Raw genomic sequence first — 72,089 nt, 5'->3', positions numbered from 1 at the left:
TCCAACGTTAACCTCTGGCAAAAACAAATATGTCGAAATATTTTTTTTCTCCCTAACTTTTACATCAAAACATCTTTAAACCAAAACCAACACTTGTCATTTAACTACGTGGTAGATCTGTCAGAGTCCGCAGGTAGAGGACGTATTCAATGTAAAAGGCGATTGGGAACCCTGAATAGAGAATGGCCATTTTTCATAACAAAGGCAGGCGTGCTGGAGTTAAATTTGTAGAACTAGTTAACCCAGGGAAAAGCCATTCCTCAAACTGCTGCCTCCAGCTTTATTGTGAATATAGGAACTAGGACTCAGTGGTAAAAATGTGTTGAGTCTGGACTTAGATTCTCAGAACTCTGGAAGGAGAAAGCCAAATCCTTAAATTGTCCTTTGCTCTCTGCGCTCCCTTGTGGGATGCACACACCATGGCGCACACATGCTGGGACACATGCATGTTGTAGCAGGCACCCTAGTTAAAAATAAAGAGAATAGAAACTAGGAACTGAGTTCGAGCTGAGTGGGAAGCGGGGGGGGGGCAGCATTCTCCAAGCAGGAGCACAATCCCCCACACTGAACTATAGAAAATCAACAGTACAGCTTTTCTGGTGTTTCGACTGAAAAGTTTCTGCACCCTGATAAACCTCTCTGCCGATGCAATAATTCGAATCAGACCAAATCAAACCAGATTAGAAAAAGCCCAGGTTTAATGAAAACTAATGCTCCCAGGTGACTCTCCAGCCCCCCAGAGAGGAGATGGGGAAGGAAGACCGGAAACCACTGTTCTCTGGGGAACAATTGAAATACCCTGTGGGAGTGGTCATGAGTATTTTTGAGGAGGGGGCATTGTTTGGTGGGCTTTCTCAGAGGTAGACGGGACTGCGGCAACTCCCAGGGGAGTGGGCTTGGGATGGACCTTCCACTCAAACCTTCCAGACTCTTTGGGCATAAGGATGCCAGGGGCTGGGGTAAATCCCGAACCCAAACACTGACATTATGGAATTTTCTAATGCTCTTTGCATATCATGATACTTGAATGCCAGTGATTAAATTTTTAGGAATATAGTTTGTGTAAAATAAAATCAGCCTCAGTGTTTTCCTTAGAGCAGCTTATGTCTACACGGAACAATTAGCTCTCTTCTGTGGTGCCTGGGTGGCAGGCAGCACCTGCTGCCAGAAAAGCATTGTGGCGGAGCCTGACGGCACGTCGTATACTCTGAGTAGTGTTTGTCCACAAACATTGTTGCTGCCACTCTGAGTGAGGAATGGAAGGCCCGTGGGCTTAGATTCTGGGGTAGCTAACAAGGTTTCCACCAAGCAGGCTGTCCTTTCCTCTGCTGGTTGCTGAGTAAGGGTAATTCCTATTAGAGACACAGGCATAAGGCTCAGATCTCTTTGAGGTTGAGTTTTAAATGTTAGTTGGAATTTTTGTTTGAGATGCGCATCTCTGACTGTCCTGGAACTCGTCCCGTAGGCCAGGCTGGCCTTGAACTCGTAGAGATCCACCTGCTTCTGGCTCTCAAGGGTGCTCTTGGTGATTATAAAAGAAAGGGAGGGAAAATGACAAAGGGAAGATGATTCGTGAATTGATCGAAACTCTACTGCAGCATCTAACAAAGACCATAGAATCTGAACTTCTCAATCTGGGGAAAAGAGAATGCCCTCCAGTATGTTCTGAGAAAGACCTTAAAGGTGAGAGATTGGGGCCGCTGAGGTGCAGCCCCAGTGAATGCAAGCCTTCGCGAAGCTCTGACCCTCGCTGGTGTAGCTGATGGCCTCGGAGAGTCTGCTAGCTCCTGTGTGAGATGCAGTTTGTTAGCGTGGAAACTGCAGCCTCACGCTAGCCTCAGCGTCTGTGTATAATGGTGGTGCAGGAAAAAAAATCCTGCTAGGCTCGCAGCATGAGCGTGGATGGAGTAACTCCATCCGAGTGCGCTTAGAGTGTCAGACTGCCTGACCCGCGCAGATGCAAGATATTAACAGTGTTTCTGAAGAAGTCGTGCACACAGGAAAGAAAACAAAGCTCTCAGTCCGAGAGAAGGCAAGACGTGGAGACGTCTCAAAGAAAAGTCTCACGAAGATTTTATAATTATTTTAAGCAGGTCAGAAAATATTACCCACTGGAGTTCCTTTTTTAAAAGATATTTTATTAATTTATTATTGTGTGCGTTCTACTTCCATGGTGGGCATTGGATCAAGCTCAGATTGCTGGGCTTTTACAGCAGGCGATTTTGCCCATCTCATGGGCCCCAGGAGTTCGATTTTAAACACCCAGTGCACAGTGTTCCTTTGAGCATGAGGACCAAGCGTCCGTCAGAAAGGGGACAAAGCTTTTTCTTTGTCTCTCTGGATCTCCTTTCCTTCGGCTGTTGGACTGGGGATTTATGTTGGAAGACATTTGACAGCCTCCATCAGTACAGTACGTTTGATGAAGAATTGGATCAAACCTGCTCTCACCTAGCATGGTGTTTGGTTGGAAGCGTCTCCCCAGCCCCTGGCATCCTTATACCCAAGAGTCTGGAAGGTTTGGGTGGAAGTTCCATCCCAAGCCCCCTCCCCTGGGAGTTGCCCTCAGTCCAGACTCCACCTCTGAGAAAGCCCCCCAAATGATGACTCCCTCCCCAGAGATGCTCAAGACCACTCCCACAGGGTATTTAAACTGTACCCCAGAGAACAAACATGGGAGTGCTGGTATCCATTAAACCCGGACTTTTTCTAATTAGGTTTGATTTGATCTGATTCGGATTACTGCGCCAACAGAGAGGTTTGTTGGGGAGCAGGATCTTTTCAGAAGGATTTATGGCTAACTGACTAGCTCGTGATTTTTGGGTGCCTGCAGCACTTGTGTTTGCCTGTCCATAGATACAGTGTCCCTAATTTAGTAAGAAGAGAGAACAGGCACTAAGATTATGACCTATAATTGTATCTGTGGGATCAATCAGAAAGCCCGGCAGATGGATGACAACTAAGCATTTGGCAGTAAATTTTCTTTGGATATAAGATATAAACTTTATAAATAATTTTAATATACTAGTCATGATGTTTGCAGAATTAAAAATTATTTATAGAATTAATTAGCTTAAAATAATTTATATTTGAAAAGAATAAGTAACACTGATATTAAATCACTACTTTCAGGGATTTGCCTAAAGGGAATATTGTGGCCTTATAATTGCATTACCTTGTAGAAAATAAAATGTATTTAGTTTAAATGGATGCTGTCTGTGTGTAAAGAGCACTTGAGTCTATGCCGATTGTTATTAAGTACTGAGTGCCGAGCTACATGGACAAACCTCACTGTGTGGTTTCTGTGATGTGCAGAATGAGGACTCCGATCTCGCCGTCAGGTCATCAGCCAACCCGTAAGTTTTCTTCTGCTTGTGTTCTTCATCATTCTTGACTGCTAGATTTAATCTCATTGTTTGGGTTTAATTTTTATGTGTTCTTGAAATCGATTTTTATTGTAAGCAAATCTGTGCCTACTTTAAAAAAGACTGGAAACAGAAAAGAGAAATCTTTGCCAAATCAAAACAAAGCAACACACACACACACAAAATCAAACCCAGGACCAAAAGCACCCAAGATTCAGCATCTTGTTTCTTCACGGTTGTGCACTGGCTCTGAAAAAGCATACATCTGAAGACTGGTAAGGGGACCGCGCGGTGGCTCGGCGGAGAGGCAGCCTCTCCCAGAGAGCAGAGAGCTGAGAGCTGCCGCGCTCCTGCACCTGCACACACACGCACGCAGTCAACAGTGCTGCTTGCCGGTCCATAAAAGACTGCCGGTGGTTATGCTGAGTTTTTGGCTGAGATCAGTTCTCCAAAAATAGGGGAGATGGAATTTTTTTTTGTCTTAAGTAAGCCAGTGAGGGGAGTTCAATGGTGGGAAGCCTGAAAAGCAGACTTTTGGTGGAGCTGGCGTGATGAAACTCAGTTGTTAAGTGTGTGCTGGAGCGTGCTGTAAGCACTGTTGAACCATTTTTAAGTCTGTTTGGATTACAAAAGACCCCTTCTCTCAAAATTAAAAAATTATAAAAAGGAGGGGGCAAGGATCTGTTCATAATCTTGCTTCCTATGTCTTTGCTCACATCTGACATGCAGAAAGAATTCATTTGTTGGTACCACTATTTGATGATTTACTAATTTTGCACACACGAGCTACTGTGTTTGCTCATGTGATATGGATTTGCTCTCTTGCGGGCTCTTCCCCAGCACTCTGGTTTCCACACGCAGTTACCCTGGCAGCCCCTCACAACGCCTGTCCAGCTCTGCAGCATACTCCCAGCCACCTTTAGAACGCATGCTTTTCAGCGACTTTTTTGTTTGAACAGGCGATGAAGCAAGGACATCTATCTTCAAAATTTCAAAAATCCTTTGACAGTTTCCCACATTTATAGAAAGAATTTTGGTCGTTGTCACTTTCAGTCTCTTTTCTCCAGTTCAAACCCTTATCAACAAGCCCCCCCCTTCTATTTCCATGTCTTCTCTTGTGTGTGACCCACTGAGTTTAATTAGAGTTTCTTGCTGGAGCACGGGTAGGAGGTAATTTACTGGTGCACTGGCCACTCATCAGTGACTACATCACTGAAGAAAATGACACCCTCCTCCCCCATCAACCATTAGCTGTGAATAGTCCCTCAGGGAAAGGTCTGGCCTCTTGGACCCCTCTCCCATCCATGATTAAATGTAGACAGGCCCAATCTTGTGCAGGTTTTGTGTGGATTGTTACAGCTTCAGTGAGTCCTGATTACAGCAGCTATGTCAAGCACAGAAGACGCTTTTTGCTGTCCGTGCATCTCCCGCCCCGTGGCTCTTACATTCTTTCTGTTCCCCCTCCCCCAGGTTTTCTCTTAGAGCTGTCCCACTCAGGGTTGCGCCCTCCACCGTCACTTGGGCCAGTTACGGGTTTGTGCAATAGCGGCTGCCAGCTGCAACAGGCAGCGTTTCTGGCAGTATTGTTGTGCTCTCTGCCATTCAAATGGAATTTTTGTATGTTTCTCAGAGAGGAGACGACAGGAAAAAAAATGGAAATATTTTGTGACCAATCTCATTAGTTTTAAAATTATGATTTAGATGTGAATTATGGGTGAATGGTTAACCCTGAAGGATGCCGTACACTTTCAGCGACGCTCACGATCAAGCACAGGATCTTGCTCACGCATGTTGAGCAAGTTCTCTACAGCTACGCTGCGCGTGCTTCCAACTCCAGCATACACTGGTTTTGGTTGTTGTTGTTTTTCAAGACAGGGTTTCTCTGTGTAGTTTGGCTACTTTGGAACTTGCTCTGTAGAGCAGGCTGCCCTGGAACTCACAGAGATACACCTGCCTCTGCCTCTCCCTCCCATGTGCTGTGATTAAAGGTGTGCTCCACCACTGCTGGGCTTTAACATATACCCTTTATTATTATTATTATTATTATTATTATTATTATTTTTGGAGAATGACTTTCTGCTATAGCCTAGGCTGGCCTCAAATTTGTAATCCTTTAGTCTCCTTTTGACATAGGTTACAGGTATGCATTGCCCCGATTGCACCTCAACTGCTTTAAAAACATTTTATAATGTGTATGAAGATTGGAAAACAGTTGGCAATAGCTATCTCCACCCACGTTTGCGGGTCTGGAGAAAGGACTCAGGCTGTCAGACTTGGTGGCAAGTGTCTTTACTCACTGAACCGTCTCATCCTCTTGTGTGTTAGGATTACAGGTATGTGTCACGATACCTGGTTCACACTGTATACTTTTTAAAATGGTAAAATGCCAGACCATTGTGTGAATGCTTCCTAGTGACTTCACTGGACTATGAATAGGTACAATAAAGCATGCAGTAATAGATGTAGAGGATGGATAACAAAGTCCTTACATTGATGCTGGTCTAAATTGTCTTATGACTCAGCACTGAGCTCTAGAGTTCCTGTGCAGCCTTTCCCAGAAGACATCAACCTATTGTTAACTGAAATGACAATAGGAACGCAGATGCTGTGGAAATGATTTCTGGACATAGATGAGCATCCCTTTGATTTAAGGGAAGAAAATCTGAGAGAATACAAACCTAGGATCCTGTTTTTCCAAGAGCAGGTATACTGGGGGAAAAGATGGGTTGACTGAGGTGATTTTAGCTGTGTGAGTTCTTGCTGTGGGGATAGCTCTATAGTGCATTGAAAAGGATGTTACGGTTTTTGATCTTCATCTTATTGATAATGAACTCTCCCATCCCTTGTTACCGGCAGACAGAAATTTGATCTGATTGGCTTGCAAATCTGATGCAGAATGATACCTTTCTTACCGTGAATATTGGTGGAGGAACAATTCTGTGCATCAGCCGTGAACACGTAAACATGTAGCATACCCTCCCAGACCTTCTACAGGTTAGACACACTATACATCATATGTGCATCAATGCATATAAGGAAAGATAGAGGTAAAATTGGTTAAGATGTCTCCAAAAAAAAAAACTTTCTTCCATTCAGACCTTAATTTTTGTGAATCATGTTTTGAGTCAGTTGTTGATTGCTGTGATTTTTTTCATCCGGTTCAGCCTTCTGTGGCACAAAAATGCCGGTGATTGGGCGAGATGACTCAGCTTGCCGCATAAAACTGACAAAGGGAGTTCAAGCCCTGGAACCTGTGATGGAGGAAGAGATGTGATTCTTTCTGTTCTCTGACCTCTACTCGGGCTCCTTGACGCAGGAGCTCCGTCTCGCACACCTACACAGGTGCACTGACCCTCCATATAAAATAGTAACAGTAAATTGTAAAAGTTTTAAACTTCTGGTCATGCACAAGGTCTTAGTCATTCAAGCAGCGGACCCTATCCCTCCCTCTAATTTTGGTGCCAGCTCTTTGTTGGTCTGAGCCGATGGCAATGATTTCAGGTAACATCCAAGCCACACTACCTCTGTTTTCTAGTAAAGTTTAAAAGGGATTCTAAGTGATCAGCCTGGCTATCGGTAATAGAAATGACAGATATTCAAGGTTTTTTTTCCCCCTTTGGTACAGGATTAGATTTATAGCCGTATGCCTGTTTGTGTTGTGTTTTAAGTCATGGTCTAGCTGTGTCACCCGGGCTGTGAGTGACACATTGCCCAGCTACGCTTGTTCCGGCTACAGGTGCCACAGAAGCACCGAAAAGTAACATTCTTGGTGAGTGATTGGGGACTGCCATCAAGGTAATAGGTTTTAGCCCATCTCATCACCTTCATTTCAAAGGACTGGGGAAAACTTTTTGCTTTTAGAAAAATCCTCTTCTCAAGAAAAACCATCCCTTTCCTTAGAAAAATGGCTTCAAGTTTATTATTTATGTGTGTGTGTGTGTACACATGGACGCGCCGCACTTTGTGTGCGCTCTCATAAGCTGTTTTCAAGTTAAAAGGACGCCTGATGTCTGATAATTCTCTTCCTTGTGGGTTTCCTTAAACAATGCATTTTACTTATTTAAAACGAGGACAATTTGAACAGCTGCATACATCTTTTGTATGCGGAAGCAATACTGCCACCTGGCCAACAAAATCAAGAGGCCCCGAGTTTCAAGATGCATTCTGATTTCAGTGATGTTGAAGTGGGGAGATTTTTTTTTTAAAGCGTGCCTTAGCTGAAATACAGTTATGTGTGATCTGGTTTCTTCAATAATTCCAAGGCTGATTGCTGTAAAACAGTTTCTCTTAGAAAAATTTATATGTTTGGTGTTTTACAAACAGATAGTCTAGGGAGTGGGAGATTTTGCCTGGCATTTGTTGTGTGTTGAGCGGCTGAGATGAGTTAAGGCCAAACCAACAGCTCCTTGTAAAGCCACCAAGAATATTTTTACACAAAGCGTGGCTCCTTAGCCTTGAGCCGTGCTTTCATTCCCAACACGCAGGAGGCCAATGCAAGAGAATTGAAAGTTTGAGGCCGGCCCGAGCTACTTAGCGGACAGACACCCTGTCTGCAAAAGCAAAGAAAAAAAATAGATAATGATTATCTTCTTTATCACAGATTATTAACATATATTCAGTAGTGTGTCTGATTTGGTTTTGTGTCCCTCATGACACTTAATTGGTTTTGCTCACCACAGCATTTGTAGGAGACACGGTAATGAGTGTAATTGAGGATAAATAAGTATTTGTTAATATCTGTAATCCTTTCTTGCTTAATATAAGGCTTTGAATACCTTGCCTCTTTAAAGGAGCTTAGGTCCTTGCCTTTGTTAAAGGGGGCTCATAGGATTCATTTTATGGTTACTCTTCAGCCGCGAAACGCAGGACGAGATAGCAGCAACCTTAAAACAGTGTCTAGCCCTAAGTAAACGGATCTTTGAAACAGCAGCTTTTGGTTGAGACACCTCGCTCGCTGCAGACTCTGGGCAACCAAGCGCTCCCTCGCTCTCTCGCTCGCTCGCTCGATTAACCCTTTGGATGCTGTTCTCGTCGCCCGCATTCACATGTTGCTTTGCGAGACATTTTTCAACTGGTCATTTGGATCTCATTTCACGGCAAGCTGAGGCTTAGCTCTGGGTCCCTGCCTCAAGTCCCGATTCCGGTGGGGGCCGCGTGGGGCGGAGCCCGCAGGAAGTGTGCGCTTTAAGAGCGGGAGGAAGGGGCTCGCGGCGGCGGCGGCGGCGGCGGCGGCGGCGCAGCGGCGGGGGCTGGCGCGGGGGCCGGGGGTGGCGCCGTGGCCGTGCGTCAGAAGGGGCCCAGGCTTCGCACCTTGATTGACGTCAGAGCTGCAGCGGGGCTGCGGTGACTTGGCCAGTCCGCGGAGCCTCGTCCCAGTCGCCACTCGGAGCTCGCGTCGAGCGACACGCGCTCCGCTGCGCTCCTCTCCTCGGCCTCCGGCGGGTGTGGCCGGGGACCCGGCGGCCCCGAGACCCCCGCGGCTCCGGCGGACCGCGAGCGCAGCGGCGGGCGGCGCGTCCAGGCCGGCGGCGAGCCGCTGCGGCCCGGAAGGAGTGCGGGCGGCCTCCGCGGAGGTGAGTGGCCCCGGAACGCCGCTTCTCGCCCGGGGAGCGGCGTGGACGGCTCTCCCGGGCTCCCGCGCTCGGCGCGACGGACCTGCCGCCCTTGGGCGCGCGGCTGCGGGGCGGCTGCGGGGCGCCGCGGAGGGAGGCGGTGGGTCCCGGGGCTGCAGGGGCGCGGGCGAGGCCCGGGCTGGCGGCGGGCGGGCCGGGAGGCGGCGGCGCCACCTGTCCACACACCCCTTTCCCCGCGGTGCCCGCGCGCTCGGTCCCCCGGCCTTCCCGGCCGGCCGCGCCGCGGAGTTTTGCAGGGGACCGTCGACGCTGGGGCGTGTGAGTGAGTGTGTGCGCGGTAACGGTCGCTTTGCTGCCGTCGTGCAACAGTTGTGCAGAGCTAATCGAAGACGCCGTCGCCCTTACTTGCTCCCAAGGCCCTCCGGTTTTCTGACGACAGTTCTGGCTAGCTCGTGAAGGGAGAGCAAAAGATGCGGGGTCGCAAGGCACTAAGACCGGTTTCCGTCCCCAAATAATAGTATTTTTTATGTGTATTTGTTTTTACAGCAGTTGTAATGCTCTGAGGGGCGGTAAGGGGCATGAAGAAAGCCCGTAGCAAATTGCATCCACTGGAGAGAGTCCATTAGCAATGTCAGGTTATCGGTCCCTTTTTGAGGAGTATAAGTTTATGTACTCGATTTTATATGCATGTTTTACAGAAGCGGGGTGTTCATTTACTGTTTTCACTTAATACATCGAGGACTTTTCCCGTGTGCTCTAAAACCAAAGCGTAAAAGGATAGCAAAAACTCGTTGAAAATTTGATTACGTATTACTGCAGTAGCCAGCTTATTGGCTGGAAGAAAGCTGAAATCAGGGTAGCAACCAGTTTTTATAAAATATTGTTTATTCTGGCTAATAATTTGGGGCACTGTTTTTCATACTGCAGTTTTCTACAGGTTGACCAACATCTTTAAAAAAATGAATTAAGGTAACATAGAAAATACCAGAATGTACTGTACTAGGGTATTGTTTTGTGAAACCTTAAAAAAAAAAACTGCGTGTGTGTGCGCGCGCGCGCACGTGTGTGTGTGCGTGTGTGTGTGTGCGCGCGCGTGTGTGTGTGTGTGTGTGTGTGTAAGTACACGCCTTTACTCTCAAACATTGGGACGCAATAAAAGAAATTAAATTGTTTCCTATGGTCTCATGCTAAATAAACTTAAAGTCACCAAAGCACTTTATACGTTTAGAATGGGACAAACGATGGAATTAAACTAAATGTTAATTTTATCCCTTTCACTTTTGGAGTAGTGACATTGTACACTACATTTGATTGTTTATTATTTGTTTTTATCTAATATTAAAACAAATACTTAAATTATTCTAAATTATTTCAAAAAAAAAACATTTTATAGCTATCAAGGAGCTAAAGCCCCATTTGTTCAGATCACCAGTCACCCTGGTTTTTAGTGTGAGACCTGGGACGGGACGATATTGTCAGTTTGCCTCCTATCTTTTGATAGGAAAATGCATATAGATTAAGTGCTCACGGTTAGCTATTATTATTTTATCAGGACCCAATGGAAGTGTCCAAGATGTTTGTTGCCATCGGGAAGCCAGCATAGCATGGATAATCCAAAAGGAAAAAAAAGCAAAGGTGAAAATTGGTTGCTAGTGTAATATGAAGGAACTGACACTGAGTTAAAAATACGGTCTTTTTATATATGGCTTGGCCATGGTTATGATTGCTTCTCATATTTCCTACTGCTAGACAGCTAATTTAGATTATGGGGTTTGTTTGGAGCTTAATTTTTTAATTTATTTCTTATTTTTGACACAGGGGTCTCTGTGTGTAGCCTAGGTGGCCCTTGAATTCATGGTCCTTCTGTGTCAGTCTCCCAAACTAGCTCAGACTGTTGTATTCTAAAAGATAGCTTTCTATTGTTTTTATTCATTGATTGATTTATTTATTTTAAAGTTGATGTCTTCTGTCAGGCAGCTGAGAAGTATTTCCTATGAGGATTCTGAATTTCTCTAGTTCTCATTACAGCGACAGTGAGTTGAAAGGCAATATAGTTCCAAACCAAGTCAACAATATTACTGGTTTATCCCTTCGCTCAGTACACTTCTCTTACAGAGACGGAAGGAAAGACAGAGAAAGCAGCAGCAGTAGTCACGTCCCAGGCAGTTGAGAAATCTCGATTCACTGCCCTAGACTGGTTTATGCAGTTTATCTGTTACAAAATCCAATGGAGGTAGAGTGTGAATGCTGTCATTAAAAATGGCATTAGAATTTTTATGAAAAATAAATAGACTGCTTTGGACTAAAAAAAAGCTTTTCTTTGAAAAGCTGTAACTGGGTGTGACATCTGGAAGAGGTTGGAAAAGATGGAAAACAATCATAATTTAGTCCTGGGTCTGAAGATTCGTTCAGGCTCTTGTTCTGTTTCACAGGGGTGAAAGGGGATTGGCGGGGAGACACGGCTTGAAACACAGGTTAATCTGCCCTCATGCAGGAGAAAAGACACAAACTCTCTAAACAGTGAAGCAAAAAACCCTAACCCAATTTTAAATATGTATATGTAAACGTATAGATTATACACTTTAAGTTAAAATACTAAGATTATGTATATATGTGTTTTAAAAATTATTGGCTCATCAAGTACTGGTTCTTACCTTGTTGATGAGAGAGATTTTTGCCTTGCACAAATAAAATGAAGGACTAAACAGCCGTTAAACATTCCAATTTGGAATTATATGTAATGGTGTGGAAAGGTGTTTATCGTATGTTTTTGAACGAAAGCAGAGGGTGATAGAATGGAATGTCCAGTATCAATCCCTTTCCGTAAAACATGATGAATGATTTATATTCTTTATTTACTTGTTTTTACCATTGTGCAACAGAAATGTCTTGAGTGAAAAATAACGTATTTTCCTTTTATAAAATTTCTTTAAACCATTAGTATACCTCTTGTAAAAAAAATTCCTACTTTTTTTTTTGGTTGGCTTTTGAATATTGCCGTGTCAAAATGCACCCCACTTTTTCTGTTTTGCTGCCCCTTAAATTCTCAAATCAAACCTTTGGTTCAGCAGAATTTAGTAATTTACTATCTTCAAATGTACTTGACACCTTTTTCTTTTTATACCTATGTTTGTTTGCTTCTTGGACAATTTTCCCTTAACTTTATTCTAAGTAAATTCTACTGATTCCCAAAATTTGGTTAAAAACCAGTATCTCCCTTTATATCCTCAGGCACCAGATCTCTAACTTGATCCTGTAATTGAGGCCATTATCACATTTTTATTGCTGGCAGCAGTGGAGCCAGGCCAAGCCTCGCAGGCGGGCGGGCAGGGCAAGTGCTCTGGCACCAGCTTTGCTCTGCCTCACGCTTACTATTTTTTTTTACTGTGGTGGTTCTCAGATACCACTTCACACTTTTACACTGATTTTCCAGTTCCGTTTTACACTCCTCTGTGGCAGGAGAGCTTGTGTTTATCCCCTCAGACTCCTAAAACAGAGTTCTGCTTCAGGCAGGCATCTGGCAACATATACATCGAGTAAGAAATGGTCTTATCTGCGCTTTTGGAATTTTCCTGGTCCTGGGTACAGTTAACACCTGACCCATAATTAAAAAGAATTAAAACCCTCCAGCCATTCTGCTTAATTGTTGACTGGCACCGACGGAGGACAGGGAGTGACTATATACAGACAATTTAAAACTAGCATGGCAGGCAGCCGAGAATTGGGTGCTGGTCCCAAACTTAGTTTCACACGTGTGTTTTCCTTTCAAAACTTTACCAGAAACTTATTTTGGTTTCGGGCAGGTTTTGCTTCCCTTAACTTGCTGAAGGCACACTTGTGTGCCGTACCTTCTTTGACAGCGCTTGTTCCTGGAGCCCAGAGAGCCAAGAGTGCACGGGAGGGAGGGAAGTGCTTGATGGGCTCACAGTTGCTGTTCCACTGTTTGGAGAAGTGTGTAAAGTGCTTTGTCTTCAAAATTCAATGTTTTCTTCTGTTACTGGATATAATTGCATTATTTTTAAATGTCGGTATGGGTAGGGTGTACTTGTTCGATCCACTATAGATGTAAGACTTCCTATCTAAAGAGTGGTTTGTTTGCATTTACAGACGCCCATCCAGATCGATCCAGCTGAAGACTTACTTGTCCTTTTCTGCTCAAGGTAATCCTCTCGTTACTTTAAAACACAAACATCCAACCAGGTTCTAGTAGAATCCAAAATCTATATGAAAAGACCTATTGACTCATGCAAAGCAATATAATTCTAGACCCTGGATAAATGATCCTTTTGATAATTAAAATTTTATTAGTTCATAAAAATGAGCTGATGTTCTTGGGTCAACTTAGAATCAGCTTGAATATTTTAATTGTGTAATATAAGAGTGTTGTCTTTCTGTTGCAGAAGGACTGGATTTGGTAAGTTTTAGGTCCTGGAATGTTAAATTTAATTAAGGACTGCCCGCACACAGTTCTGTTTTGTTGTAACTCATTGGCGTGAAAGGCGGTAGAAACGACAGGTGACCTAGCCTTAGGAGCAAAGGCTGCAAGGTTTACTACTCGTGTACGCGATGGTGCACTCATTTTCCTCTTATTTAGTGAATGTATTAAATAGATATTTAAAGAGTGGCTAAAACATTTCTTATTTTATAATTTTCAAAGTTTAGTTTTATGTTCTGGGATTCGCTTAGCCTAAAAGTTGTCATATCTACAGTTTTGTCTTGTTCTCTGATTTTCAATTAATAAATGAGGTAAATCAATGGGAAAATCCAGTTTTAAAATTTCACATATATTATTTCAGATGCTGGTTTAATTGATTTATTTTCCCTATACATGTGGGAAGTCAGAAAAAGCAAAGGTTTTCAGTACAGAGTAATAGGGCAAGTGAATATTATAGCAGAATGTTAACTTAAAAAGGCTTTTGCACTCACTCTCATTTTATTAGTTTTGAGGCTGTAATTTCATTCTTCAACCATTTTTTTAATAGGTAAGCCTTTTACATCGTGGAATAATTTTACTCAGAAGTATTAATGTCCCAGAGCCAGACTTGGTGGCACAAACCTCTAATCTCCGCGCTTGAGAGGCTGAGGGTTAGGAGTTGATAGGTAGCCTGGGCAATGACTGCGTCAGGACCTTTTCCAACTTCTCCCTCTAGATACAGCACACTAAATGATTCTGTTGTATATTTTTCAACAGACTAGAGTATTTAAATAATTAGAATTAAAGTGAAAAACTTATTTGCAATTCTGTTTTCAGTTGTAACAAACCAGCAAGTACAAGGAATTGAATTTATTAAAATAGCTGCAACTATATATATATTGTTGCAACTCTGTGTGTGTGTGTGTGTGTGTGTGTGTGTGTATTAGCAACAAATTAATTGTCTATGTGTCGAGATTCTCTAGGGAATCAGTCTCTCTTTAGCAGAGTAAAGGTAGATTTATTTAGAAAAGTAAGAGAGAACTCCTGAGAGAGGAATACCGTTTTATTTTATTTTTGCAGAGCAGCAGGGGGTGTCCTTGAGACGCAAAGCTTGAGTGCGGAGAGAACACCAAGTACGCCGTTAGGGAGCAGTGTAAGACTCAGGAGCCCCCTTTTAAATACCGTGGAGAATATCTAAATATCATGAATCCCAGACGCTAACTCAATTCTACTGATTCAGAGTTTGGGGAATGATTTTAGCATTCAGCTTGATTTTGAGCTTGGATGTATTATGGAAGGCTTATAGTTTATTTGGGTAAAAAAAAAAAAGCTAGTAAACCATTTATTGATCACGAAATCTCAAAAGACTAGTAATAAAACTTCTCCATTGTATGTGGTTTATACAGTTAGAAAGGTTTGTGATTCAGAGGCCGCGCTAGCTGCTTTTTGTATTTTTAGCCCCTCTGACTGCCACCCGGCATCTCCACTTGTGCGATAGAGAATTAGATGTTCTCTATGGTGCCGTAAATTCAGATAGCCTGGAGTTTTTGTTATAAGAACTCAGGAGAATAGTCGTTGTTTCGGAAGGGTTGAGTCAGTATATTAGAGTAGTATGATCTTTAGAAACCTAGTGCTGTGTTATTTCATCTGGAATCATTTTCTAGCAACTCGGAGCTATAGAAATTGGTATGAACCTTCCTTGTCTTGAGATAGCTGCGGCAAGCTACTCTTTCTAGTGCTGCGGACCGTGACGCAGTAGCTCGCTCTCGCGCCTGCTTTGTACCTCACAGGTAGACACTACATGCTTATTATTCCCCTACTCAGGAAGTTGAGGCAGAAGAATTGTGATTTCCAGGCGAGTTTCTGGATTACATAGTGAATTCTAGGCCAGTTTAAGGTATATAGTGAAATCCTGCCTCGAAAAACAAACAGGAATGACTTTGAGCTATTTTCCTAAGAGTAATAAGGAATTACTGTTTATTATTGTTATTATTATTTTGAATGCTTTTTTTTCTTCCTTTGTAGTTTGACCATTCGAGGCCAGTAGCCTCCTGACTGACTAGTTAAGATGCAGAAAACACAAGGGTATTGCAGCTACTGCCGTGTGCAGTACCCTAACCTGGAACAGGTGAGAGGTTCCCACTGACATGATAAGAACACTTAGCACCTTAGTCGTGAGTTTCTCCTGTACATTCTAATAGACTGGCTTATTCACTCACTGGATGGAATTCATTGAGAATCTGCTGGTTTGCAGATACTGCTTAAGAATATGAGCATATGATCCCAAACAAAACCAGTTTTTTTTTTTTCATGGAGTTTACAGTATAGTTTAGTAAGATAGAAAAATAAGTAGTCATATAATTTTAATACATAATATGTCAAATTATGATTAGTTTTATGAGGAAAGCAAACTAAATGAGAGAGTGCTATTTAAGCAGATTGGCCAGGTGAGGGTTTAAAAGAAAGTGACGTTTCAGTTGGCGTTTGAAAGACGTTAGGTACCACTGCACGTAGATAGAAGAAGTGTTCTAGGCAGGAAAAAAACCAGAAGGGGAAGAAGATTATGGTAACCGGAAGTCAAGAGGCCAGTACGACTCCAGTGGAAGTTGGGAGATAGGTGCAAAGTCAGAGGTGGAAAAAGCCTAGTGGGTTAGCTGGGCGTGGGGACACCCACCTTTAACCCCAACACAGACGGGTAGAGGCCACTGATCTCCATGAGTTCAAAACTAATCTGTTCCACAGAGGTCTAGGTCAGCCCGAGTCGTGCAGTGAAACCCCGTCTCAGGTTAAGGTGAGAACACTGACTTTTCTGCTGGAGAGGTGGGTGGCCACCGTAGTGCTATGAAAAGGGTGGCTGTATTATTGAACTCGTATTCTGGATGCTGACGAGGAGAATAGTTGGTATGGGAATTTTTTTCATATTATTTTGTTGCGATGTAATTCTTTCAGCATAAACTTCCCCCTCTTTAAAGTGAAGTTCAGAGATCTTTAGTGCATGCATAAAGCGATAAAGTCTAATTTTTCATCTTTAAAAGGAAACCACATCCCTGTGAACACCCATTCTGTACTCTCTTGGGTCTCTAACCTCTGGCAACCACTAATCTACTTGCTGATTCAAAAAATTTGACTACCCTGGATGTTTCCCCAACATGGATGCGTGTGCTGTGTGCCCTTTATGTCTGACTTTTCAATTAGCATAAGATATTCAAGGTTCATTCATATCATAGCATGTATTAACACCTCATTATGGCTGAATAATATTCCATTACATAAGTAATACCACATTTTATTTATTCAACAGTCGATGGGTGCTTAGGTTGTTTTTACTTTCTTTTGGCTACCATGAATATTGATGCTGTGGGTATTTGTATATAATTTTTTGTGTGAACATTTTCAGTTCTCTCAGGTATATATGTAGGAGCGGAATTATTGGATCATGTGATAACTGTTTTTTTTTTTTTTTGAGGAACTGCCTCACTGTTTTCCTAAGTGGCTCCACTATTTTATGTTCCCTCCAGCAACACGTGAGGGTTCCAGATCCTCCTCATACAGCCATTTTGTGGATGTGCAGTAGTATCCTACTGTGACTTTGATTGGCATTTACCAGTGTCATTCATTGGCCATGTTTTCTTGTGCTTGTTGGCTGTTTGTATGCATTCTTCGGGCAAATGCCTATAGAGTCTGTGTATGTTTTAGTTGGTTTGTCTTTTTTACTGATGAATTTTAAGTCTTCCTTCTGGCTAGCAGACCTTTATGAAGTAATATGATTGTGATACTTTGTTCTATTCTGTGGCTTATCTTTCTACTTTGTTGGTGTGTAAACCTTTTAAATTTTGCTAGGTGTGGTAATCCCACAATTTAGGAGGTGAAAGCAGGAACGTTTCAAGTTCCGGGCCACCTTGGACCTATCTCAAAAAAAGTTTTAAATTTATTTTTTTATTTTTTTATTTTTTTTTAAATTAAAGACAGTTCTTACTATGTGGTCCAGGCTGGCCTCTTCCACCGCCCAAGTGCCGAGATTGCAGGTACTTTGGGTTGTCTTTGGTGAAGGATTGCCCAGCCCAACATCATGAAGACATATGCCTGTATTTTTCCCTCAGAGTTTCACAGTTGCTCTTATAATTAGGTCTTCTGTTGAATTTGAATTACTTTTTGTATGGATGAGAAGTGGACTCCGGTTTCATTCTTTTGCTTGTGATGTGCAGGAATCACTATTCTTTCTGTTGAAAAGACGAGTCTTTCCTGTTCAGTTGTCGCATCTGTTGAAAAATCAGCTACTTAGAGTCACCGGAAGAGTTTATTTCCTTGTTCTCAGCTCTTCTCTATTGGTCTGTGTATGCATCGTAATGCTAGTGCCAGAGTCTTTCTAAAACACACATTTTAAACGGGCACCCAGTAAGTATTTGTCAGACAGCTGTGAAGTCCAGCACTTGCAGACAGTGTGTAATGACCAGATAGGGGAATCGGCCTATCATCTCAGACATTTATTATTTCCCTGTACTGGGACATACACAGTTAATTGTAAATCGTAGTTACTGTTTCTGTTCTGCAGCATTAGAAGTCATTCCTCCCGTCCTGTAACCACCCTCTTCCCATCGCTCTGTCCTTGTCCTCATCCATCTGTGGATGCAGGGTGTGTGTGTGTGTGTGTGTGTGACTCCCTTTTTGCTGTCACGGATATTCTGTAGTAAACAGAAGAGTGAAGATGTTGCGTTGACATATGGACTTTACTTCCTTTAGGTATGCAGCAGTAGTGGGATTTTTCCACTATAAGAGGATTCGTTTTTAGTTTTCCAAGGAACCTCGGTCCTGTTTTCTGTGCTGGTTCTATGTTTATTATTAGTCTTGCAGTACTACTCCCACTTTGTCACATCTCATTAGAACTTGCCATTTTGAAATCGTTTTGTTAGTGACCCTTACAGGGTCGAGAAAATTGTCTTGGTTTTGGTGATTAGTGATATCAAGCTTTTTCATGTATTGGATCGCTGTTTGGATATTGTCTCTCAAATATGTCTATCCAAACAAAGTCCAGTACTAAAGGGAGAATCATTTGCTGGTGAAGAAGCTCTATGGGGAAAAGACATGCCACACACATTGAAGGACTGAGGCAGAGAACAGCTGGTAGGCAGAGATTCTGTTGTCTATCTCTGTCTGTCTACTTATATTTTATGCACATTGGTGTTTTGCCATGGGTGTTAGGTCCCATGGAACTGGAATTAAAGACAGTTGTGAGCTACCACATGGGTGCCGGGAATTGAACCCAGATCCTCTGGAAGAAAAACCAGTGCTCTTAACCACTGAGCCATCTCTCTAGTTCCTGAGACCCTGTTTTCAAGCAAAGTAAAAGGCGGGAGCTAGGACTCGAGGTTGTCCTCTGAATTCTTCATGTGTGCCACGGCACGTTCATGGCTCTCAGATTTTCTTCTAGTAGTTGTTGACAGGGGTTTCTGTGCCTCTGGTTCTGCAGCCATTCAGCCCCAAAGAAAGACACAGAGGTTTAATTAATTATAAACTGGTTGGCCTAGTAGCTCAGGCTTCTTACTAATTAACTCTTACATCTTAAACTAGCCCGTTATTCTTGTCTATATTAGCCATGTGACTTGGGACCTTTATCCTTGAGGCATTCTCAGATTGCTTCCTCTGCAGCTGGGTCACGAATGCAGACTGAACTTTCCTCTCCCCAGGATTCTCCTGTTCTTCTTGCCCTGCCTCTACTTCCTGCCTGGCTACAGGCCAATCAGCATTCTATCAAACAAGTGCAAGAAACAAATTTTTACAGGGTAGAACCATTGTCCCACAGCACCCCTCCCCCCTTTTTAAGGAAAAAAAACCCCCAAGAACTTTGAATCTAATCTCCTTTGTTTAGCTTTTTCTCCTGACCATTATCCATAACAACTTGTAACCAACACTCTAAACAAAGATAAATATTCATAATCCATTTTTAGGGAATGTGGGCAAAGTTTTCCAGGCTACTTCCTGCTGATTGAGGGCATTGATAATCTTATGGGGACCTAAAGAAAATTTAAGATTATGGTCAAGTCCTGACTGGAAAATTCTGTGAGGGTTGATCATCTCAGCCAGCAGTCTTGAAGTTGTTCTGGATGCAGAACTCAGAGGAAACCCCAACAGAAGTTCTCTGAAACATTGCATCATCTGGGCCATTGTCTCCTACTGGAGATTCCTTAGCAGGGTTGGGGGTGGGGTGGGGGAGGTGGGGGTGGGGTCTTTCTTGATCAAACCTGATTTTTCTTAGCCTGGAACGAATCCACAGCCTCTCATTTCCTGTGGAAACAAAAGCAAAACCTCTTCTCCAAAATAACTTACCTTTTGGCTTAAATTTTGAACTCAAGGCATTTTTAAAATATGTATGTTAGATTAATCCAGCAGCATTTATGATCAAATATCTTTTAGCAGCTTTTGCTCCCTCCTCAGCCATCAGACAGTTGAAAGACAACACAATAACACACAGTATCCAGACTTTCTGTGTGTTTTCCTTCTTTATGTAGCTTTATTTTAAATTCTATTTCTTTTATTTTAATTTTATTTATTTATTTATTTTTTTGAGACTAGATTTCTCTGTCTATCTTTTTGCTGTCCTGGAACTCACTCTGTAGACTAGGTTGTCCTTGCACTCAACAGAGATCTGCCTGCCTCTGTTTCCCAAGTATTGGGATTAAAGGTGTGTGCCACTACACCCAATTACTCCCCCCTTTTTTATTTTAAGGACTTTATCCTTTTTCTTTTCTCTCCCAAGCCTACAGATATTTTTAAACGTAAATCGTTTAGAAGTTTCTTTTGTCTGAATCTGTCCTATTGTGCATCTGTAATCCTTTCCTGACCAGGACTTCTTAAAATGTTAAGCGCTTCTTAAAATCCTAAGCTGCAGCATTACTAGTGCAAACAGGACCCTGCCTGCTTGCTCTGCCCAGTCCAACATGGCGGAAGTCTGTTCACTGCCTCTGAGACTGCCGGGTGGGAGCCACGCTCATCACCTCAGCTCTGGTAACCAGTTGGCTCACGCTGTCACCAAGTAACTTGCAGCCTGTTGCCCACAAACCCCATTCAAGTGCTCAGCCTCCTGAAAGAGCCAGAGTTTGGGCTAGCAGCAAGGCTCAGAAAGCTGACGTTTCAAAACTGTGTGGCTTTATTCAGCTATCGCTGAATCAGGAAAACCTCTCAAAGGAGCCATAGCATTAAGCCATGCTTAACTCTGTTCTTTATGTGTCTAGAATCCCTTTTTAAAGTCTCTCAGGTTTTAAGTGGATTTAATTGTCCGTGTTGGCGCCATTTGTTGACAGAGGTTTCTGTCCGTTGTCTCCCCCCCACCCCCCGCCCCACCCCCTCGCCCCCCCCGATCTGCAGCCGTTCAACCTCAAAGAAAACTACATTGATTATAAACTGGTTGGCTTCTTATTAATTAATTCTTACATCTTAAACTAGCCCATTATTCTGGTCTACATTAGCCATGTGGCTTAGTACCTTTATCTGTGAAGCATTCTCAGATTGCTTCCTCTACAGCTGGGATGCGACGGCAGACTGTGCTTTCCCCTCCCCAGAATCCTCCTGTTCTCCTTGTCCCGCCTCTACTTCCTGTTTGGTTTCCCTGCCTCTACTTCCTGCCTGGCTACTGGCCAATCAGCATTTTATTAAACAAGTACAAGAAGCAAATCTTTACAGGGTAAACATTGTCAAAGCACTGTAGTTTCATAGTATTGGGTCTTATACTTAGGAGTGTGTCTTAGTTACTGTTCCATTGCTGAGAAGACACACCATAACCAAGGCAGATGATAAAAGAAAGTATTTAATTGGGGGCTTTTTTACAGTTTTAGAGAGTGAGTCCACCACCATCGTGTTAGGGAGTCTGGTAGCCAGTAGGCATAGTGCTGGAGAAGTAGCTGAGAGCTTTCACCTCTTGTTCCACAGGCAGCAGTCAGAGAGGCTGTGTCTGCCATGGGCTTCTGAAACCTCAGTGCCCACCCCCTTCCAACAAGGAGAACCCTCCTTCAATAAGGCCAGCCCTCCTAATCCTTTTTTTTTTTTTGAGGCAGAGTCTCTCTGTGTAGTCCTAGCTTCCTGCTATGTAGACCAGGCTGGCTTCAAACTCACAGAGATTCACCTGCCTCTGCCTCCAAGTATTGAGATTTAAAGACATGCATAACCACTGCCTGGTTTCTTCTTCTTTTTTTCTTTTTTGAGGTGGGGGGGTGGCTAATCCTTCTAATCCTTCCCAAACAGTTACTGGGGGCCAAGCATCCAAACACAGTACTGTATGGAGGCTGTTCTCATCCACACCACCAGATGATAATATGATATATTTGCATTGATTTTGTATATAGTAAGATATTGAAGTCTAGTTTTATTTCCTAATATTTGATTTACCATCATCATCATCATTATCTTTCTTGAGATAGGGTCATACTCTATGTAGCTCTGGCTGTCTAGGAACTCACTGTGTTGATTGGGCTTACCTTTGCTCAGAGAGGTCCTCTGCCTGCAGAGTGTTGGGATTAAAGGTTTGAGCCACCACATACGTAGATGTTGAAGTTTTCCAGCACCATTTGCTGAAGAGACTTAACTTTAGCTGGGGCATTCTGTGTCCTGTCAACTGCCCTTACAGTTAGGTCTGGATGGATGAATTATTCCTTTTTGTTGTTGTTAAGTTTCTTTGGTGCCCCACCTCCTATGTTAGTTACTATGTTAAGTTTCTTTGGTGCCCCACCTCCTATGTTAGTTGCTATGTTAGTTTTGTAATATGTTTTGAAGTTGCTATCATAATGGCTCACCTTTATTCATATGGCTCAAGATTTTTATGGCTGTTAAGAATATTTTAGGTTCTCCATGAAGTTAGAATTTAAATTTATGTGGAATTTTTTTTTTGCTTCTGTGAAGGTCATTGGTATTCTGATATGAATTATAATTGAATCTGGAGATTATTATGAATACTTTATATTGTAATCCATGTTCATGAGCTATCTTTTTGTGCTTGGTTTATGTGTCATGTATCCTCCTCAGTTTCACTCTTCATACTTTGTAACTTCCATTGTAGAGATCACTACGTCAGGTTAAATTTGTCTTTAGATGGTACTATTGTTATTATTATTGCTATTGGTATCGTTCTTGGTAAACGTAACAATATGTAGAACAGCTGTTTTTTGTATGTCTTTATATCCTACACCTTTATTGAATTTGTGTTTTAGTTTTTAAAATATTTTAATGAAGTCTAGGTTTTTTTTTTTTTTTTTCCCTTTCTTAGTCAGTAAAATTATGTCCTCTGGGGCTGGAGAGGTGACTCAGCAGTTGAGTGATTACTGCTCTCGTAGAGGACCTGGATTTGGTTCCCACTGCTCACATGACTATGTCTGGCATACTTTACTGGTCTCCATGTGTACCAGGCATGCATGTAGTGCACATACATACATGCAGGCAAAACACCTATACGCCTGTAAATCTTTTTTTAAAGGCCGCCATCTACAGATGAATAATTTGATACTATATATATTATTTCCTTTTATTGAACTGATCCTTTTGTCATTATGTCTGGTTTCCCCAGTTTTTGACTACAAGTCTATTTATACTGATACAAATGTGGCTATGCCTACTTGGTTTTGTTTACGTGGTATGTGTTTTTTTTTTTTTTTTGTTCCTAGCCTCTAGGAAGTGTTGTTACTTTTTTGATGAAATAAGTTTCTTAGAGCAGCAAGCATATCATTCTTTTTCTTAAAAAATCCTTATTGAGGGCTGGAGAGATGGCTCAGTGGTTTAGAGCACCGTCTGCTCTTCCAGAGGTCCTGAGTTCAATTCCCAGCAACCACATGGTGGCTTACAACCATTTGTAATGAGTTCTGGCGCCCTCCTCTGGCGTGTGTGCATACATGGAGGCAGAATGTTGTATACATAATAAATAAATAAATCTTTAAAAAAAAATCCTTATTGAACCAATCTACATTCTTTGAGAATTTAATGTTTATATTCAAGCTTATTATTGATAAGTAATGATACACTTGTTATATTTTTAATTTTTTTCTACTTTTTGATATATATATATTATTCTATACTCATCTTTGTGCTTTGATGATTTTCTGTATATGATTCTTCCCTTGTGTATCTGATCAACTGTTGAATCTTATATTTGCATATTTTATGATGGTAGTAGTCTTTGCTTTTAATATAGAACTCTAACAGACATATATTTTAGGTATGGATAGACTGATGGTGGGAAATTACTGCAGGATAGCTTTGCTGGGTATAGAACTGTTTGTTTTTCTTTTCTTCAGGACTTTGAATATTTTTTTATCTTGGCTAACAAGTTTTCTATTAGTCTAGTGGGAATTATCATTTATGTGATTTGATGCTTCTCTGTTGCTGTCTTCAGAATGCTCTTACTTTTAGTGACCTGACTGATGACCGAGAGATACTTGTTACCTTTCTGTACCATGACGAAATGCTGAGGTAATCAACTTACATGCAGAAGTTGGTTTTGGTTCTCAGTTTGGAGTTTGTAATTGATAGATCCTGTTACTGTGGGTGTGTGGTGACACAACACAGCTGGGCATGGAGTGTAGTGACAAGCTGTTGACTTTGTGTCTGGAATGTGAAAAAATAGACAGAACAACAGGACTCCCATAGTAGTCACTGGAGGCACACTCTCAGCCACCTAATACCTCTGAAGGGTCCTACTGCTGACAAACTACCTTTCAATGCATGGGCCTTTAGAGAACGTTTGGAATCTCATCTTTTGGTCACTTTTCAAGCTTTTTTTTTTTTTTTTTTTGGACAGCCATATGTTTTTCTAAGATAGAAAGTTTTAGGTTATTAGGTTGAATAGGTTTTTCTTTTTTTTGGAACACCAATAATACCAACACGTCCTCATTTTGTCATCTCCACTAAACATCATAGGCTTTCTTTGTTCTTAAAGTTTTTTTCTAAGACTGGGTTGCTTCAGAAAAGCAGGCAGATTCTGATAGGGATTGTGTTGAATCTGCAGATGAATTTGTGGAGCATCCATTTTAGCATTGAGTCTTCCAGTTTGTGAGCAGGAAGTATGTATTTCCATTATATAAAGCTTCTTAGAAACCTATGTGTCTTGGACTTTTCAATGTACAAGTTTTATACTATTGTGTTAAATTTATTCATTAATATTTTTGATGCTTTTGTTTTGTTAAATTCACATTTGTTTATCTCTGGTATATAGAACTATAATAGCTTTTTAAAATATTTATCTTACCTCACTCAACATTGTAGAACTTATTAGCTCTATTTTTTTTTGAAGTGTAAGATTTTTCCGTGTACAAAGTCATGGCACTAGTTTTCCAACATGCATACCCTTTTTCTTTCCTTGAACCTCTCTCCAGTTTAGTCGGTAACCAGTAGAAGAGGAGAATAGACATCCTTGTCTCTCTTGATCTTAGGGAGAAAACTTTTATTGTGTCGATATTAAATATGATACACAGTGTGGTTTTATATAAAAGACCTTGTTAGGTTTAGGAGATGAGCTTCTGTTCCTAGTTATTTCCTAGTTTATTGAGTGTTTGGTTATGAAAGGGTGCAGGACTTGTCATGTGCTCTTCTGTGTTTGTTATTTAAGTGCATTAGTTCAGGCTGCCATAGTAAGACATAGCACTACTAGATGGAATTGTTTTCTTACTGCTTTGAAGGCTATGAAGTCCAAGTGGAAGATACTACCTCATTTATTTGTTTGTTTATTTCTCTGCCTTCCTAAATTGTACACGACTGCCTTTCAGTCTGTCTTCTTGTGGTGGGAGGGTAATCTCTCTTCCTCTCAAGAGGTCAACAGTCATTGCTGTTAGACCTTCATCCTTCCGCAAATCGTGTCCAAATTTAGTCATGTTAGGGGTTAGAAGTAAAGCCTGTGAGTTTTGGCTGGTTTTGGTCAGGGTCAGTGTGCAGTCCCTCCTGATCATCTTACATTCCTGAGATGGATCTTACTTGGCTATGGCATACAGTTACTTCTCTTTCAATATTGCTGGATTTTATTTGTTAAGTTTTTGAGGATATTTACATATATATATATATATATATTTGTAAGGAGTGTTGGTCTGTGACTTTCTTATGGTGTCTCTGTGTCATTTTGATATTAGAGTAATAACAGTTTCATAGACGGAATTGAGTAGTGTGCCCTTCTATTTTTATTGGAAGAGTTTTATGAACCATTGTATATATTTTGATACAAGTATTCGTTGTAGCAATAGCTACTGTTTTCTGACCAGTGTCTCAAGTTTTGCTTCTGGGTCTAAGCTATAATTGTGTCATAGGTGAAACAATTTATAATGCTATTCTGGTTTTGTAAATGTTGAACTGTTTTTATCCTAGATGATATCTAAGATAATTGTACAATATGTATAAATTCTATGTGGTAGCATTTGTCTTGTTTATCTAATAGGAATCAGTCGATTTTCTTGTAAAAAGTTTTTTGTTGTGTTTTTTTTTAACCCCTCTATCCTTTTTCAAAAAAAATTTTTTTTGATGCTGGTCATAAACATGAGGCAGAAAGTAAATAAAGTCTCTTTCTCTTTCTCTTATGATTGATAAATTGTTTCATTATGTGACTGGACTTGTTGAACCTTTGGCAAATTTTATGTATATATAAAATTTATATATACACTATATATAATATACACTACTAAGGCAGTGAAGAAATGGACCTAGACCAAGTGGAGAATTTGATAGAAAACAATGGGAGCCAAAAGAAAGGAAACAACTGCTAGCCTAGAATTCTCTGCTTAATAAGTATAACTTTTAAACATAAGGTAAAATAAAAATATTTTCAGAAAACAAAATTTAAGGGAATTTGTCACCAGCAGACCCCCACTAAAGGAAAAACTAAAAGGAGTTCTTCAGGCAGAAGGAAAATGATTCCAGATGGAAGCTCAGAGCTATCAGGAAGTAATGAAGAACAATGGACAGGTAAATATGTAGGCAACCAATAAATCATGTTTGTGGGATTAACAGCGATGTAGCTTGGGAGGGTAGTGAGTGGAGTTAATTCCTGAGGATCTTCAGTTGTTGAAGAGAATAAAAGAGAGAATAATTTTAGACTTTGATAGTTTAGACTTACTACTGAGCTAACAAAAGGGGGAAATCAGAATAATAAAGAGGATGAAAGAAGAGAAACTACTCATAAGAATAAGAAATAACAGGCTGGAGAGATGGCTCAGTGGTTAAGAGCATTGCCTGCTCTTCCAAAGGTCCTGAGTTCGATTCCCGGCAACCACATGGTGGCTCACAACCATCTGTAATGAGATCTGGTGCCCTTTTCTGGCCTGCAGACATACACACAGACAGAATATTGTATACATAATAAATAAATAAAAACAAAAGAATAAGAAATAACAGAGTTCCGAGCATACCCAAGTGAACATAGACTTACGGCTTGAATTAAAACTGTGTTCAATGGCCGTGTGTGTGCATGTTTACTTTCCTTGTAGGGCACTTGCCTGCCGTGTATGGCAGCAACTCAAAAAGGAAAAAAACAAAACTATATTTAAGGCTTTATGGGAGGTTTTAGTCATAAAATAAGAAAGATAAAGATAAAAATGACTAAGATGATAAAGATAATTGGGTAAGAAGATAAAAAACAGTTATTTGTTATAACATGATGACAGACTAGAAACCAAACAGATGAACTTTCAGAATGAATGAGTGCGGTTAAAGCCTGTCGGAGCCAGGCGTGGTAGCGAATGTCTGTGGTTCTGGCTTGTGAGGAGGCTGGGATAGGAGGATCTTTGATTCTTTCTATGCATTTGGGATTAGCCTGGATACCATTGGGGAGCCTTTGGCTAAAAAACCAAAAAACCCATGATGGTTGGAGCAACAGAAAAATCATATTTATATATACAGATACGCTGCAGAAAATGAGACCTAAAGAGATATCATTTACAATAACATCAATGAATATAAAATGCTGAGGACTAATTATAATGAAACATATATAAAATCTTTACATACAACCTGTAAACACTGAAGGCTGAGGATTTAGCTCAGTGATAGCGTGCTTGCTTTAGCATTCTTTAGGCCCTATGTTTAATCACCAGCACTAGGTGGGAGAGGGACCTAATATTTTCATGGATTGAAAGAGTTATTACTAAAAATGTCCAATTTCTCCAAATATTTTTACTTGCCCAATGAAATTACAGTAAAAAAATTACATAAATCCTAATGAAAATTAAGCCAATGTAAATATGGAAATGAAAAAGATGAGAACCAGATAACATTGAAGAAGATCTAAGTGGGAGGATGTATTCCACCAGATAACCATTCTTACTGCCTTTACTCTTTAGACAAGGTGGTGTTGGTGTAAAGTTAGAAAAGGCGCAGAAACGCACTCCCGAGATAGATGACTGTATTGGATCTGTGGCAACGGTGGCATTACAGAGCAACCAGGAACAAGACTTGCTGTTAGTAAATGCTGGTGTGCCAATTGATAGCTAGTTGGGAAAAAATTAAAACTTTGCTGTCAAATCATTGTGTGTGTAAAAATCATTCCAAATGATTTATAGATGCAAGTGTTGTAGGAAACATAATAAAGGAACTAATAACAGACAAAAGAGACTCTTCATGATTTGTGAGGAAGAGCTTTCTGCTAACAACAAGAACAAAAAAGAGCATGAAAAAAATTAGGAAAGTTGGCTGCAATAAAATTAAGAAGGTGTTAGATGATTAAGGAACTGAGAAGACCGGCTGCAGGAAGGAAGTAAGAAGACCAGCCACAGAGAGGAAGTGAGAACAAGACCGGCCACAGAGAGGAAGTGAGAACAAGACCAGTTACAGAGAGGAAGTGAGAACAAGACCAGTTACAGAGAGGAAGTGAGAACAAGACCAGTCACAGAGAGGAAGTGAGAACAAGACCGGCCACAGAGAGGAAGTGAGAACAAGACCGGCCACAGAGAGGAAGTGAGAACAAGACCGGCCACAGAGAGGAAGTGAGAACAAGACCGGCCACAGAGAGGAAGTGAGAACAGGACCAGTTACAGAGAGGAAGTGAGAAGACAAGACCAGCCACAGAGAGGAAGTGAGAAGACAAGACCAGCCACAGAGAGGAAGTGAGAAGACAAGACCGGCCACAGAGAGGAAGTGAGAAGACAAGACCGGCCACAGAGAGGAAGATGATACTTGAATGAAGAGATTATACCCAGAACAAGTAAATTCTACAAGTTAATAAAGAAGAAGACATCTATTTGAAAAACAGGAAAAAGAGCTAGCATGGTGGCATTTGCTTGTAATCCAATATTCTGGAGCTGATATTGAATTCAAGGCTAGCCTGGACTTTATAATGAAGAGCCTGTCTTAAAAAAAAACAACATCAGGATGAAATTTGAATGGACACATAACTAGAGACAATCTGGATTGCCAGTAAAAATTAAAAGCTATCATCAGATTGTGGATTGAGGCCACAATATATGGCATTGAACACCTTCCACAATTGCTAAGATGTGAAAAACAGAATACCAAGAGTCAGTGAAGTAGAGCAATGCAAAGATAAGATAGACTGTTGGTTGAGGCATAGACTGTTGCCGTCACATTGGAAGAGTAGGTACTGAAGCTGGGCATACGTGTATTGTGTGACACAAAAGCTGTACCGCTAGTAATATATCAGTGTGCGTGCCTTGTCACACAAGACAGTGAGATTCTTTGCAGCAATCAAGAGCAGAATGCATACACTTTGATACACTCATACAAGAGAGTACAGGTGTGTAGATGAAGATGAGCAGAATACAGCTAATGTTGAATAGTGTTATGAATGCATTGTTGACTGAGAGGAGCTTAGTGCAAATGAATACATGTTGTATCATGTTATTTATGTCAATTTTAGAACCTTTCAAAACCAGAGTATTAGAAATCAGGGTGATAGTTATACTTGGGGAAGAGAGAAGAGATGTTAGATTGGTGTGAGGCAGAAGACGGATTTCTAGGTGCTTATATTTGGGGATAGATGGTTATGGATGTGTTTATTTTGAGTATTTTGTGTCCTATGTGATATGTATGTAAAGCCGTGTGAGCTTGTCTGTGGTGGTGGCACCTGCAGCTGACACAGAGGCGCTGCTCCGTGCACATTGTTCTCTCTCTTGCCTTAGCAGAGGACAAGATTGGGTTTCAGTTGAGTCTTTGTTCCCTTGTCCACTTGTCCTTTATTACCAGCAGTCTAGCTCTGGTGATGGACACTGGACAGTGGGGGAGCTTGTAGCAAGAGGATCTGGAGATGTCCTACTTGATTGCTCCTGGGGATAAGGTAACACTGAAGAAAAAGTCTCATGTCAGCATGACAGGAAATAATTCCAAGAGCTGTAACAGTGGTCAGGAATTAGCAACTTATTTTTTTAAAATAGTCCTTAACTATATTAAAACATGATTTAAAAATGTCGCTAAAGCATGTTATTGTATTATAAGGAACATATGCAATTAATATGCCATTTATACTAGCTGCGTGACAATGGAAAGCTTATAACCTGCAGTTTGGCTCACATTCAAATCCTGGCTTTGCTGTTTGCTTTTATTTTATATTTGTGCCCCACTCTCTTTGTGTCAAAAGAGGGCGCTGTTCTTGCAGAGTGCAAACGCAGTAAGCTTTTGAGCTGGATTGAATAGCCCTGTGTGTGGCATATGGCCTGTTTTAGCCTGTTATCATGTTGCTAATCTACTAATACGGGTGTCTGTGGAAAGCTGAAGGCTTTAATGTGCTTACACTAATATTCTGCCAAGACAGGATTCTTCTTAGTCACTGAAGAAAAAGAAATGAAGCATTTTTGGAGTTAATCTTTGTTCTTTTTTAATACCATAATCCAACCCTGTTCTCTCTTCACAGTTTTCTTTATTGTAAAAATACTCACTGGAAAATATAAAAATTTTAAGAAAAATTAAAAATTCTCCATAACCATACCACTTAAAAGCATACTTTTAAGATTTTAGTACATTTTCTTCCATTTGCTTGTCTATATATATTTAGACTGTAGTTTCAGACAGAGCCATACATACAATTTTTCTTTTAATACATAGTATTTATCTTTATTATGGTTTATTATTTTAGGTAGCTGCATGGTATTACATTTTAGTCTACATTATAATTTAAGAATATTATATTCTTTTATATTAACTGGAAATATTAGTTTCCAGTTAAATACTATATATGGTGTATTAAGTATACTTTTTGATGTCGTTCTTAGTATGTATTTAGAGGAACGTAACTATATTTAGGGAAACACATTATTATGGTTTTAGATACATATATTAGAAGTGCTACATGGAAAGAATATCAACTTACATTTCTGCAATACATACATGAGTCCGTTCTGTTGGCGTGAATGGCGGTTACTCATTTAGAATACCCACTGCTTCTCTTGCAGCACTTGCTTAGTGCCCAGCACAGAGACCTGACCAGACAGAGTCGGCGTCGGACGACTGCCGACGACAGTTTGATGGAACGCTTCATGCAGGATGTGCTGGACCACCACCCAGACAACTACCAAGACAACAGGTAAGGCCTTTCAGTGGAGTATCATCCTATTCCATCCACCCCACCATCTGACTTTGGAAATGCTGTAGCCCCGAACTAGGGACTAAACCTAAGTGCTCAAACAAGTCAGGCAAGCACTCTGCTCTGGCTGTCTTCCCAGCCTTGAACGGAACTGTCTTCTTTAACCAATAAAAGCAAACAACTGCAAAGGAAAGCCATTGGCTACAGTCTGGATGCAGGGCTAGGAGGAGAGTTAGCACGTACCTAGCCCTAAAGTGAAACTTTATCTAGTAACTGCCATTTAAAGATTTATCTGTAGGGGGCTCTGGAGTGATGTCTCTTGCAGAGGCCCACATGTTGATTGACAGCCACCTGTAAGTCTCTGGAGTTCCAGGTGATCTGACACCTCCTTTGGACCTCTACAGGCATACATGTGGCGCACAGACATGCAGACAAAATACTCATATGCCTATTATAAGAATACATAGTCTTAATTTTTTTATTTCTAAAGATTGGTTTGTGTATATGTTTGCTCTTACGAGCATGTGGATGCATGCACACGTGTGTGCATGTGCACCTGCATGCTGAGCTTTAGTATTTTCTGGGCTAGGCTGGAAGCCACCAAGTCTCAGCAATCCCCCTGTTCCTACCCATCTCTGAGCTACTTTTACAGGCATGTACAGAGTTCCTAGTTTGTTATATGGCTGTTGGGATCCAAACTTTGGTCCTCATGACTATGCAGCAAGTACTCTTAACTGCTGAGCCATTTCTCCATCTCAGTTGCTTGTGTGATTTTACTGTGCGCCTGGGATGCTGGCTGAATCATAGAGAGTGCTTCAGTATTAGTGAGTCCCTGGCTTCAGTCCTCAGCCCTGCAAATAAATAGTTCACTGCAGAAAATATGCACACAGCGATGCTTTCTCCTAAATAAATGTCTTAGGCTGAGAAGTGATTATGTGTTAGTAAGGTCTTTGTAGGTGTGTCATAGGATTAAATGTTGGGTAGAGGTGGAACAAAATGTTTTGAAAGATTAGTAACAGAAAAGTTGGTCATAATAAGACAATATAGCCAAAGTAAAAATCTAAGTCAATTTTATATTAATGGATTTGTGTGCTGACTGAGTAGAAGACATATTAGATTGATGGTCTCTTTATACACTCTGCCAGGATCTTGATGTCTTTTCGAAAGATTTTCAGTTAAATTTTTATTATATGTTTTTTCATCTCTGCATATGTGGAAGTTAGAGGACAACTTGCAGGAGCTAATTTTCTCTTTTAAGTACCATGTATGTTTTGGGAATCATATATAGGCTTGGTGGCAACCATATTTACCCTTTAAGCCATTTTTCTGGCTTTCAATAGCTACCCCCACCAATCAGCTTGTTCTGGTTGTTTTAATACAGAAAATTTTGTAACATTTAAAAGTTAATTTTTAATTTCCTGGGCTAAAAGAACCCTAGAAATCAGACTATAACAAGTATGCAAGATAAGCAAAGCAAAATGGGGCATAGCTACACAGACTTTCCCCAGGCGCACACCAGTCGTAGGAAAAGAAACATGCATTGCAAGACACGAATCTAGAATTTAGAAATGATGAAGATGTAATGGGGAAGTGTTTTTTCAAATGTTGTTTTTCAGTAGGAACTGGTAGAAAGATAAGATTAGACTAACCATGGGATCATACGTGAGACTTTCAGACTTATAAACCTCATAAGCATTTCTTCAACAAATGTCTGTACAACTGTCTTAGACACCTTAGCCACGGCAACTCAAAAAAGAAAGCATTTAACCTGGGACTCTCGGTGTCTAAGGGTTTAGAGTCCATAGCGTCAGGGTGGGGAACAAGGCAGCAGGAAGGCCTGGTGCTGGAGCACAAGGAAGAGGCAGAGAGAGAGAGGGCACTAACTGGGAATGGTGTGGGCTTTTGAAGCTTCACCTCCTCCAGCAAGGCCACACATTGTAATTCTCCCCACTAGTTCCACCAGCTGGGGACCAAGTATTCAGACATATGAGCCTATGGAGGCCATTGTCATTCAAGTCAGCACAGCAACTGTTTCTGTAGTTTAACTTCATAGGACTTGAACTTCTCGGCGAGAGTATATAGATCATTATAAATCAGCAGGTCTCAAAATAGAGGTCACGACCTCTTTGGGGGTCACAGGGCCCTTTCACCAGGGTCACCTAAGACAAACAGAAAATACAGATGCATAGCAGTAGGGACTGGAGAGGTGGCTAAGATGCACTGGCTGCTCTTGCAGAGGTCCTGAGTTCAATTCCCAGCACCCACATGGTGGCTCACAGCGTCTATAATGGGGTCTGCTGCTCTTTTCTGGTGTGCAGGTGCACATGCAGACAGAGCACTCATAAAAAATAAATTAATGAAAACAAGGATTCATAACAGTAGAAATATTAAAGTTATGAAGTAGCAACAAAAATAATTGAATGGTTGGGGGTCACCACAACATGGACTACATCAAAGGGTCACAGCAGTAGGAGGGCTGAGAACCACTGCTGTAGAGGCTTTATTTTTTAACTTTTCATTTTGGTATAATATATCAGACTTACCAAACACATTGTAAAACTGATAGAAAAACTTGAGCCCTGAAGGTACAATTAAACTAGGACCCACTCGTATGGATGCTGCTGGCTTCTCTGTGGTTGTACTCTTGGCATGCTCCTGCCTGTGCTGGGACCACCAGTGCTCACTCACTGTACTGAATGTCCTGTCTCCTTAGTCTCCCTCCAACTTTGTCATTTCACTGTTTCTTATTAACTCACTAAGACTATGATACCTCTTAAGAGCACTGTATTTATTTTATGACCAGCAGCCCGGTTTGGACTTGTCCGGTGTTTCCCCATGACTAAACTGAGAGGATACATCTGGGCAGTAATTCCTCAAAGCTGAGCTTGTATCCTTTGGGGCACAAGATATTGACATGTCTAATTGGTGGTAATTTCTTTTAATTACTAAACCCATTTAGGATACAGAAAATACTGGCTTTCATTATGACGTTTGGCTTGCATTCACCCCCTACTGCCTTTGTGCCTCCACTCCTGCTGGTTCATTCTTCAGACATGGATGACGGTAACTTGATTGACTTGTCTGATTAAAGCAGTGCCAGTTTACCCACTGAACCATCTCACTGGCCCTAAAGTTCCCCTTTAGCTCAAGAGCTATGTACAAAGTTTTTTTTTTTTTGGTGTGGTAAAGTGACAAATGACTCGAAATTGAATTATGGTTTGTTGCTATTAAATACAGATAGATAGAAATACAGATGCAAATAGAAGCATCTAGGTGGTTGCTGCCATATTGTTCTCTTTTCACCTTTTATTTTTGGTTCCTTCTATTTTCTGTATTGCCCCCCTTTCTCTCTCTCTCTCTCTCTCTCTCTCTCTCTCTCTCTCTCTCTCTCTCTCTCTTTCTTTCTTTCCTTCTCTGAGATAGGGTTTCTCTGTGTAGCTTCGCAGCCTGCCTGGAACAGGCTGGCCTCAGACTCAGAGGTTCTCCTTGTTAAAGATTTACTTACAAAACAAATAAGTCAGCCAGGTGGTGGTGGTGCACTCCTTCAACCCTAGAAGGACTGAATCCTTTGAACTCAGGAGGCAGAGGTAGGCAGATCTCTGCGTTTGAGGCCAGCCTGGTCTACAGAGCAAGTTCCAAGACAGCCTGGGCTACAAAGAGAAACCCTGTCTTGAAAAACTAAAAACAAAGCAAATGAAGGTAATGTAGAGTTTTGAAAAAGGTGAAAGTGATTCCTGCATTATCATTTCATTGATTAGATGTCAAAATTGTGTTTTTAACTATAGGGTAATGTTATTTTGATGAGTTTGTAGCACGAATTCTAATTGGTCTTAATAATAAAACCCAGACTCGGATATAGGGGTTAATGCTGAAGATCAGAGAAACAACGCAGACAGCTACAAGAGAGTTCTTTTACCTCTATCAATGCTCAAACTGCAGGAGTGATTGCATCTCCAGACTCCTGTCTGTCCCCACCAAACCTCAGACTGCAGTGAGCTCTTGTCTCCTCCCTCCTTATAGTCCTCTCTCCTGCCAGCCATATCCCTTCCTGTCTCCACTTCCCTAGTGCTGGGATTAAAGTCTTGGGACTCCCAAATCCTGCGGATTAAAGGTGTGAGCCACCACCGCCTGGCCTCTAGTGGTTTAGCTCTGCACTCTGATCTTCAGTCAAGTTTTATTTGTTAAAACACAAACAAAATATCACTACATTTTCTTCTTTTTGTCTAAAATGAAAAAAGAAGGTTATAACTAATATAAGAAAAACCTCATGCAGTAAGTACAATAACTATACAATATATACAGGCAGTAGGCACATCCACAATGTCTAGTCCATTTGCATTTGACACATTCAGAGAAAATACTCCATTATCTATCCTATCTTGGTGAGTCCAAAGTGTTGTACTGCTGGGGAACCTCCTTCAGCCGATGGCCTTTGAGACACTGGGGCCAGGCTGGGGGTGGCCTTGGGTACTAAGGATTTTTTTAAAATAATTATTTATTTATTATGTATACAATATTCTGTTTGTGTGTATGCCTGCAGGCCAGAAGAGGGCACTAGACCTCATTACAGACGGTTGTGAGCCACCATGTGGTTGCTGGGAATTGAACTCAGGACCTTTGGAAGAGCAGGCAGTGCTCTTAACCTCTGAGCCATCTCTCCAGCCCCCTAAGGATTTTATTTTAACAAGCATCCTGGGGTTTAGAGAAGGAGAGAGTGGCGCTCAAACACCAAAGCCAGCTTTAATCTTTAACTGGACTGGGACTACAGAAAGACCATTTGCATTACATTGTCTGTAGAGAACAGCAGAAACAAACATTTGGGAAGATTTATGAAATCTATACCAATAGGCCAGTTTACTCTTTTTCTTGGGACATTTATTTCTGAATGATCTGTCATTTTTCTTCAGAGGTCTCATTTGTCCAGTGGTCTTTGGATTCCTTAGTTGTATACCTTTATTCTCCAGAAACCCTTCCCCAACTCTAATTTTGGGGAGGTTCTCTTTTGGCAAGTTATATCTGATCAAGGGAAAAGCATTTGTTAGTTTTATAGGTTAGTTTAAATGAATTGGCCATGCTGCTTGATGAACTAACTAGCACCTCCTCTAATTAAGTTAGTTATTAAGGCCAATTAGAATTTGTGCTATAACAATTATGTTTATTACCCACAATCCAAATAAAATAAATTACCAAGGGGCTTGAGTGAGGGCTCAGCAACAAAGAGAAATTAACTGCTCCTGCAGAGGCCCCCGAGTCAGTTCCCAGCATCCCTGATGACTTACAGCCAACTCTCACTCCAGTTCCATGAGTTCAGTCCCCTCTTCTGACCTCAGCAGTCACAAGGCACACACATGGTGCTCTTAGATATGTGCACATGAAATAAATCTAAAACACTTTCAAAAAGATGACCATGACTATGGCAACTCCTATAAAGGAAAACATTTAATTGGGGTGGCTTACAGTTTCAGAGGTTTAGTCCATTGTCATCATGGCAGCATGCAGGCAGACATGGTGCTGGAGAAAGAGCTCAGAGTTCTACATCCTGATCCACAGTCAGCAGAAGGAGTGTGTCCCACTGGGTGTAACTTGAGCATCTGAGACCACAAAGCCTGCCGCTACAGTGACACACTTCCTCCACAAGGCCACACCTCCTGATTTATGTGCCACTCCCTGTTGGCCAGGTGGTCAACACACGAGTGTACGGGAGCCACCTCAGTGACTTATGGAATGAACACAGTATTACTTCTGAGAGGTTCATAGAAGAGCAGCTAGGGACTTGTGGCTAAAAGCACTTGCTGTGCTTTCGGAGAGCCACCTTTGGTTCATAGCACTCACAACAGGTGGCTCACAAACACCTGTAACTCTACTTCTAAGGGCTATACTGTGTCTTCTGTTTTCTACAGATATCAGGCACACATGTGCACACACATACATGTGGTGCACATACATGCATGCAGGCAAAAACCACACGTAAAGCCGTTGCTGATCCATGCACACATACTTTTAGACAAATGTGGCATTTCTCAAGTCTAAAAATGCTTAGTTTTTCACTTTTACCCCTTTTCTTTGGAGTCAGGGTCTCACTATGTAGACCTGGCTGACCAAGAACTTGGTATGTAGACCATGCTGGCCTCGGATTCACAGAACTCCACCTGCCATGGGCCTCCCACGCATTGGTATTGAAAGAATGCACCACCACACCCAGCTGTCGTTTCTAATTATTATAGATATTCATTTGGTTACTAAAGTGCTAGGGATTTGTTTTTTACTTTTTATGGTAACACATTATTTCATTACATATTTTAAAAATATTTAATGTAAGAAATATCAATAGCAAAAACACAAGAATAGGAAATCCCTCACAGGTTTGCACATCGTCCTGCAGGGTCATTCCAGTTTCAGTGTGTTGCTGCCAGAGTGAGCACCCATTTGTTGTGTCTGAGTACATCCCAGCACAGCCTTGATATGCTCCACGTCTCTGGAGTTCTGAGATTGCAGACGTTTGCCACCTTGCTGTTGCTAAACTTTAGAATTATATGTGTGTGCAAGAGGCTACAGCTTGGTGCTGAGTGTCTTTGTCCCACCCCCTTATGTTTTGAGATGGTCTCCCTCAGCCTGGAACCCCCTGGGATCCCACGCTGGTGCTGTAGATGTACTGCCTGCTCCTGGTTCTCATGTGGGTGCTGGAGACGCAGCAAGCCTCTGCCACTGCAGCGTCTTTTCCAGCTTTAGGCTGGAGTCTTCTAAAGAAAATCGTAGCAGAAAAATTAAAAAGTGCTAATAAAGAGGGTTCTTATAAAGTCAGGCATAGTGATACACACCTTTAATTCCAGTACTCGGAGGGAGAGTCAGGTGGATCTCTGTTTGAGGCCAGCCTGGGCTACAGAGTGAGTTCCACCACAGCAGGGCTACACAGTAAGACCCAGTTTCCCCCAAAAGGAGGGTCTTTTATAATATGACTTAACTGAATTTATCTAATATTAAATGCCTCACCATTAGTCTGGTACATTTGTTGTAATTAATGAACTGATAATACTTGTTCATAACTTGTCTATAACTTGTTCAAATTCCTTGAGTAATTTTTTTCCAAGACAGGGTTTCTCTGTGTAGCATTGACTGTCTCCTGGAACTCACTCTGTAGACGAGGCTGGCCTCGAACTCAGAGATCCACCTACCTCTGCTTCCTGAGTTCTGGGATTAAAGGTGCGTGACGCCACCACCTAGCTTCTTTAGTTATTTTTAAATTCGGTTTTCAAACTAAGATTTCCAAGTTTGACTTCTTTCTGTTTTAGGATATCCATCTTAAATTAGCTTATGATACCTTAGGCTTCTCTTGGTTGTGATCCCTTTTTGTGGGTCTAAATAAGACGATATTGATATTTTGCACTGGATGTTGCTAACTGAATGCTTACTGAAGGCCAGATTATCTTTTTTTGAAGTTGCTCAGTGTCTACCATTGAGTACCACTGAGTAGAGCACCTGTAGTAGGTGGCTGCTACGACTGAATAGGATAGCTGTATTTATGTGAAGGAAGGGTTTTAAAGTGTTTTGAATCAAGCATGTTATGCTGATGTAGTAGAAGAGATGACTGACAGATTTTTAGATATGAAATTTAAGATCTTTAAAAATGAACTTAATTGGCCAGCCATGGTGGTGAAAGCTTTTAATCCCAGGACACAGGAGTCAGAGGCAGGTGCTCTGTGCATTTGAGGTCAGCCTGGGTTACAAAGTGAGTTCCAGATCACCAGAGCGGTTATACAGAGAAACCCTGTTTTAAAAACCAAAACATAAAAAAAGTAACTTAAACTTTTGAGTGGAAACTATGGTGTACATAGGCATAATTCAGAATGAGTATTAAACGGTGACTGAGTCATAGGCCAGGTGCCTTTGATTCTAGCTCTTGGGAAATTGAGGTGGTAGCATTGCTCCTTCTAGAGAAAGATCAACCAGGCAGCATAGCCAGACCAATACCTATTTCCTGTGTTCCTGCTGAGGCCCCTACTACTACTACTACTACTACTACTACTTCCTCCTCCTCCTCTTCCTCCTCCTCCTCCCTCTCCCCTCCTCTTCCTCTTCCTCCTTCTTCTCTCTTTTTTTAAGATTTATTTATTTATTGTGTATACAGCGTTCTGGTGCCTGCAGGCTAGAGGAGGACACCAGATCTCACTTGAGATTGTTGAGAGGCACCATGTGGTTGCTGGGAATTGAACTCAGGACCTCTGGAAGAGCAGCCAGCACTCTTAACCTCGGAGTTATTGTGCCAGCCCTAGGGCTAGCTTCTTATGTGTGCGTCTGTAGAGAGTTAACTGTATAATTTGTCTTGTTCGACATTACTCTTAAAAACTGAGGTTCCTGGGTATCAAACCCAGGGTCTTGCACATACTTGGCAAGCGCTTTACCAACTGGGTGAGATCCTAAGCCTCTGGGTCAAACTTTGCGACATTTATTGTGATAACTGAAAAATGGATACTGGGATTCATTTACATTTTCGTATGTTCACAAGCCATTTGTTGATGAAATAGCAATTGGTGGACTTACTGCGTCTTCTATACCAGTTAACATCCTAAAGTGTACAATCTGGAGTGATTATTTATGTTCTTTTTTCACTAACAATGATCCATAATGGAAAATAATACCATGAATTCTAAGCAAAAAACTAAAGTATTTTAATGTTTTTTTCCCCATTCATTTTAGCTCTGCACCAAATGAGGCAGCAGCAGCAGCAGCAGCAGCAGCAGCAGCAGCAGCAGCACCACCACCACCACCACCACCACCACCACCAGCAGCAGCAGCTGGGTCACCGGAAGTGATTGTTTTGGATGATTCGGATGAAAAGGAGGACGACAGTGAAGAGAGCAGTGGAGAGATGCTCTCCGAGGATTCAGAATCTGTGGAAGAGATAGAGTGTAGGCCTGGCACTTCTCAGGAATGTGCAGAGGTTCCAGTCCGACCATCGGTTATTCAAAGGCTGGAGCGGGGGCAGCAGCAGTCCTTGGAGTTGGCGCGTAGGGTTGAGAGTGGTGTGAAAACAGTTAATGCAGTTGGTGGTGTTCAGGCTACAACTAGAGGAGAAGAGTTCGTGCGTCCCCCAGTGATCTGTAATGCTCCTGCCGGCTCTTTGCCTAGAGGCTCTGTTGAGAGACCAGTTGCGGCTAACAGTGTTCCTCGGTTAGCGCTGGCAGTGGCTTCAGATTCCTTTCCAGCTTGTGACACAGAGAACCTTGACACATACTTTGACCCCCCAGATCAGGGCTCTAGCAATTCACAGTCTCGACCCAAAGCAAAAGATCCAAAAAAGAAACCTTTAAGTATTAATTTAGACAAATTGCTTGCACAGAGAGATCTCAGAGCTAAGGGTGCGTCTTTTTCCCCTGTTGTACGAGTGCGTGAGCTAACAGGTGCCGAGCTTTGTTCTCTAAGAGTTGAGTCATCTTGTGAGTCAGGGGCAGGCGCAGCAGGAAACCCCAGTGAGACAGGCACACCCTCAGATGCAGCCCGTGAAGGTGCCATTCCAAAGCGTCGTGAGGCATCTCGTTCAAATGTAGTCCATCCCCAAGAAGAAGCAACTTTGGTTCTTAACAGGCCATCACTTCTGAGACAAACGTGCTCGGTGAGTTCTGAAGTGCAGCTCGATCGTGGCTCTCTTCAGCCAGTACCTGCTCATTCCCAAGCCGCCATAAGTGACTTAAGTCATTTGGAGGAAGAAGAGGAGGAGGAGGAGGAGGAGGAGGTTGACCTTGAGTATGAGAGCTATGAGTCTGGAGGTTCTGACATGAGTTTTGATTGTGCGTCCTCTTGCCAGTCACCGAGTCCTCTATCTGAACTGAGCCCTATAGAAATAAACGAATCAGAAGAAGTGCAGGCAGATGTCCAGCCTAGCGACGAAACACCTACTGTTTCCGGAGCAACTTCCGGTAATGGCAGCAGTTCCCGTCAGGGGCATACCAACCGTTCTCAAGTGATTATACAGAACACACAGCTCATCCGTTTGGTTGATGAAAGCTACGAGTCTAGTGGCTCTGAAGTGAATTTCGATGGCGAGGACTCTCTTCCGTCCACCAGTCGCGGTGCCCCACTGCTGGCGGCAGCAAACCTTCCTACACAGATGGCTGTCAGCTTGGTAGACAGCTATGGAAGCGGCAGCCCTGAACTATGGGAGGATTCTGTGTCCTCAGCTGATGAGATTCCAGCAGCAGCGGGACAACAACAACCTCTGCAGGCCACCCATGCACACCTGGTCGATGAGAACTACGGGTCAAGTAGCTTCAGTTCTGATAGTGATGCGGCTCCCCAAATGCCTGCTCAAGAAAGAAGCCCAAGAGGCAGAGATGCCCAACAGCAAGATGAACGCCAACCCAGCGGTGCTGGTGCACGTCCTGAGCGTGATGAGCCCCAGAGAGAAGCAGAAGAACTCAGTGTTCCCAGCCAGAGTACCAGCCGTGGGGATATGAACTGTGAGTCTCATGGTCCTGAAATGGGTTTTCTTGCTGATGCTCAATTAGAGGCTGACCATTCACCAGTAAACCCTGAGGACATAGATGTTGACCTAGAGGATCAGAGTGTTCACTCTGGCATTTCTAATCTAAGTTTTGATTCCCATGCTTCTTATCAGTCAGCTAATGATGAACCTCAAGGGGCTTGGGATGAAGTAAATCTTGATGAGTTAAATGCTGACATGGACGCTAAGAGCTATGCCTACTCCAGTTCTGAGTTGACATTTGATTCCGATTCCCCTCTTCTGTCAGCTACTGAGCATTCTCTGCTGGATGCTGAAGGACTGAACGAAGATGACTTTGACCTGGACGAAGAGAGCTGTGTGTCAAGTAGCTCTGACATAACTTTTGATTCCGACATTCCCGATGACTCAGTAGCTGACCAACTTCGAGTAGCTGTTTATGAGGAGGAACCTGTTGATCTGGAAAATAAGAGTTATGAATCTTGTGTTTCTGAAATAACATATGATTCTGATATTCCTCTTCATTCAGGAAACGATCACCCTGAAGTAATCATTCAGGAAGAAGAGAGCGCTCCCTTAGAAGGGAGGGATGACAACCCCAGTGGCTCTGAGATGTGTTTGGATTCTAATACTAATAAGACAGATTCTCCTAAAGAAGAGCAGGTACACATACAACACAAGGAAAACGAGCCTACTGATTCTGAACCAAGTTTGAATTGTGATACTCTTAACTCAGAGCCTGGACGTTCTGAAGATCCCATGACGGTTCGTGTTTCTGAAACAGGACTTGATTCTCGTACCCCCTTTCAGTCAGTCATTCGCAAAGGTGAAGTAACTGTCGAAAATGTATGCCCTCAGCAAGAGACGCATGCCCAGTCGCCAAGTCAAAGTGCAGAATCTCATTCTGAAATCAACCCCGCTGCTTCTGCTTCTCATCCAGTGGCAGAACCCTATGTAGGGAAGAAAGCCAAGAGAAAGACGAAGCACCTGGAGGAAGTCAGGAGTGACGACGAGTGTGGCGACTCTCAGCCAGCTGCTTGGAAAGGGGACCATGTTGACTCAAAAGATGAAAGCACTGGGCCCAAAGGAGCTGGAGGAGATCTCAGTGCTACTGGCTGTCTTGACTCAGCCGTCAGCCAACCTCAGCCAGCTGTGAACGGAAACCATGTTGAGCCGGAAGACACCAACAGCAGACCCGGTGATTCTGAGGCAGACGCCGATTCTGCCGGCCACTGTCACGCACCGTCTGAAGAGGATGACGTGATCACAAAGATGAGCGAGTGGAAGGAAGAGGCAAGGGTTCTCGAAAAGAAGATCAGGGAACTGATTTACTCAAAACTAATACACCATTCCACGGCCTCTTTTCCTTCTGCAATGGATCAACTTGAACTAGCTCTTAAACAAATAAATCTTGATAGTAACGATCAAATGTCCTTGGAAAACAACAGCCAGGATGCCAGTTCTGCAACAAACTTGGATTCTGATGTCTCCGTTCAGTCAGTAGCTGAACCACCTGAAACAGCTGTTTTGGAGCCTGAACCCGATGAACTTGAAGGTGGGAATCACGGGTCTCGTGATTCTGAAGTAAGCTGCGATCCTAACGACTCTGTCCAGCCGGAGGCTGATCAGCACAGTGACAGCCATGAAAACAGAGGTCAGATGGAGAAAGATGACCTGGAAGGTGAGGAGGATGAAGTGCAGGATTTTGGAGTCACAAGTGCTTCCAGTGTCCCCCAGTCATTGGCTGGCCAAACTGAAGTTGAAGTAGTTGAGGAGATCAGCTGCTGGGAAGACTGCGGTGATTTGGAAGATAACACCGTTGAATCTAGTGATTCAAAAATAAACTTCCATCCTGATGAACCGCTCCAGTCTGTGCATAATACAGCTCAAGAGTCTGTTCAAGAAGTAAATGTACTGAGGGGACATGTTAGTCCGCATGACAGTGACTGTGAACCCTGCATCTCTGCAGTAGTGCCCATTTCAAATGTCATTTTTTGCTCAGTAATTCAGAAGCCACGACATTTGCCTGAAACAAGCATTGATCCCTGTGATGGTCCTGAAATGGATGCTGATCCCAGTGATCCTTGCCAGTCAGTAGCAGACCATCTTCAAAAACCTGTCCAGGAAATGAATCTGAAGGAAGACCGTATTTACCTGGAAGATAAGAGCTACAAGCTCGTTGATTTAGAGCCAGCTTACTATCCTGATGATCCTGTTCAGTGTGTGACAGCTCCATCTGTGGACAGTGTGTCTACCAGAGAAGTAGATGTGCAAACAGAGAATCAGAATGAGGTAGAAAATGAGGCCTTTCAGCCATATTGTTCTGAAGTACCATGCTGTTCCAGTTCTCATCGGCAGCCCGACGTTGGCCCACCTCCCGTGTTTTGCAGAGAAGCAGACCCCGAGAGGAATGAGTTTGGCACAGCGGGGTCCAGCGAGCCTTGCGAGCCTGCCGTGCTGTACGACTCTGACGTGTCTTTTCAGATAGTAGTTAACCAGCCTCAGACGGCCGACGGAGAAGCCGAGTCCCCACAGGTGGTGCTGTTGAATGTTGTGCCCAGTGACAGTGATTGTGACCGGGAAGTCATTTCTGATTCAAATATTCCTCTTCAGCTAGAAACCAATGATACAAATACAGATTCTGCTGGGCCTGCAACAATGGGAAGGTCCTACTGTAGATTCTGTCGTTGTTATTATGAAGCCTCTCAGTCAGCGACAAATCAAGCCAAGGAAAGTTTCAGAATAATCAATCGGAACAACGACTACATTATTCTGGGAGATCCCACGTGTCCGTCTTGTGGTCATGAACTCAGTTTCACTGCTGATTCCTCTGACCAGCCCTCTACCAGCCAGTGCCTCGTGTCTGACCGTGTCCCTGCTGCCCCAGAGGAGCAGAGACCCCAGCCCCACTGCTCTAGCAGGAGCTGCAGTCTGGAAGATACGGCTCGGCCAGTGATTTGCCAGCCGCAGGAACCAGCCCAAGGCGCCAGTTTTTGGGAAGTTCCGAGAAACGTTGCCTTCCGAGACAGGAACTGGGCACCGGGGAGCTTTGCGGCTCGCCATGCCCGTGCTGTGTCGGTGATCCGCCCGACCACCGTGAAGCACATCCCTTTGAAGATACCAGATGCAGACCCAGAACCCGAGCCTCGTCGGGCTGATGGGCCTGAACCGGACCCGGACCAACCTCAGCCTGCTAAGAAAAGCCGCGACCTTAAGAAGGTAACTTTTGATATGAGAGTAACCAAGTACGAATATCTACCATATCCTTGGTACCCGGAAGAGTATGCACAAGCGTATGCAGAAGAGTATGCACGAGAGTATGCTCAAGTGTATGCAGAAGGGTATGCACGGGAGTATGCACAAGTGTACGCACAAGGGTTTGCACAAGGGTATGCACAAGAGTATGCTGAGGGGTATGCACAAAGGTATGCACAAGCGTATGCACAGGAGTATGCGCAAAGGTATGCACAAGCATATGCACAAGAGTATGCACAAGCGTATGCACAAGCGTATGCACGAGAGTTTGCACGAGAGTATGCACAGGGGTATGCAGGAGGGAATGCACAGGAGTATGCACAAGAGCCTGCACAGGAACGTGCAGAAAGGAATGCACAGGAGCCTGCACAGGAACGTGCAGAAGGGAATGCACAGGAGAATGCAGAAGGGAATGCACAGGAGCCTGCACAGGAGAATGCAGAAGGGAATGCACAGGAGCCTGCACAGGAACATGCAGAAGGGAATGCTCAGGAGAATGCACAGGAACACGCAGTAGGGAATGCTCAGGAGTATGCACTAGAACATGCACAGGAGAATGCACAGGAACACGCAGTAGGGAATGCACAGGAGAATGCACAGGAACACGCAGTAGGGAATGCAGAGGAGAATGCACAGGAACATGCACAAGGGAATGCAAAGGAGAATGCACAAGAGTATGCACAGGAGCATGCAGAGGAGCATGCAGAGGAGCATGCAGAGGAGCATGCACAGGAGCATGCACAGGAGCATGCACAGGAGCATGCACAGGAGCATGCACAGGAGCATGCACAGGAGCATGCACAGGAGCATGCACAGGAGCATGCAGAGGAGCATGCAGAGGAGCATGCAGAGGAGCATGCAGAGGAGCATGCAGAGGAGCATGCAGAGGAGCATGCAGAGGAGCATGCAGAGGAGCATGCAGAGGAGCATGCAGAGGAGCATGCAGAGGAGCATGCAGAGGAGCATGCAGAGGAGCATGCAGAGGAGCATGCAGAGGAGCATGCAGAGGAGCATGCAGAGGAGCATGCAGAGGAGCATGCAGAGGAGCATGCAGAGGAGCATGCAGAGGAGCATGCAGAGGAGCATGCAGAGGAGCATGCAGAGGAGCATGCAGAGGAGCATGCAGAGGAGCATGCAGAGGAGCATGCAGAGGAGCATGCAGAGGAGCATGCAGAGGAGCATGCAGAGGAGCATGCAGAGGAGCATGCAGAGGAGCATGCAGAGGAGCATGCAGAGGAGCATGCAGAGGAGCATGCAGAGGAGCATGCAGAGGAGCATGCAGAGGAGCATGCAGAGGAGCATGCAGAGGAGCATGCAGAGGAGCATGCAGAGGAGCATGCAGAGGAGCATGCAGAGGAGCATGCAGAGGAGCATGCAGAGGAGCATGCACAGGAGCATGCACAGGAGCATGCAAAGGAGCATGCAGAGGAGCACGCAGAGGAGCATGCAGAGGAGCATGCAGAGGAGCATGCAGAGGAGCATGCAGAGGAGCATGCACAGGAGCATGCAGAGGAGCATGCAGAGGAGCATGCAGAGGAGCATGCAGAGGAGCATGCAGAGGAGCACGCAGAAGGGGATCCTAATGAACTGGTTCATGAAGCCTCACCTCAAGTCCCTCCGCCATTTGCTGAAGAAACTCAGTCTCAGGTGAGCGGAGTTGAGGCGGACACACACACACAGGACTTTCACGGTCATCTCTACGGTTACTACCACGGTTGCCCTGAGACCGAGAGGGGCGCCGCAGCGGTTCACGCCGCATCGGTGCACAGTGAAGGTGACACTGGAGACGCCGAGGACAAACCGTCCTGTTCCCCCGCGGAGGGCCGCAGTGTGGCTTCTCAGGACCGGGTGGAAGGAGTCAGGCCTGGAACCCAAGCAAGTCCTGCGAAGAAAAGAAAGATGGCCGGACAAGAGGGAGAGCTGCCGAGAAAGAAGCATTTCTACTATGACAGCCGGAAGAAGGAAAAAGCCCCGAGCGGGAGCAGCGAGTCGCCTGCAGCCCCGACGGCGCCCGTGCAGCACGATTCCTTGGTCTCCATCTTCTCCTCTCTGTGTATGACGGAAGGTCAGTCTTTGAGCCAACCCAAGGCGAAGCCTGGCAGCGACGGGGCCTCGCAAGCCGCTCCCAGCCGACCACCTGCGACAACCGTGATTAATGCTCTGCAGAACCCGACGGGACCGGACGGTGACACAGCTGAGAAAGCTGGCGGGGACCCCGGTCAGAGTGGCGCCAGCGCCAGCACGGCCAGCACGGCCAGCACCAGCTGGGCCAGCGCCAGCACCAGCTGGGCCAGCAGCAGCACCAGCGCCAGCGCCAGCACCAGCTGGGCCAGCAGCAGCACCAGCGCCAGCGCCAGCACCAGCTGGGCCAGCACCAGCGCCAGCACCAGCACCAGCTGGGCCAGCACCAGCGCCAGCGCCAGCACCAGCACCAGCTGGGCCAGCAGCAGCAGGCCGAGCGTGCCTTCGGCATCCATCATGGCGGCGCCCAAGAAAAGAACCATTCAGAGGTTCCTCGAGGATCAGTCTGCAGCTGCAGAAAAGCCGGCTGTGGTCGCTGCTGAAACTCCCAGTGCTAATTCCCAGCAGACTCGTTTGAACCGTGACAGTGCCAAGATGTTTCTCAAATCAATCAAAAAGGAGCTTTTGGAGAGTAAAAATCAAAAGAAATTTTGGAAAAAGAAGATGGCGGCTACACATCTCAAAATGTGTTTACTCAAAAATGCTTACAAAACAGTGGTTCTCCGGAAAAAATCAAAACTAGCGTCAGAAAAACTGGCTATGTGGATTCAGCTGAAAGCGACCGATATCCTTAGGAAGTACGGTAACAGAGGCCCTGGTGTGCGCAGGAACCGTCAGTCAAAGACTGTTCTTATCCGAAAGCAGCTGTGGAAGAAGAAGATGGTCGCCAGGAAGATAAAGGAGGCCAAGAAAGCAGCCGAAGAAGCGCGCTCCCGGCTGAGCCTCTCCATCAGCCCGGCCGTGCCTGAAGAGCCCCAGCCAAGCACCGCTGCAGGGCCCGCCGAGCTGCCTGCCAGTCTTCCCGAGGCTGCGGGAAGAAAGCGCTACCGGAAAAAGTACTACCGCAGAAAGAAGCTTCTTCCTGTGAGAGAGTATGACCTGAGAAGCTCAAGTTACGCCTCCTGCTCCGACAGGATGGTGACGCGGCTTGCAAGCAAGTCGAAGCAGTGAGGCCAAGTGAAAGCGTAAGCCGAGCGAGATCAGCCCTTCACTGGACGGAACACCTTTGGACTCCTGACCTTACACTATTTTGCTACAGATATTATTTTTCAGAGATTTTATATTCATTTAAAATTAGTGTTTAGGGTCCTTTTTTTTCTTTTAAAGATTTAAAAGCAAACTTTGTCCCGTTTCTGTAGAAGAACTTCACCTTAATTTGTCTTATAATTTAGCACAGTAGAGAGAATTTTTTTCTCTTAACTCATGTCCATATTCATCTCTTCTGAAAACCTTTCGTGCCAAAAAGTTTTAACACTGCAAGAATGGACACAGCAAACTTATCAATGCCACCTTTAAACAAATGGACAGATATCTAATTGGTCACCATGCTTCCAAGTTGAATCATCACAAGTATTCGGACTGGATAAATCAAACAAGTGACATTGTGCTTTCTCAATTTTTGAATGTGATTGACTTGAAAGATCACAGAAATATATTTTTTCTTCTAAAGGCATTCCATGAAATAATTACTTCATCCAGTTTTTAAGTGCCTGGTGATTTTTATAGACAACAGGAATTCTTTCTCCTTCATTTACATTGGACCTGCAAGTCTGTAGCTTTCCTCAGTTACACACACACACACACACACACACACACACACACACACACACACACACAGAGAGAGAGAGAGAGAGAGAGAGAGGAGAGAGAACTGCTCAGTGTTATTAGTAACCTTATACGGAAAAAGATTTTACCGATATGACTAGACTTTTAAACTACCTTTTCCTCTTTACTGGGTAAATTTTGTCATCTTATTAATATTTCAGATATTTTAACATATTGAACTGAAGCTACTGATTTGATAATAGCGTGTCGGCTGGCCATTAATTGTCATTAGTGAAAAACTTTAACATTTCAGAAATCTTAAACTAGTAACTTAACTGGATGGAGACCCATTTTACAAGTGAAAAACGATTTATACATCAATCAGTTTATCTTAAACTATCTAGTTATCTTAAACTAGGTAGCTCAAGGTTAAACCAATTTGACATTTTTTCTTAAACAGTTCAGATAAAAGATACTTTGACACCGTGCGAGCCTCTGGTGCTCGAGAATATTTCTTTAAGGGACATTGACTGAGCTGGTGCAGATGCACCCTATCCTCTTGTTCAGTCAAGACCTTGATCTTTCTCTGTCGTTGATGTTACAAGGAAACACAAAGTTTCCCTTTATTGTATAACTACTATACTTAATTGAAACTAGAGTCAGTGTTAAACTGTATCTTGATTTCAGAGATAGAACTGTGTTACCTTAGAATTAGTGAAATATCAATGTGATTTTGTTTCAGGGGCCATTATTTAACCTGTGAGTTGTTAATGGTGATAACTATTGTCATATCTTTACTTCTAAATATAAATGCTAATTATATTGCAGTGGACAAATGTGTTTTTTTTTTTAGTTGGCAAGTAACCTGTTTAGTTTCTTCAACCTTGCCTCCTTAGATACAAATATTTTAATTCCCTTTAAAAAAAAATCTCAACGAGACACTAGGTTTTTTTGTTTGTTTTGTTTAAAAAAAAAAACAATCATCAAATTTGAATTAAGGAAGACAACTCTGTTTAAAAGTGAGAGTTCATACCGATAGCCCAGCCCGTAATTATGTCAGATCATGTCTATCATGATGATGCTCTGCAGTGAGGATCATTCTTAAAGTTCAAGTTCAAAGCTGTTACAGTTTCCTTCATCAAACTGGAAACTCTTTTAAGTACCATTTTAAGGGAGAGCAAGGAAAAGATTCCTATGTAGAATTCTCATCACCCAAATATAAAATGACTGATACAGAAATGATGGTTCTCTTTAACACTTCGCAAGTGTTTATTACATTCTTTTAAGGAATATTATTTTAGGCCAGCTTGGAAACTTGAAATTATAAAACTTGTTAAATTGGAAGTGAATTTTTCAGAGTTTGATAGGATGCAAGATGTGCCCCTTTATCTACATAAATGTTAATAATTTTCAGGCTAGGTTGAAACAATTGGTTATTTTGTGTAGTCAAGAGTGCATTATATTCTTTTAATAGTGGTACATCAAGATTACAACCACAAATGAATATTTTGTTAATCTTGTTCTTTTCCGTACTGTGAGTAGCTTTGTACTGTAGTTGTCCTGGTGTGTGCAGTGTGCAGTGTTGTGTAACGGGTGGTTGTGCACTTGTGCATTGAAATTATTTATGTAGTTAGGCCTTTGCGTAAACCCCCCCTTTTTTTTTTGCTTAAAGAAAGGCTATATTTAAATATTCAAATAATTATATATTTCGATGTAAAACTAACGTGAAGACTGATGTATTTTTTATAATGCAGTTTAAAGTGTAAGCTTCTTTTAATGTTATCAAGATAAATTTATTAAATATTGAAATTTGTGTGTACTCTCTCCTCATGTTAGAATCTTTTCCTGGAAATATTTAAAAAGAATCACAGAGTAACCAAGTCTGTAAACTCTGTAAAAGGCCTGAGAGATGATAAATACGAGAGGGCAAATGTTGATGCTGGCGAGAAAATAGTCTAACCAAAGACGCACAGCTTGTGCTCAAATCAGTAGTTATTTCAAAAGACTAAACAAGCACTGCCTTGCCTGGTGAAGTGATGGGGCAGCTGACTTCACTTGCGCCCCTGTCCTGAAAGGAAAGGAGGACCCCACACCTTGCATCTGTCCTGTCTTGTAGCTCCATGACACAGGACAGCGGTGATGGGTGACGTGGGCGACCTGGGAGACAAGGGAGTTAGCTGGGTTTGATCCTAGGAGTATTGACTTTTACAGAATTAGGTGTTAGAATGAGAATTATCTTAACGAGAAATCACTTTTTAGTAAACAACCTTTATGTTTAGAATCATGGAATTATAGAATTATACACCAAAACGCCAACGTGAGGAAATGGAAGGTAAGGAGATTTAACATTTCCTCGTCTCTTATTCGAATGAATTCAGATATTAAGCGGGGGAAGGAGAGTTTAAAACATTTCCCTATGTCCTCATACTTTGTATGTGTAGACTTCTAAGTATTTTAAGCCATGGGCTTTGTTTTAAAAAATTATTTGCTTTGAATAAGGATCAGGTTCAGGATGAAGTAGTTTCTGTTTCTGGGTCTTTACATTATTTCTAGGTTTGTTTGTTTATTTTAATAACCTTTAAACCCGGAAAGCAATTTATTTACCAGATTTGTTACTCCCAAATTTTGTGTATGTACATATTGAGCCCTTGTTGAGTCCAGCACATTTTCCTAAGCTTTAACTATATTTGGGAGCCTTGCTGGAGTCCGTAGCGATTACTGTGAAGTGAGAAAATTGAGGCATAGAGTAGTTAACTGCACTCGTAGGCCTCTCTGGTCTTTTTCCCTCTGGAAATGGTACCTTTATGTTAGTCTGTATGTTGGTTTCTGTTTTGTTGTTGTTGTTTTTGTTTTGTTTTTGGCCTTGTTTTGTTTATCATGATTAGGTTTTTCTTGTGTTTGTTTGGTTTTGAGAGTCTCCTATGTTATAGCATGCTGAATATTTTGGGGTTTTTAAAATTACTTTTTAGCAGTTAGTTTTAAATTTACTTAAATTTTTATTTTTTTTTCATTTTTGCCTCTGAGAGTTTGAACCCAGGGCCTTGTGCGTGTGAATTAAGCACTCTGCCCTTTTGTACCTCCCGGCTCTCAGAGAGTTTTTAATGATAGCACTGCCAGAATCTTTGTCTCCTGTTGGCAAATGAGAAAGCCAGCAGGGGAGGCTAGCTTCGTTCCCTTGGTGGCTCCTGTTTATTTTCTGATTACTCCTCAAATTCAGGACTGGACAGCGCAGTTGCCGTTCGGGGCGTTTGTGTGGCTCACTGGAGCGGCGAATGCCCCCTCCATCTCTGCTCTTCCTGGTATTCTTTTCCATGTGCTCAGTTTTCACCTTGAGCATCCACACACCTCCTCATGCTCTCAGTCCTTTCATGAAGGACTGCCTACAGGTAGCTGAGATCTGAGAATCAGAACCACCAAATTGCTGGTTTTAATCAGATGTGCCCCAGAGCCGGGGACTGTGTTGGCGGCAGCTTCTTGGTTAAGTTGTTCGGCATATTTAGATACCGGCAAATCCGGGAAATCAACATTGATCTCATTTATCATCTCCGCAGACCTTATTAAAATTTTGAAAAGTTACTCAAAATGTCCTTTGTAGGTCCTGGATTTGATCCACAATTGTGGACTTTATGGGTACTTCATTGGTTTCCTCGGTGTGGAGCAGTTTCTCGCCTGTCTGTACTTGGTAGCATGGCATTTTGAAGGTACTGGTTTATTTGTGGAATATCCTTGAGTTTGAGCTTGTCTGATGTTTTCCTTTGTACCCTACGCATCTTTAGAATTCTGTGTTCTTCTCAGTGTGTGTTAACTGAAGCCATGTGACGTAAGTTTGAATAAATGTGGTGATAGCATTTACCCTGCATTTGTCTTTATTCTATGGGAAACACAGAAGTGGGGTCCTGCATCTCAGAGAGGTGTTTCCAAAATTTACACTCAAAGTTTTCTTATATCTGTGTGTGTTCTGATCTCTCTCTCTCTCTCTCTCTCTCTCTCTCTCTCTCTCTCTCTCTCTGTGTTCATTCACATGCACTTGTGTGGAGGTCAGGGGACAGTTTGCAGGAATCAACTTTCCTCCTACCCTGTGGGTTTCAGTCATCAAATTGATACCATCAGACTTGGCAGAAGTTCTCTGCGCTTGGACACCCATCTCACACACTTTCATACAGATAACTTTTGTGGTGATCACTACTGAAAATTTGGTACTACATACCTGTAGTCCTAGCCATTTGGGGGAGGCTGAGATAGGAGGGTTCAAGTTCAAGGGTAAGCGTGACCGTATAGTGAGACATCCTGCAAACTGGGGCAAATTGTGATGATGGGGACATTCAGGAGGCCAAACCAGGATCCTTGAGAGTACAAGGTATAACAAGACTCTGTTTCAAAACACAAAATTTCACAAAGAAAAGTCCATAATTATATAAGACAGATGGCAAGCTTATGTATTTAGTAAATATCACCTCCCACTCCCCCAATATTCCTACATGCTTGGCCCAACTGTGGGTTCCAAGAATCCAAATGTATGTGGCAAGCAGGCTGCTCAGCTGTGCTTCTGTGCTGAGATAGGGGTAGTCTTTCCCTGCATTTCCTCAGTCACAAACTTTACCCAGCATAGGCGGAATCATGTGCGAACGTTCCTTTCCATTACTCAGAGTAGAGAAACGCATTTTATAGAAAAGTATAAGCACTCTGTAGTACAAATCCCATGGAGTTTTAAATACTCTATGGGATAATAATGAGATTAACCCCTGTCCAGTATTTATGCTGAGCGTTCAATATATAAGCCTCCTGTGGATTTATATTATATATTACTTAGAGCTCAGCATCCCAGGCGTGAGAAATTGTCTTCCGAGAGACAACAGATACATGGGATGAAATACCGGAGATGCCAGTGCACAGCTGGGCCCACTCTGCCAGTGAACTGCCTCAGACTTGAACATGTGTGATTAGAAGAATACACTACATTTACACAATTTCTACTGTTTCACTTGTCTACAGGTTTTCCCACAGCTGATCAATACATGAATGGATTTTGAATCAGTGTTATATTCACAATAAAATACTATACAACCACACCAAAAAAAAAATCTACTTAGGACAATTTGGGTCGACTTGGGGAACATTATTCTAAATGAAGTAAGACAATGCACATAAACCAATAATCTCACTTTTGTGTGGGATCAAATGGGAAACTCAAAAGTGGAGAGGAGAGCCTGGTTGAGAGGGACAGGGAAACGAGAGATCCCTGGTCTGTCACTACTCTATAGGCCGTGGGACCTGGAAGAATGGAGCTGATGAACAAGGCTGACTAAAGTCTCCTGCGATAGCCGGTGGTCATGGCTGCTCTGCAGGAAACTCACTCCTAGCCACTACACCTGGGGGTTGGGGGAAGGCGCGAAAACACACTTCAAGAACAATTCCATGTTCTAAAGAAACTGGGGTCACAAGACTCTTGGGGTTTCCTCACAAGCACTCAGAATTCTCACGGGACTCCATTCCTGGACCATGTTCCAACACTGTTCTACAGGTATAAGGGTACAATCAGGAGAAATACAAGGTCATGATTAATATATATTTCAAAACTGAATGATTTGTTTAAATGCTCTCACTACAAAGGATATCTGAGGTCATGGGTATTGTTGCTCTGATCTTTCTACTACAGAGATAAAACACTATCTTTTTTTTTTACATCAAAAATTGTTAGTTAAAACAAAAACACAAACCAATCTATACTTAAAGTGATTAAAATTTGTATATAACCTACACCTCAATGAGGTCAACAAATAATTCTTTCCTAATGCTTGTCTCCGCGTCTGTGGCCACAAATTTAGTTTAGAACATCATCTCGGAAATATTTATTTATTCCAAAGAGTCTGGAGCTTCTGGAATGTTAGAATGAAGACCTCTGTAAATAGGTCTCCTCAAGAACAATGAGAAAATTGAAAGGTGCAGCCGGCCTTTTTCGGTCTCTAGAAACTGGAGATCTGTAATACTATAAGGAATGTGAAGGAAAATCTTCCAAGTCCCAGGCTTGTGTGACTGACAGTGTTTCTGAACTGCTCGGCATTACAAATCCAGCTCCACTGTAGCTTTGGACCAACAAATCTTGCATTTTGTTGCTATGAACACCCGTAGCCTTGTGGCTCCAGAGGGAGGTATTACCGTGGGGCCTCTCCAAAATCCTGTCCCCAGAACTGACATTCTGACACGCTTCCTGGGAAAGCCCCACTTTTGAGGGGAGTTCTGGGAGTTTGTCCTGATGAGGAGTGAATTCTCCTAAGCTCTGCCCTCAGCTCATTTCTGTTGAACACTCCCTGGAAATTGTCTGACGTCCTAACTACCTAGGACAGTGTTACCAGATGAAGCAAGAAAGAACCGGTTAAATCTGGACATGTTGGGTCACACATAAAGTGTCAACACGGAGCTCTGATAATTCCCAGTGTTCTATAAGGTTACACAAAGGCTGGATTCATGTCCTCAGAAAATCTAGAGAAGACCTCATCCTTGTCTGGCTGACTAGAGACCCTATTTAAGCAGGAAGCTGGGGCTAAGGCAGAGCTGTCAACTGCCAGAGAGCTGAGGGCAAATGCTGACCACACACAGAGAGAGCATTCTCATGGGGTATTAGCCCTGACCCTTCATTAGCTGACCACTAAGGTCAGTGATCAGAGAAGCCAATGCATTCACAATATAGGGAGGGAGTACAGACTTCACAACAAAAGCTCATGAAAATCACTAAACTATCAATAATTTTCAGAGTTGTCATATACAAGATACTAGTTTGGGATCTGGGAATGAGGGTCAGTGGAACAGTGATTTTCTGCTGTCCACAAGGCTGGATGTCTCAGCGGATCTTCAGTAGATACTGGAATCCCAAAGAAGTAAGCTCTAATGCTAGGAAAGGAATGGATTTCCTAGCAAGGTGAGGGCCATCAGCCAAAGTGCAAAAGAGCAAATTAAAGGTGTGTGTCTTCCCACCTCAAAGGTCTGGGTTGAAGTAGATCACCTTACTTCAAATTAAGAAAAAAAAATTCCTCATAGGTGCACCCTCCTCTATTTTGGGGTTTTAATTAATTCCAAATATAACCAAGTTGACAACCAAGAATAACCATCACAGAAAGTATGAAAATATTTTCTCAAAGGATACCAATAAAGAGAAATTAGAAAAAACAAGAAATTGAAATAAAAAAGCCATTAAATACATTTTTTTTTCTATAAAAGTGTGTGTTGTGTGTTCAGGAGAGTTAGATAGCTCAGTGGTGAAGAGCACCCACTTCTTCCAGAAGCCCTGGGTTCGGTTCCCAGCACCCACTTGGCAGCTCTCAACTGTAACTCTGGTTCCAAGGATCTGATGTGTCACACAGACAAACATTTGGGCAAAACACCAATATACATAAGACAAATGAAAAAAATCTGTATGTTTTGCTTTTCTTGCTGGTTACAGGGCTCTGGAAAGGTGCAATAATTATGCAAGTATGCGATGTTCAGCTTCACACCAGATGCTTTTCCTTCTTAACACTGATGTAATTTGTACATGTGCATTTCTGTGTGCCTGTTTTCCTCAGTGGCACGTAGACTTCATCAAAATTGGGTCTGTCTACTTTAATCTCCAATATTTGTCCAGCCTCTAACAATATCTTCCTGGTAATACATTTGCAAACACTGTGTTGAATAAATTACTTATGACCAAATCAACGAAGAAAAGGAAGTAGTACCTCACAGCCACCCTTAGATACTGTTACCTGATATCAGTGCTCCACACACTAATATCCTTATTTTGGAGGTTGGGAAAGTCACTAGGTCACAGGCCGAGATACCAGCTAGGCAGGGGTGCCCTCTATGCAGGCCGGAGTTCCTGTCCTGTCTACTTACCCCTGCTGAGTGTGGTTGTGTGGTTGAGTACCTGCTCGAATCATCTGCAGTGAGCACACAGAAATCATTATTTTCCTCAGTAGGTTAACCCATTTTCTTTTTAATCTTAGTCTTTTATTTTTCTCTCCTACATTACATCCCAGTGACAGTTTCCCCTCCTTTTACCTTTCCTCCAGGTCCACTTCTCCATTTCCCTTAAAAAAAAAAAAAAAGAGCAGTCCTCCCAGGGATAGCCACCAAACATGGCCTAACAAGTTACGACAAGACTGGGCACAAACCCTTATATCAAGGCTGAATGAAGTGACCGAGTAGGAAGAAAAGGGTACCAAAAGCAGGCTAAAGAGTCAGAGACACACCCTGCACTATCACTGCTGGGAGTCCCACAAGAACCCCAAGCTACATAACCATAAGGTATATGCAGAGGACTTAGCTCAGACCCATACCGTGTCTGTGAGCTCCTAAGATCCTTGATTAGTTGATTCTGTGGGCTGTGTTCTCAAGTATCCTCAAGTGTTCTCAACCCCCCTAGTGTTTAACTGTGGGTCTCTGCCAAGATACCAGCTAGGCAGGGGTGCCCTCTATGTAGGTCACTGATGACACTCGGGTGAGGCACTGATCTATGAATATAACAGAATATCATTAGGAATCATTTCATTGACTATTTTTTGCCAGTTATGGTTTCTGGCCACCCAGGCAGTGTCAGGTATGGGCTTCTTCTCATAGTGTGGCTCTCAAGTTGAACCAGTCATTGGATGGCCACTCCCACAAGTTCTACACCCCAGCACATGTTTTTTTTTTCCATTCAAAAATTTTTACTTTCTCCTCTCCTCCCATTCTCCTCCTGCTCCCCTACTCTCTCTCCTCCCTCACCCTCCAGCCTTAAGTGAGGGAAGGATACCCTGCCCTATGGGAAGTGCAGGGCCCTCCCCCTCCATCCAGGTCTAGGAAGGTGTGCATTCATATAGACTAGGGTCCCAAAAAGCCAGTACATACAGTAGAAACAAGTCCCAGTGCCTTTATCAATGGCTTCTCAGTCAGCCCCCATTGTCAGCCTCATTCAGAGAGTCTGGTTTGATCATACGCTCATTCAGTCCCAGTCCAACTGGATTTGGTGAGCTCCCAACAGAACAGGCACACCGCCTCAGTGGGTGGACCAACCTCTCTTAGTCCTGACTTCCTTGCTCATTTTCTCCCTCCTTTTGCTCTTCAACTGGACCTTGAGAGCTCAATCCAGTGCTCTGATGAGGTTCTCTGTCTCTATCTCCATCCATCACTGGACGAAGGTTCTATGGTTGATATTCAAGATAATCATCAGTGCGGCTATGGGACAAGGACAGTCTAGGCACCCTCTCTTCTACTGCCCAATAGCCTAGCTGTGGACATCCCCGTGGACACCTGGGATCCCCCCTAGAGCCAAGTCTCTTGCAACTCTAAAATGGCTCCCTTAATGTAGATATCTTCTTCCCTGCTCCTATATCTGCCCTTCCTCCATCTCAGCCCTCCCACTCCCCCAAGCTCTCTCAATCCTTTCCTTCTCCCTTCTCTCTCCCCCTTTCCCCTTCTCCCAACCCCACCCTTATCCCTACCCCCACCCCATGCTCCCAACTTTTGCCTGGTGTTCTTGTCTGCTTCCAATTTCCAGGAGGATCTATATATGTTTTTCTTTGGGTTCACCTTGTTATGGGACCTCCTGAAACTGAGAAGCTTCTGGAAAACAAAGGACACTGTCATTAAAACAAAAAGACATCCTACTGAATGGGAGAAGATCTTCACCAACCCCTCATCAGACAAAGGTCTGAGCTCCAAAATATATAAAGAACTCAAGAAACTAGACATTAAAATTCTAAATAACCCAATTAAAAAAAATGGGGTACTGAACTGAACAGGGAATCCTCAACAGAAGTTCAAATGACCAAAAGACACCTAAGGTCATGCTCAACCTCATTAGCAATCAGGAAAATGCAAATCAAAACACCTTTGAGATACCATCTTACACCTGTCAGAATGGCTAAAATCAAAAACACCAATGATAGCCTATGCTGGAGAGGATGTGGAGTAAGGGGAACACTCATCCATTGCTGGTGGGAATGCAAACTTGTGCAACCACTTTGGAAATCAGTGTGGTGGTTTCCCAGGAAATTGGGAATCAACCTACCTCAGGATCCAGCAATACCACTCTTGGGAATATACCCAAGAGATGCCCAATCATACTACAAAAGCATTTGTTCAACTGTGTTCATAGCAGTATTATTTGTAATAGCCAGAACCTGAAAACAACCTAGATGCCCCTCACTGGTAAAGTGTGGAATATATATATATATATACACTGGAGTACTACTCAGTGATAAAAAACAATGGCATCTTGAATTTTGCATGCAAATGGATGGAAATAGAAAACACTATCCTGAGTGAGATAACCCAGACCCAAAAAGATGAATATGGTATGTACTCACTCATTAGTGGGCTCTAGCCATAAACAAAGGACATTGAGACCACAGTTTACAAGCCTAGACAACCCCAGCACATCTTGTAGGCAGGACAGATTATCCATCAAAGGTTTTGTGTCTGGATTGATGTCCCAGTCCCACTGTTAGGAGCCTTGCATGGTTACAAAGGATGACCAGTTTGGGCTCCATATACCTGTTACTAGGAGACATCACTAGGGTCACTCTTATAGATTACAGGACATTTCCACAGCACTAGGTTTCGACATCACCCTGATTCCAGCAGTTTCTTCCAGTACTCTCTCCCCCCATCTCTCCCACCCCCTGCCAGACCCCTCCTTTTCCCATCCCCGGCAGCCCCTAGTCCACCCTTGACATTGATTCTATTTCCCTTTTCCAGAGAGATCTGTGTGTGTCCCCCTTGAGACCTCCTTGTTACTTAGCCTCTCTGGGTCTGGATTATAGCATGATTATTCTTTACTTAACACCTAATACCCACTTATAAGTGAGTAAATACCTTGTTTGTCTTTCTGGGTCTGGGTTACTTCACTCAGGATGATGTTTTTCTAGTTCTGTCCATTTGCCTTCAAATTTCATGATGTTATTGTTCTTGATAACTGAGTAAAACTCCATTTGCTTTATCCATTCTTTGGTTGAGGGACATCTAGATTGCTTCCAGTTTCTGACTATTATGAGTAAAGTTGCAATGAACATGGTTGATCAAGTGTCCCTGTGGCAGGATAGTGTGTCCTTTAGGTATATGACCAACAAGGTTATACCTGGCATGATAGTTTGAATGTAATTGTCCCGCATAATTTCATAAAGAGTGGTACTATTAGGAGGAGTGGCTTTGTTGGAGTGGGTATGGTCTTGTTGGAGGAAGTGTGTCACTGTGGGGGTGGGCTTTGAGGTTTCCTATGCTCAGGATACTGCCCAGTGTGTCGGTCAACTTCCTGTTGCCTCTGAGTCAAGACGTAGAACTGTCAACTCCAACACCATGTCTGCCTGCATGCTACTGTGCTCCCTGCCATGATGATAATAGACTCTAAAACTATAAGCGAGCCCCCTCAATGAAATGTTTTCCTATAAGGAGCTGCTGAAGTCATGTGTCTCTTCACAACAATAAAAGCCTAGTTAAGATAGCTGGGTCTTTTGGTAGATCAATTCCCAGTTTTCTGAGGAACCACCATATTGATTTCTGTGGTAGCTATACAAGTATATATTCCTGCCCTCAATGAAGAAGTGTTTCTCTTACTACATCCTCGCCAGCATGAGCTGTCACTTATGTTTCTGTTATTAGCCATTCTGGCAGTTGTAAGATAGAATCTCAAATTAGTTTTGATTTGTATTTCCTGTAGTGATAAGAGTGGTGGGGCTGCGTCCCCAGCACCCAGCCGCCCGCACGGCTAGCTTTACCCAAAATAATTACACGGAAACTGTATTCTTTTAAACACTGCCTGGCCCGTTACCTGTAGCCTCTTATTGGCTAGCTCTTACATATTAATCTAACCCGTTTCTAATAATCTGTGTAGCCCACGAGATGGCTTACCAGAGAAGATCTTAACCTGCGTCTGTCTGGAGTGGGAGAATCATGGCGACTCTCTGATTCAGCTTCTTTCTCTCAGCATTCTGTTCTGTTCACTCCATCCACCTAAGGGTTGGCCTATCAAGGGGCCTAGGCAGTTTCTTTATTAATAAGAAATCATTCCCACATCAATTTCCCTGATGGCTAAGGACATTGGCCATCTCTTTGTTTCTTGACCATTTGAGATTCTTCTGCTGAGATGTCTCTGTTTAGATCTGTACCCCATTTTTAAATTGGGTTATTTGTTTTATGTCTATTTTCTTGGGTTCTTTACACATTTTGGATATTAGCCCTTGAATGTGGAGTTCATGAAGATCTTTTTTCATTCTGCAGGCTGCCATTTTGTCCTGTTGTCCTTGGCTTTACAGAAGTTGTTCAGTTTTATGAGGTCCCATTTATTGTTTTTTTTCCTTAGTGTCTGTGATGCTATTGATGTTCTGTACAGGAAGCTCAGAAAGTCTCTTGTGACAATGCATTCAAGGTTATTCTGTACTTTCTCTTTTATTAGATTTAGTGTATCTGTTTTTTTTCTCTTTCTTTCTTTCTTTCTTTCTTTCTTTTTTTTTTTTTGAGACAGTGTTTCATTGTGTAGCATTGACTGCCCTGGAACTCACTCTATAGAGCAGGTTGACCTCAAACTGTGTATCTGTTTTTTGATCCACTTGGTTTTTGATCCACTTGAGTTTGGTTTTGTGCAGGGTGATAGATATGGATCAATTTGCATTCTTCTATATCCTGACATCCAGTTAGACTAGCACCATTTGTTGAACATGCTTTTTGTTTCCATTGGAGCACATGGAAATCTTAAACTTTGGGTCTTTTTTTTTTTTTTTTTTAGTTTTATTCCCATTATCTTATTTTAAGTTTTGCACATACAAAAGTTTCCTTTTATAACAACCATGAAGTTCAAAACTCTTATTAAAAGGCATAACTAGAGGACATGTTATCTGCTACAGCAAGAATGTGCTAACTGCAGTTAGTAATTGTCCACCAAGGCCGGTGTGACCGACAAAGGCAAGGGCAAGACTGGGGGTATCTCAACTTGAAAGAGAGAAAAGGTCTTACATGACTTTATATCAGATTCACAAGGCCAGGATCCACATGGGGCCTCTAGGGGAGGAACACTAAGACACACTGGTAGCTTTCACACAACCACTTTGGCTATACAGACAAAGGCATGAATCAAAGAGAATCACAGCCTTAGCGGGTTTTTTTTTTTTAACCTATTAGAATGTAAGAAGATGATACCAGCTCTTCTGGCCATCATCCATGAGTTTCTCTTTTCCTCTTTAAATAATAAAGGGTTTCTATTTATTCTTTGAGAATTTCATGCAATAAATGTTGGTCATATTCTTCCCTCCCAACCCCAGAGCCTCCCTCACCCTCTACATATCTGACTTCATTTTTTTTTTTTTTAAAAAAGGCATGAACAAAAACATGGAATCTTGTTGACAGAGATTTCTGTCCTGCCCGGTCCCACAGCCAGTCTCAAAGAAAACACACAGAGGCCTACATTAATTATAAACTGATTGGTCTATTAGCCCAGGATTCTTATTAACTCTTACATCTTAAATTAGCCTGTGTTAGTGTTAGCCACATGGCTTGGTACCTTTTATCAGCAAGGCATTCTCATCTTGCTTCCTCTGTGTCGGGGTTATGACTGCAGACTCAGCCTTTCCTCTTCCCAGAATTCTCCTGTCCTGGTTACCCTGCCTATACTTATGCCTGGTCACCCCTGTAATGGATTATTAAATGCTGCAAGTCCCTGGTAGCTTGCTGCAGGATCCTGAAAGCAGCCAGTCACAGGGAGGGACGGTGCATGAGACCGGCTGGTCCCCGGTGGCAGTGAGCCATGTGGTGGCTGGCGGGCAAGAGACAGACAGATAGGCACACCATGCATATGACATTTAAATATTTAATTGTTAAAAAACTTTTCATAACAGAGAGAAAGGTTGGGTCCTAGCAGCAGCACTCTATTTCCTCCATTGAAGACAGAAGACAAATGGGCACAGAACAACTTCCATCTGCAATTTACTTCAACTGCCAAGCGCTGACCACTGGGAAAAACTGCCTTTCATCTAAACTGAAGGTCTCCAGGTGTGGACAGAATCACTGGAATAGACAGCCTAGCTGCTCAGGTCAAGGTAGGTTTGTCTTCCTACAGATTTCTTAGCCCACAGGATCTTCTGGAGCCTGGCAGGCCTTGCACTAAGAGCAAAAGTCAAATGTGACCTTCAGTGACCAGCAGGACCCTGAGAAGTAGCTCTGGGTGCCAAACAAGTAAGTTCTCTGTCATTTTTTAATCAGTAACTCAAGTAAAATTTTATCCTTCTCAAAGATATCTGATGCAGTCTGACAGTTGAGAGGTTTTGTCAGTTTAAAAGGACAACCTCACCAAACAAATTTCAGATCAAATTTCTCTCTCATGCTGCCTTCCATAGTCTTAAAAACACTTTGCATTGTACAAAAATATCTGTCATAGTCATTCTGACATAAATATGCTACTGTTTATATAATGTATATGTTTAAAACTTCTGTTTTCACAAACCCAAAGAATTCTCATGAGTTCCAGGGAACTGAATTGAAGGATCCACCTTAAACAGGTCAGATATACCCCCCTCAATTCCCTCCTTCTAAATTTTTTTTTTCTTAAACTTAACTTTGTCCTCTGTTCTGCCATTTCCTTAAACAGGCATAAGAGACACCAGACATTTCCATGCCACAAACACTGGACAGAAACAAAGAGACCAGCTATGCTAGGATGTGACCAGCACCTAGCCTTCTCAGGTTACCCCACAAATAAGCAGGAAGAAGTCTTAAGAATCCACCGCCCCAATTCCTTTAACCTGTGGTGCCTAACCTCCTGCCTTTTTATTACAAAAAAGAGATGGGAATGTAATGATCTGTCTCTTTAAGAGACAAGCCATGCCCACACCCTCCCCCATCTGCTGAGGTAAGCTGATCTTCAGCTTCCAGCCTAAGTTCTTCCTCTTTTCCATCTTTTCTGAGAGGCAGTTTCCATCTCTCTCTCTCTCTGACTCTCTGATCTTCTTCCCTTCTCCCTTCCCTTCCATAACCACTAAATAAATATCTAACCTCACTCTGCATGGTGTGCCTATCTATCTGTCTCTTGCCTGCCAGCTGCCACATGGCTTACGGGCACCGGGGACCAGCCACCTTCGGAGATCTGCCACATGGTCTCATGCTCTGTCCTTGCCTGGGACTGGCTGCTTTTGGGAATCCCATAGCAAGCTACTCAGGGATCCTGCAGCAATTTTTAATAATCCATTACAACCCCGCCTATACTTCCTGCCTGGCTACTGGCCAATTAGCGTTTTATTAAAACAATACAAGTGACAGGGTACAAGGCCATTGTCCCTCGGCAGAGTCTAATTTGTGCTTGTCAACTACTTCTGAGGATGGATCCTGCCCTGGCAATCCACAAGTTTTTTGTTGTCCCCTAGATGCTGGTGAGATATAAACCTTTTTATCTCGTGTATTTGTAATAGAAAGACTCTAAAAACACCCTGTGGCAGTCTAGAATCAGCTGACCCTTTTGGTTTTGAGTAGTCCATTTTGTTGTATGGGAAAGGGAGCCTATGCAGCTGGAGCTTAGGGTGACCCTTCATCTATGTAAGTAATAAAATGTCTACATCTCAATAGAACTGTGTGTTTCTCCTGACCAAACCTGTCAACAGGGTGTTAGTCATGCCTCATTTGCCACTGTGTATTGTACACGATTCTGATACCAGGATGAGAGTCTTGTCAATTCAGACTGTCTGGATAACTCACTCTCTTACATTTGGTTGTGACTCCCCTTAAAGCCCATAGAGCTTGAAGTCCAAGTCTTTTTTTGTTTGTTTGTTTTGCTTTCTGGTTTTTTGTTTTTTCAAAACAGGGGTTTCTCTGTAGCTTTGGAGCCTGTCCTGGAACTAGCTCTTGTAGATCAGGCTGACCTCAAACTCACAGAGATCCGCCTGCCTCTGCCTCTTAAGTGCTGGGATTAAAGGCAGGTATCACCACCACCTCTCTTAAGTCCAGGTCTTATTTCTTCTTCCTCTATGATTTACTTGGAAAGCAATTTATATAGAATTATACATTCAATTTGTATATGCTAAAATTCAAACATTATATACTGGGATTCTGGAAAAGCTAATGTCTTGTTAATTCCCACATAGGTTTTTGGTTTCTTAAATATGCATTGCTGCAGAATATCTGTTGAACTATGTAAAGATACATTGTATTTGTTTAACTATGTAAAGATGTGTTGCATTTGCTTATTTTGTGGAATATTTGTTTAACTATGTAAAAATGTGTTGCATTTGTTTAACTATGTTGCTGTTGTGTTGCTGTTTTGCCAGCTTAAGGCACCAGACTGGTCTAATTGGCTGAATGGCTAATAGCGAGGGAGAAGGTATGGGTAGGACTTTTGGGCAGTGAGGATGAGGAGGAGGAGGAATTTAGGCTGGGGGAAGAAAGGAAAAGAGGTGCCAGAGGCCAGACAGACAGACATGGAGGAAGCAGGACATAGAGAATGAAGGAGAGGTAGAAAGTCCCTAAGCAAAGCATAGATGAAGAGAAAGAGGTTAAATTAAGTTGTAAGAGCTAGTGGGACAAGCCTAAGATAAGGCTGAGCTTTCATATTTAATAATAAGTCTCCGTGTCTTTGTTTGGAAGTTGGTTGGTAGCCCAAAGAAAAATTCCAACTACAATGCATAAGAGGTATTTTCTTTTCTTTTCTTTTTTTTTTTTTTCCACTGAATTTCAGGGAACTAGTCCATGACCATTATGGTGGGGACCATGGTAGCAGGCAGGTAGACATGGTCCTGGAGCAGTAGCTTTGAATCCTGATCTGCAGGTAGCAGGCAGAGAAAGAGTGAGACTGGGCCAGGAACTGGCTTTTGAAATCTCAAAGCCTGCCCTGAGTCACACAACTTCCTCTGACAAGGCCAGACATCCTAATCTTTCCCAAACAGTTCCACCAACTGGGAAACACGTATATTTAAATATATAAGCCTTTGGGGACCATTTTCATTCAAATAACAGAGAATGCCTTCAGATCAGTATGGATCCTCACATGTGAAAGGAAAGGGTAAAGAGAAAGTCACAGACTGTGGTGCCGGTCAGAGAAAACCTCAGCTAACCTCTCCCCCTAGAAGTTCCAGTATGATAATTGTCCAAGAACGAGTTCCAAGTTCTCAGTGATGGTTTAGCAGATGACATAGCTGGGAAGATCACGGGCTCAGCCTAAATGTGTAGTGGCCCCTGATTTGCCGGAGCTGGAGATTGTCTGCTGGCTGTTCATGAGAGCAGAACCACAGAATTCAACCCAAGGTTACACTGGCGTTCTCTGGGTGCCATGCAGATCCAAGGCAATTGACAGGCTCTTCCCCCAGTCAGACAGAGCAGGCTGGTTGCTTATCAGGTGGTATTTCTGTGTGGGTTTTTGTTTGTTTGTTTCTCTTCTTTCTTTTTTTATTTTTATTTTTTTGAGACAGGGTTTCTCTGTGTAGCTGTGGCTGTCCTAGAACTAACTGTAGATCATCAGGCTGACCTCAAACTCAGAGATCCACCTTCATCTGCCTCCCGAGTGCTAGAATTAAAGGTGCAAATCAGCACGCTCAACTCTTGTGTTTTATGCCTGCAGAATGACCACTATAAGATCTAAAACCATGGCGGTGACAAGAAAGACGGAAGAGGGAAGATAAGGCCAAACTGTACATAACCGTCTGCACCTGAGAGAATGCACCATCGTCCACTCCATGACACACAGTGTCCGTGGTCATCAACTTGCTACTAAGTGACTAGCTGTGTTCTCTAGTGTTGGCAGGCTTGACTAGGATCCCATGTTGTTAACCCATGTGCTGCCTCCTTGTCTGCCATAGTGACAAGTTTGTGTCACTATGTGCGTCAGTTTCTCTGGTCTTCAAATGAAGGATTACTGGCATTTACTGACTGAGCCGTCTCATTTGCTTAGTTGTTTATTTCCTCTTCTGTGGTAGTTGCTTTCTGGTAGACTTTAATGTGTGATACAAAATGTATACTTCATTCTCATTCCCATTGTTCACCCATTTGCCTCTACTCTAGAATTTCTTAAGGTAGCTTGTGTTAGTTAAGCTTTCTATTGCTGGAATGATACATTATGACCATGACACATCTTATAAAGGAAAATATTTAATTGGGGCTGGTTTACAGTTCAGAGGTTAGTCCATTATTGTCATGGCGGGAAGTATGGTGGCAGGCAGGGAGACATGGTGCTGGAGAGAAGCTGAGAGTTCTAACTACATCTGGATCAGCAGGCAGCAGGAAGGCAGCATGAGCCACTGGGCTTCTGAAACCTCAAAGCGGACTCCCAGAGATCCATTTCCGTCAACAGGGCCACACCTACTTCAACAAAGCCATAGTTCCTGTTGGTGCCACTCCCTGCGAGCCTATGGGGCATTTTCATTCAGACTACCACACCAGCCTTCCATTCATTGCTAGCCATGATTCTACAAGATAGGTATTTCCCTTTATTACTTACTTGCTGTGGCAAAATATCTGATAAAAGCAACTTAAGAAAGGAAAGGTTTATTTTTGTGTACAGTTAATGGGTACAGTCAATCATAGTGAGAAAGGCTTGATCGACAAGAGTATAAGGTGTCTGGTTGCATTGCACATGCAGTCAGACAGCAGAGATAACACTGGTGTGCAACTTGCTTTTGACCTTTTACCCAGCCCAGGACCTTAGCTCCTAAGACAGTGATGCTTGCATCCAGTGTGCATCTTTCTTCCTTCAAGGAAATACAGATGTGTGCCTGCTAGGTAATTACTACTCCAGTAGAGCTGACAGTGATAATCAAACACCGCCACTTCACCCCTTATCAACCTGACACCCAAACACAGAATTTTTAAGTCATAATCTTCTACCTCTGACCTTCAAAGTTTTATGTTTCTTGTAATGTATAATGCATTCTGTTCAGTTTCAAAAGTTTTCTGGTCTTTAATATTCCCAATACAGTTTAAACATCTAAAGTCTCTTCTGAGACTCAAGAATTTTAAAAAAAATGCTTTAAAAATTAAATGTATATGAATGTTTGCCTGCACGTATGTATACAATGTACTTCCTGGTACCCAGAGAGGCTGGAAGAGGGAGTTGGGCTATCTGAAACTGGAGTTAACAGATGATTGTCAGCTGTCATTTTGTTAATGGGAACTGAACTCTGGTCCTCTGCAAGAAGAGCAACTGCTCTTAACTGAGGAGTCACTCTAGATCCATCTGGACGAATTCTTAACTGTGACCCCTTGTAAAGACTCTTTTTAAGTTATAAGCTTCTGGAAAGTACTGGTGTTGATAGAATACATCTTAAGGCCAACTTCTCAGCACAAAGGAGATTTATTTGCCCCAGAGAGACAAAGACAGGAGATGGAGGACAAAGAAGAAGAGAAAAGGCACAAGGAAGAGGGGGAAAGGGATGTTTGTTCCAGAGGGACAAAGGAGGAAACAGATGTGGCCCATGGGCAAATGGTGGTTTATAAAGGGAAAATGGTATTGGTTGGGTATGTTAATCAGGGCATAAAGAAGGGGGCTTTTGATTGCTGGACTTCAATACTTTGATAGCTAGAGTTTGGTGGTCAGCCTCAGGAGGAGAAAGTGGCCAAATAAGGGAATAGACCTTGCTGTCTGACTTTAGGAACGGCAGAGGGAATGGAGATAAGGCAAGGGCCACCAGAGCCACGGTGATCATGCTCAGACTTACCGGAGCCCTTCAATTGCACCATACAGTGGCACAGAAAACAGCCTCACTCCAACTGGATCAAAGTAATACCTAAACCCAGCAAAGAAAGCACCAAACCAAAGATATAGGTCCATGTCCAATATCTGGGGCTTGTGAAACCATCATCTGGGCTCCAACAGAGTTGGGTCATTGTTCTGACTGGTTTTGTGTGTCAACTCTACACCAACTAGAGACATCAGAGGAAGGAGCCTCAGTTGAGGAAATGCTTCAGTGAGATTCAGCTGTAAGGAGTTTTCTCATTTAGGGATCAATGGGGGAGGGCATTATTGATCTGGTGGGTGGGGCCATTCCTGGGCTGCTGCTCCTGGGTTCTGTAAGGGAGGAGAGATAATATGAAGAAAAGGTTGAAGACCATGATGGGGAAACCCACAGAATCAGCTGAACTGAGCTATTGGGACCTCAGGGACTCCAGACTGATAGCTGGGGAACCTGCATAGGACCAAACTAGCCCCACCTGCCAATGCAGATGGACAGTATGTGGGGCCACTGGTAATGGGACCAGGCTCTAACCCTAATCCATGAACTGACTTTGTGGAGAGACACCTTATTCAGCCTAGGCATGAGGGAGAGGGGCTTGGTTCTGCCTCAACGAGGTGATCCGACAGACTTAGTTGACTTCCCAGGGGAGGCCTTACCCTCTCTGAGGAGTGGATACGGGGTGGAGCGGTGAGGAAGTTGGGGGAGCAGGAGGAGAAGAGGGAGGGGGAACTGGGATTGGTATGTAAAATAAATAAATTAATTAATTTAAAAAGGTGGACTGAGCAAGCCATGGGAAGCAAGCTAGTAAGCAGCACCCCTCCATGGCCTCTTCATCAGCTCCTGCCTCTGGGATTTGAGTTCCCATCGTGACTTCCTTTGATGATGAACAACAGTGCTAAAGTGTAAGCCAAATAAACTCTTTCCTCCTCAACTTGCTTTTTGGTCATGGTGTTTCATCATAGCAATAAAAATCCTAACTAAGACAGTCATCATACCAACAACTCTGTTGCCTGTAGCAACCGTGACCTCTCTCTGGGGTCAGCTCCACTTGCCTTAAACTTTACCTGGCAGACATCCCATGTTCTGGCATCGCCACCGTTCTGGGGTCTCTATTACAGAATAGCCTCACCTTCACAGCTGTGCAGACTGGTCTCTAGAGAACACTTTGCTGGGGAATCCAACCATGATACATCTGCCTAGCTTTAGAGACTTTCTGGACCCTTGGTGGGTACCTCCATGATCCTGTATCACTTGCGTTTTTCATGCCTAAAAGCCCAGTATCATGTGGACAACACTGTCAAGTTCAACTGTCAGTTCAAGATACATTCTTGGCTGGAAGGAGGTGGGAGGTCCTTGGACTTCCCATAGGGCAGGGAACCCTCACTGCTCTTTGGGCTGATGAGGGAGGGGGGCTTGATTGGGGGAGGGGGAGGGAAATGGGAGGCGGTGGCGGGGAGGAGGCAAAAATCTTTAATAAATAAATAAATTAGTTAAAGATACAGTCTTGGTGTTCAGCTTGCTCTCCCTTTGCTTTTTAGCCCAGGTCTCCAGCCTATGTTCTCTATCTTCTCTCTTTAGTGAAGCCTCTAGAAATGCCTGTGCTCACACGCCCGAGTGCATGTTTCTTAGGTGATCAACCATCACAGTCACCTTGACCATCTCTTCCCTACAAAGCCAATGACCTCGTGTACTGGCTGGTGGAAGCTCATGAGGCCTCTAATGCTCAAGTTCACCTCTGATTGGAGCCATGACTCAGTCTCCATTTATTTCTTGCTTTGATGCCCCGAGCCAATTCATTTGTCAATGGCATTCAGGTTTTCTTCTCTTGCTTTAGCTGCTCACACCCTCTAGGTGGACAAGAAAGGAGAAACCTTAAAATAGGAGTCTTCCTCCTGGTGCCACTTCCATGTGGTGGGTGGTTCTGCATGTGCTCAAGCCCAGATGTACCTTTTCCAGCCTCCGCGAGACTTGCACTGGACAGCTGTTTCTTACAACTGGGCTCTACTGCTCCAGAGCAACATTGCTCTTCATGAGTCACTGGGTGATTGCCTCTCCTACTGCCAGCCTTAGCTGGAACCCTTTTACAATGTTGGTGCCCTTCTTACTGCTCTGCTGATGTCCTTCACGACTAGAGTGCCACTTGCGTAGTATAAACCACGGATTAATCTTCTGTCCTAAGCAATATATCAGAATGCCCCATCCCCCAATTCTTCTGATTGTTTTCTCCACTTCCTCCCAAGACAACCTCGCATTTCAAGCTCATCCAGCGAAGGTTACTTTTTTCTTTAAGGTTCTAAAGGCACTTTACCAATGAGTTTACTCCGTGTCCTTGCCAGGCTGTGAGATCCTGCCTTCTGAGAGTGCCTCTCCATCAGTAAGCTCATTGCTTGGACAGAATGTCATGGAGCATATACTTGAAATCTAACCTTCTGTGCCTTCTGCTAGAACATCCTATCTAATCTCCTTTGCCATTTTCAGCACGCACACACAGTTGTGTTGGGTTGGGCTTTAGATCCTAGTAATTGACTTGGCAGGTGGGCAGCGGGGGGGGGGGGTGAGCTTCGGAGAGCAGAGACAGCTAGTTGCCTTGCAAGGAAGTGAGCGGTCATTATAGCATTTTACTGCTTAAACAAAGGGCTAAATCAAGCTGTTAATTTGGGGAAGGTGCATGGGGGCAGGTGTGTGTGTGTGTGTGTGTGTGTGTGTGTGTGTGTGTGTGTGTAGATGGACCAAGGCTGTCTCTGGGGATTCATCCCTTTCTCACGTTTCAGGGTCCGGCGCTTTTTATCCAGAGCATGGGTCTTCACACAGCCGTCTATTACATGAGTACTCAATCATCTGGGAAGTTTGGCAATCCAGGATTTGTTCCACAGCTGTGTTTGTTCTCTCACTGCAAGACATAAAGCGTTTCTGGAAGCTGCCAGGGAGGCCCTTTGGCTCTCCCATTTAGGTTTTAAATGTTTGCTAACTGCCTTCATTTTCCCATTATCCCTTGTCTGGCATCCGTACCATCCAGTAACATCCAGCCATTTCCATTACCTTTGTGTGTGCACCGTTCACTCACACACCTGAACTGTCATGCTGTCCGGAAGAATCCTTTCCTGACTAAACAAGCAACTTTAGCATCAAGGTCTTCACCTTGTGCCTAGTTTTCTGGAGTTTATTCATGGCACTGGGGCAAGGGGGTCACCATTCCCTGCCGGTGAGTGAGTGACCTAATGCTAGTCCATTCTGCTGCTTTGGGTTACTCCTGGTATTAACAGGCAGAATCACAGTCGCTTGGGAGGAAGATGCCAAGCTGAGGCTGACAGAGCAAGATCTTCACAGGAGTAAACCTGTGACGTGAGAAGGAAGAATAACAGTAAAGATGGCAGCTGAGCTGAGCGGGAAGCACTGGCACTCAGCTCATTCAGTGGGAGTCATGGCATAAATGCTACTTACTGACGGAGTGCTCCCAAGTTGAGCAAATGTCTAATTCCTTACGTACCTTCTATACTCTGTTATTGCCTTGAAGCTGACTAGGAAACATGTGGCTTCAGTTTAGTGTGTCAGTTTAAAAGTACTGTGCTAGGGGCTGTCAGCCAACCATGCTGAACTACACACTCCTTCTTGATGGAAGCCCAGGTACACACATCTATAGCTGAGACAGCGCATTAGTGATTAGTTATTAGTTGATAAGTTTGCCAGTGGTGAGTCAGGAGAGGACCTGGTTATACTTCTCTGGTGGTGTAACCAGTTAGTTATAGGAGAGAACAGTGCTTGCACGGGCAACAGCATGGGTTGGATTTTATTGAGTGGTATTGGTGTCAATCAAATGGATAGCAGAAAAATGAAGGCAGCCAGGAAGCTGTGAATGAGACTGTGTTAGGTTGATGATTCTCAAGGATATGCCCTTCCTCCTCTGTGAACGCTACCTTATCTGTAAAATGGGTCTTTTCAGATATAATTAAGGGCATTGAGAGGGTCTGGTGAGAGAGAGAGAGAGAGAGAGAGAGCGAGCAGAAATGAAGATGTTCTAAAGAGACACCTGTGTTTTTCAATCTGACCACCAGACTGCTGAAATGATGGACCCCAAAGAAATGGGAATTCCTTCAGAGATCTAT

General features: G+C 43.0%; 1 protein-coding gene across 1 annotated transcript; it reads left to right on the top strand.

Moving 5' to 3' along the window:
- Positions 1–26,218: 26,218 nt before the first annotated feature.
- On the top strand, positions 26,219–47,740 carry Zdbf2 (zinc finger DBF-type containing 2). The gene is given in 5 exon segments (XM_050154203.1): positions 26,219–26,245; positions 26,247–26,273; positions 30,707–30,837; positions 39,532–45,382; positions 46,274–47,740. Coding segments are annotated over 5 exon segments (7,503 nt in total).
- Positions 47,741–72,089: the final 24,349 nt, after the last annotated feature.

The sequence above is a fragment of the Alexandromys fortis genome, unplaced genomic scaffold (assembly GCF_014885135.2).
Source record: "Alexandromys fortis isolate MF-2015 unplaced genomic scaffold, M_Fortis_MF-2015_v1.1 scaffold_40, whole genome shotgun sequence".
Classification (NCBI taxonomy): Eukaryota; Metazoa; Chordata; class Mammalia; order Rodentia; family Cricetidae; genus Alexandromys; species Alexandromys fortis.
This window is presented reverse-complemented; position numbering and strand designations above follow the sequence as displayed.